Source organism: Aegilops tauschii, chromosome 7 (assembly GCF_002575655.3).
Source record: "Aegilops tauschii subsp. strangulata cultivar AL8/78 chromosome 7, Aet v6.0, whole genome shotgun sequence".
In the NCBI taxonomy this organism is placed as follows: Eukaryota; Viridiplantae; Streptophyta; class Magnoliopsida; order Poales; family Poaceae; genus Aegilops; species Aegilops tauschii.
In genome coordinates, this window is record NC_053041.3 from 463,644,908 (window position 1) to 463,716,996 (window position 72,089).

Below are 72,089 nucleotides of genomic sequence, written 5' to 3' on the forward strand. Positions count from 1 at the left end.
TACTTTATCGCCAACATGTTGGTTTGTTGAACCGTTTGCCCTGACGAGCACACAATTCACAAAAAAAGACTGTATGGGCTGTCTATAATGATCGCACACAATTCTGATTACCGACCTGTTTGCCGGGTATCACAAACACCTTGGTGCGCCGAATCGTTTGTGTTCACCTGAATCATCGCAAACGGTTCATCGGAGTGAACTGTATGCCGTATATTGCACACACCTTGATCTGGCTGCCCGTTTCTATTGTTCTGTCTCATCGCAAATAGTTCATACAGATCAACCGTATGCCCCTCATCGCACACACAACTAAAATCTGAACCATGTTTGATGTATCATTCATTGCAAACATTTTGCATCTTTTTTGATGGTTTTTTTACATCACCGTTTGCAATTAATGCATCGCACACTGTTCGTCAAAGGGTCTCTGATCGTAGTGTCGCGTTAGCAGCATCCTGCAGTAGTGTGAGCACGGTGTGCTTAGTATTTTTGAAGAAATGCTCTCTTGCTTCACTTAGATTTATTTGAGAGTTAGTAAAATTCTGAAGAAAATCTCTGTTGCTTCACTTAAATTAATTTAAGGGAAAGAAAATATATTATGCTCATGATCTTCACGTATATTTTTTTGAGCTTATGGGAAGCAATACATGAAAATTAGTCCCAAAGTGATAGATATCCAAGAAGGATAAAGAAAAGAAAATGTCATGAAGATCATTGGACAAAATAAACGTGATTCTTAGTAATAGTTTTGAGATATGATGATGTGATATGTGAGTTATGTTGATGAGTAATTATGCTCTAGTAGGAATATTGGTGTTAAGGTTTGTGATTCCCGAAGCATGCACATATAGTCTCTCGTTATGCTATGATGTTGGAGCATGATTTATTTTTGATTGTCTTCCTTATGAGTGGCGGTCGGGGACGAGCGATGGTCTTTTCCTACCAATCTATCCCCCTAGGGGCATGCATAGTAGTACTTTGCTTTGAGGGCTAATAAACTTTTGCAATAAGTATATGAGTTCTTTATGACTAATGTGAGTCCATGCATTATACGCACTCTTACCTTTTCGCAATTTGCTAGCTTCTACGGTACTGTGCATTGCCCTTCCTCACAATGAGACGTGGTGCAAACTTCTCAGGTGCATCCAAACCCCATGATATGATACGCTCTATCACACATAAGCCTCACTATATCTTCCTCAAAACAGCCACCATACCTACCTATTATGGCTTTTGCATGGCCATTCCGAGATATATTTCCATGCAACTTCCACCGCTTCCGTTTGATGACTTGAGCATTTATTGTCATATTGCTTTGCATGATCATATAGCTGACATAGTGTTTGTGGCTCAGCCACCGTTCATCATTTTTCATACATGTTACGCTAGATAATTGCGCATCCTAGTACATGCAGAGGCATTTATATAGAGTCATATTTTGTCATTGTATCGAGTTGTAATTTTTATTTCTTTTGAGTTATAAGTAAATAGAAGTGTGATGATCATCATTATTCATTTTTTGAGCAGTGCCCCAGTGAGGAATGGATGATGGAGACTATGATTCCCCCACAAGTCGGGATGAGACTCCGGACAATGAGAGAAAGAAAAAAAGAAAGAAAAAAGAAAAAGAAAAAAAAACAAAGAGAGAAGGGGCATTGCTAGTATCCTTTACCACACTTGTGCTTCAAAGTAGCACCATGTTTTTCACATGGAGAGTCTCCTATGTTGTCACTTTCATATACAAGTGGGAATTTTTCATTATAGGATTAGATGCACACCCACTTAGTTTTCATATTGAGCTTTCATACACTTATAGCTCTTAGTGCATTCGTTGCATGGCAATCCCTACTCCTCACGTTGATATCGATTGATGGGCATCTCCATAGCCCGTTGGTTAGCCGCATCGATGTGAGACTTTCTTACTTTTTGTCTTCTCTATATTTACCCTATCATCATACTCTATTCCACCCTTAGTGCTATATCCATGGCTTGCGCTCATGTATTGCGTAAGAGTTGAAAAAGCTAAAGCGCGTTAAGAAGTATGAACCAATTGCTCGGCTTGTCATCGGGGTTGTGCATGATAAATACTTTGTGTTAAGAAGACAGAGCATGACAAGACTATATGATTTTGTAGGGATAACTTATTTTAGCATTGATATTTTGAAAGACATGGTTGCTTGTTGATATGCTTGAGTATCTAAATCATCATGTCAAAACTAGACTATTGCTTTGAATCACATAAAAAGTCCAATTGTCCATGCTATAAAGAAAGGAATATGATATGACATGTTAAACAACACTCCACATCAAAAATTCTATTTTTATCACTTACCTACTCGAGGACGAGTAGGAGTTAAGCTTGGGGATGCTGATACGTCTCCAACGTATCTATAATTTTTTATTCTTCCATGCTGTTATATTATCAATCTTGGATGTTTTATAGTCATTTTATATCATTTTTTGGTAATAACCTATTGACATAGTGCCAAGTGCCAGTTCCTGTTTTTCCATGTTTTTTACATCGCAGAAAATCAATATCAGATGGAGTCCAAATGCCATGAAACTTTACGGAGATTTTTTATGGACTAGAAGGAACATGTTGGGCCCTGGTTGCACCTGGGGGGAGTCCCGAGGAGGGGACAACCCACCAGGGCGCGCCAGGAGGCCCAGGCGTGCCCTGGTGGGTTGTGCCCACCTCGGGTGCCCCTGGACCGCCTCTTTGCTCTATAAATATCCAAATATTCCCAAAACCCTAGGGGAGTCGACGAAATATTCATCCAGCCGACGCAGAGTCCAGAACCACCAGATCCAATCTAGACACCATCTCGGCTGGGGTTCACCACCTCCATTGGTGCCTCTCCGATGATGCGTGAGTAGTTCTTTGTAGGCCTTCGGGTCCGTAGTTAGTAGGTAGATGGCTTCATCTCTCTCTCTCTCTTGATTCTCAATACAATGGTCTCTTGGAGATCCATACGATGTAACTCTTTTTGCGGTGTGTGTTTTGGGATCTGATGAACTTTGAGTTTATGATCAGTCATATATTTTTATATCCATGAAAGTTATTTGAGTTTCTTTGATCTCTTATATGCATGATCTCTTATAGCCTCGTATTTATTCTCCGATATTTGGGTTTTGTTTGGCCAACTTGATCTATTTATCTTGCAATGGGAAGAGGTGCCCGGTAGTGGGTTCGATCTTACGGTGCTTGATCCTAGTGACAGAAAAGGGAACCGACACGTATGTATCATTGCTACTAAGGATAAAAAGATGGGATCTATATCTACGCAATAGATAATCTTGTCTACATCATGTCATCGTTTTTATTGCATTACTCCGTTTTTCCATGAACTTAATACAATAGATGCATGGTGGATAGCGGTCGATGTGTGGAGTAATAGTAGTAGATGCAGGCAGGAGTCGGTCTACTAATCTTAGACGTGATGCCTATGTAATGATCATTGCCTGGATATCTTCATAATTATTTGAGGTTCTATCAATTGCCCAACAGTAATTTGTTTACCCGCCGTTTGCTATCTTTCTCGAGAGAAGCCACTAGTGAAACCTATGGCCCCTGGGTCTTCTTCCTCATATATTTGCTTGCAATCTACTTTTCCTTTGCATTTTTATTCAGATCTATTAAACCAAAAAACAAAATACTTTGTTGCACTTTATTTTATTTGTGATCTATTATTTCAATCTACTTCAATTTTCTGGCATCGTTACCCGAAAGGGATTGATAACCCCTTTAACACGTCGGGTTGCGAGGTGTTGTTATTTGTGTCCAGTTGCTATTTGCGTTGTGTTGCTTGGTTCTCCTACTGGTTTGATAACCTTGGTTTCTTCTCTAAGGGAAATACCTACCGTCGTTGTGCTGCATCATCCCTTCCTCTTTGGGGAAATACCGACGTAGTCCTAGCAGACAGGAGCTTTTCTGGCGCTATAGTCAGAGAGCAATCAGTAATACATGAACCTTAGTGGAAGTAGTACATGAACTTATTTGTACATACTTTTTCTCATGTTCACATGCACATCATTTTTCCAAAAGAAAAGCTTAGGAGAATACAATTGGGGAAAAACTCTACAGAAATGTGTACTGAAACATCATAATAGAAAGTTGATTCTGAAATTTTTGCAACAAGTTAGAACTTTGTGTGCAGGTCTAAAGATCATCACCACCAATGGTTCCTTTTCCAGCCCAGCCATGCATCGGCCTAGTCAGCATCCCCACCAATGGGGATTTCGCTGCAGAGTTCCAAATTGCATAATGATAAAATCAATCAACCTAGAATTTCCTTTGTATTGTTGTTGCATCTCCTATAGAACAAATAAAAAAGATACAGTTAGAATGTAAGATTTGGCAAAGTGTTGACTGTTCTACTCTCAACCTAATGGGGCCCATCATCATCTGTTTCCCATGCTACAGATAAAAAACAAAGCCAGTTAGCATCGTAGTAGCAAGCAATACGGCAGAGTTGAACGACCTGATGTGGCGAAGCTGAACGACTTGGACACAGCGACTTTGGAGCTGCAGTGCAGTTGGAGAAGGCAGATGGGGAGGTACGCGAGCTCCTTCCAGGAGGCTCTACGAAAGCGGTGGCAACATTACACCAGGGCAGCTGCTTGGGGGTCAAGCACGACCCCTACGGCTGACCAAGAACAGCCCTTCTTATCGGATGCGATGGACGGTGGAGACATGGCGGCGGGATGCCGACGGGAGGTGGCAGTGTAGTGCAGTTTTGGTGGCAGCAGAAGGTGTGAGCACAGGTCGCTAGGGAGGATTTGACGAGCCTCGTGGTGGTTCTATTATCCCTTGCACTGCATTTCAATCACCCCAACGATGGCAGCAACCAGCGATTGCTGCAGAGGAGAGCTGCACGACTCAGGTGTTTCGCTGAAGAAATCGAGACAGTAGCCTCTGCTGATGGCAAGGGCGGGGCGACTGGGCGGCCGAGGGGAGGGAGCAGTGCACGCCATGACTCTAGCGCAGATTTGGAGAAGCGCTCGTGAGCACTACAGAAGGGGGCGACGCCGAGCAGTGGCCACTGGACACGGGGCGCAAGTGGCAGCGCAGGGAGCCTGGGAGGTATGTGGTCGCGGCACCGCATTGTGGCAACCGGACCCTGGCCTCTGGCGTCCGAGACGTGGGAGCCTGGTAGCAGGCGCACCTGGTGGCGGGGAGGTTGTTGGGGCGGAGGGCGGTGGCAGTTGGGGAGGAGGAACGCTGGCCGTTGAGGAAGAGGCACGCCGACCGTGTTGAAGGAGGCACGCCGGCCTTGGGGGAGGAGGTGGTGGCGAGATCCAAGGAGGATAGCGGCGGCGGCGTGATCCAGAGAGGGTGGTGGTGGCATTCATGGGAGGGGATCGGGGGAGGTCATGGGTGGGGATCGGGGAGGTGGTGGACGAGCGGGCCTGCGCGTAGCCCCCTCACTTCGAGCCGGTGGGAGGGACTCATGTGTACGCACGTGCTCGAACTTTGATATGGAATCTCACCATGATCCACACCGTATAACAAACATGCCAAGATGAATCCACCTTTGGTCAAATGCCTCTCGTTGTCGGTGGAAACTAAAAACCTTTGCGGGCTAACGAATGGGCACATTGCTGATAACCGCGTGAGGGAGTGTCCAAGAGGACCACCAATATATGCATGTGGCCCGAACATGTATGTATGAAAGGGTTGTGTAATGTTTTAAACAACCAATTCACGACTTTGACGTGGCATATATGACTCACACAGTGATCAATATCCCACACACAGGCTCATGACTCGTAGTGTACTGCCGGACCCCCCTCCCCTCCCCCCCACACAAACACATCCCCGCACCGCCGCCGCCACTCTGAGGCATGTCGAACTTTTTTCTGAAGTGAACATGTGACCAAAGGAGTGTCGTGTTAAAATTTTAAAAAACACAGAGATCATTCAACCATTTTTATACATTGATTGATTTCCTAGGGATTTAATGCGCAAAAATCAATTTTGAGCTACATGTGCACCAAAATGTATTGCAAAATCATATGTCTGTCCCTGGGTGCATGTTTCCTCGTGCAATAAATTTCAAAACATTGAGAATATTGATTTTTAAATTCAGTAAATCCAAACTTAGTTGAAATTCATGAAACTTATCATGGTGTCATATGGTCATATGGACACCAGTAGACTGTGATATTGTATTTGTTCGTCAAATTTGAGACAAGTTTTGATATAATGTTCTTACAAACGGGAGATTGTTAATAATTGGCAACCAATATCGCATACAAATTATTTATTCAGACCATGTGCGTTAGAACAACAATGTACACTTGCCATGTTTCTGTTAAGCACTAAAGCGGCAAAATTAATCATCAAAAAAGAAAAACAATATACGTGCCGCCACGAGCCCCGTGTGCCGTGTGAGCAGGCGTGAGTTGACGGGACGCATGCGTGCAGTCTACCGTGCAGGCAGACTGGGAGGCGTGCGTGCAGGTATGTGAATTGACGGGACGTGTTTTCACTGTGCAGTGTCACTGATAGGCATGCGAGTAGGTGTGTGAAATGATGCTCACTACAAGAAATACGTCAATTGTGACCTTCTCTTAGTGACCCCAGCTGAATTGGTTGTAAATCCACGACCATTTCACTTGGAAGGGCTCAAACCCTGAAATTGCCTTACACCAAATGGTCATAAAGCAGACAAGAGTGGTCGACGACCTTCTTTCTACCTGATTACGACTAATATAAATGGTCATGAGGTTGTGAACGTGGATGCATTGGTACTTAAGGTGTAGCTCGAGGTGGGCTTGGGCCTCGGCGGAACGAGGCCACCTTCTTTTTTCTGTTAAAATTTCCATGTGCCATGTAGGCCTCGGCCCATCCAGGAAGATATGTGGGATGCCCTCATATTTCTAAAAAAAGAAACATATATTCGGCCCAACGAAAAAATGGGAAAATAACAAGTTTTTCATTATTACCATTTGGTGAGGATGGTCAGTTATCTGAAAAAAAATAAGTTTTCATTATTGTCTAAAAAACGGGGTTTTCCTTATAGAAAAATCTCAAAACCAATTAAACAATATAAAATTATAAGAATAGGAAAATAATGAACAACTTTGTGAATCTTGCTATATGGTTTAGCAATTAGAAAACTAAATGTGTAATTCAAAAAATGTTAATGTTAATACGTATTTCAAAAAATGTAACCATGTGTTTAAAAAACTAAATGTGTGTATTTGAAAAGTTTCATGCATATAAAAATGATAATCATAAATAATATTAGATATATATATAAAAGTTTCATGTGTATGAAAAAACAGTCATCAGTATGTATATATGAAACTTTACAATATATATATATATATATATATATATATATATATATATATATATTGATGCTATTTATCACCCAGGGTGCAAAATAAGTTATTTTTCACCCGAGGTAATCTTACGATCACTTCATAATTAAATTACATTTTGAATTCAAATAGTTCAATTCATATTGATTCACTACGTAAATTTTGGTATAAGAAAATAAAAATATAGGTCATAAGACAAGAAAATTTGAAGTTTATGTATATTTTACACTATGTTTTTACGTTTGTAATTTTACATAACATAAAATATTTTTTACGGCGATTATATATTTTCTTACGGTATCTTTTTACATCAGAAATAAGACAAAACTTACGGAACGTAAAATTACAGTGCATTGGTGCCAAAATAGAGGGGTGAAGAATAACTATTCCTCACCCAGGGTGACGAATAGTCAATCCTATATATATATATATGTCACGACCGGTTTTTCAATAAAATAATTATTGAGAAACCAATCCCTGTTACGGACCAGCGAGGAAGAATTCCTTCTCACTGATAGACAATACATTGGTCACAGAAGAAAAAATACCAGGAGTACTAAATATAATACAAAGTTGAGCAGAGACTGCCCAACAATTTATTACATGCACGCCGATAAAACAATATGGCGGATAGGGTGGCAAACTACTAACTCACGATAATGACAATGGTGGAGATATCACCGCGAGGCGAGTGATATGACTCCAGAAGACTACAGCTCTTCGAGCGTCGGAGTGAGGCTCGAGAAGACTTATTGCGGGTGGCGGAAGCGTATACAATACAAGTGACCAATATCCGGGATCGCGCAGGACTGACTGGGACTCCTCTAGGCGTCGGACGCGCTATCAAACTCTTCATCCAAGAGATCGCCTTCGTCAACATCTGGCCAAATCAACAAGCCAGGTGAGTACTATGAAAGTACTCGCAAGACAGTTCGGACATAAGGTATAACAAATGTAAACATGAAACATATGAACAAGTTAACCAGTGCGATCAGACATAGAGATAAAAAATACTGGGTGCCAAGCGAGGGTCTGAATGACGCCTCGAGCGGAAACTACAGAATAGTAATACTGGTGCCAAACGAGTGTCTGAAAGACTCCTCGAGCGGAAAATGCGACATAATAATACAGGTGCCAAACGAGTGTCTGAAAGACTCCTCGAGCGGAAAATGCGGAGTAAAATACAGGTGCCAAACGAGTGTCTGAAAGACTCCTCGAGCGGAAAATGCGGAATAAAATACAGGTGCCAAACGAGTGTCTGAAAGACTCCTCGAGAGGAAAATGCGGAATAATAATGCCACAGTCGGGCGTCGGGGCGACACCACATAAAGGGCTTATAACAGAAAGTAAAGACAGTACATGCCACAGTCGGACGTCTGCGCGACGTCTCATAAAGGGCTTATATTGTAACACAACAATACAATAGTTCGGGAATATAACTTATCACAAGTACGAGACAGATATAAAGTTAGTTCATCCACAGGAATAACAATGAAATTGAATTTACCACTTGAGCTTGTTCATCGGGGAAGTTTTTCACACGGATAGATTTGGATATAAAGTCTACATCACTGATCATGGATATGATGATTTGGAAAGAATTGACTCTGCAGAGTTTGTACTTATCCACAGCCAACGGATTTCAGTAGTCACGGGGACTAGTTCCGTCTACCGTGTTTTGGAAGAAACACGTCTAACCAGTACACACCCAATTTAACCATCCGAAGCCAGGGATCACCCTCGGCGACGTTCAAGAAAAACCTTGAGTCGGGGAGGCTACAACCTCGCGTAGCATGGGATCAAATTTATATACGCGCGCTCTAAGGGGGTGCCCCCCCTCTCGGTCCCAACCGGAAACACCCATGCCCCCTGACCGGATGACTGGCTTTAATCCTGGGCCAAGGTACCATTATCCCGACCTCTCTGTTTGGTGTGTACACGGAAAGAGGTTACCAACTTACTAAACCGCATCCTGGCAATGAGACATGTGGTAGCACGGAAAGGGGAAGGGACGGTAACACGGCTCCAACCATGTTAACGTCGGAGAAGTCGGATGACGCAAGGCTGGCATGCTACAACAGTACCACCTTGCTGCCCTTCATGTCACCACATGATTAGGCCACCTCTCATCAGAGGTCATCGCAACTTTGGAACATGCGGGAAAAGATTGATAACGTGGCTCCAACCACGTTAACGTCGAAGAAAGTCGGATGACGCAAGGCTGGCATGCTACAACAGTACCACCTTGCTGCCCTTCATGTCACCACATGATTAGGCCACCTCTCATCAGAGGTCATCGCAACTTTGGAACAACAGGGTCGTTGCCTTACAAGCAACGAGACATCTTACCGACACTCATATGCCACGCACAAACTTTCACATGAACATGCAAAACATCTGCCATATCAAATGTTCAAACATGCTTGCCTGGTTCGGAGAAGTCGGAGTCTAGCTCGGCGAAGTTCGCGGCTCCGTCACCTCTCCCGGAACCTACGGCAATCACGAAACGGGTATTAACGTGAAAACCAACACATGCACAGAAAATTTGCCAAATATTTCCCAAATAAATCCCATAAAAAACTAGACAAAATTTTAAGAATGTCAGAAAAAGAATCACTCAAAAATACCTTTTTATTAAAAAGTTATAAAGGTTTCTGTCCAGGGACCTTTCTGTAATGAAACAGAAAAGTTCCAGGGTTTTAACTGAGAAAACAGAAAACGGTTTGTTTGGAAATGCGCAAGCGCAAGAGAGAAGACGTATTTTGCCCGAAGGCGTCAACAGAAAACGGTTCGGGGAAATAAAACAGAGGCTGACACACGGGGTCCGCATGTCAGGTTTGAAAAGGCTCGCCGGCGCCCGAAGACGGCGGTGGACGCCGGCGTCGAACCACGGCGAGTTAGGAGAAACGGAGGGTACCAAGAGCTTCAGTGTCTTCTTCCGCGTCGGTGGGTGGTGGACTCGTCCAACGGGGAGCACCACGTCGACGGCGACACTATCTCCGGTGGACGGCGGTTCGGGTGAGGATGGGGAACTCCGGTGGAGGGCTGCAAACTACAAATTGAGGCGCGGGTCAGAACAAGTGATGCAAGGTGAAGCTACTGGCAAGAGAATGGAGGCGGAGGAGCACACACGGGGGCGAATCGGGCTGGATCCCGTGGCGGGTCGCGGCGGCCGGAGTCGAGGAAGGAGACCTCCTCGGGGCTCTTCCAGTGGCTAGGCGTGCTCTAGGGGAAGTGCAGGGCTGGTGGGTGCTCGAGTTGAAGCTCGGGACCTCTATTTATAGGCAGATCGACGGGGTGGTCGTGAACGGAGAATCTCCGGCGAGCGATTACGGCGGAGCAGTGGGTTGGCAGAGGGTTTGAGCGGTCGGGCAGCATCAGTGGATGTTACGGGACTCGTTTTGCAGCTAAACGGAGCTGGCCCTGGCGTAATGGCGTCTGCCCACGGTGCGGTGACCGCACGGGCTCAACGGCGGCAGAGAGCGCGCTCCGCGCCCTGCGGTTCACGACGAGAGCGGCAGCGCATTCGGGGGAGTGGACGGCCACGCGGCGGGCTCCGGTGGTTTGGGCGGCGCTGGGTGGAGTCGTCGGTGCCGTGTCTCCCGCTGGCGTCCGCAAAGCCGTCGCCGGCGTCGGTCACGGGGCGGCGCACCTTCTGCTGCTCGTCGCCGACGCCCGCAAGGTGCCAGGCGCTCGTGCGGTGCAGGAACAAGAGGGCGAGGACGAGGAGCAAGGCGACGCGAGGGTACTGGCGAGATCGATGCCCGTTTCTGAAGAAAACGACAGCAAGCACTGAACTGAAACTCTGAATTTACTGAAACTTGACAGTGACCATGCATTGCAGGTGTTCGACAGTAGGTTTTGGTAAAGAGATGAATTTTTCTGGAGCTGTAACTTGGTGAGGTGACCACTCAAAGCACCCAGGGGCTGCATGAATTTACTTGGAATTTTTGGAGAAGGTTTTGAATGAATTTCACCAAATTTGGCAAATCTGGTCCAAACTTGCAGCTGATGTAGTTTGAAAATTTTGAACTGGAGACCAGTGGATCTTCATGGTTCTAGGTTGAGGGTTCAAAGAACTAGGAGGGGAAAGAAGTTTGGTGGTAAAAGTCCAAACAGAAAATGGAGTTCCTTTGTAAATCTCCAAGAGGTAGAATAGAAGGCAGAAAATATTTGAATAGAATTTGAATGGAAAATAAATACATGGGGAGGTTCAACTTGCTGGATTTGATGCAAATCATGATCCAGAGGTGAGGGAAGGGTTAGGAGAGATCATTTGCACTAGGGCCATGGCAAGGAGGAATTGTTGAAAGTGGCAAAGGACTTTCCAAAAGCCATAGTGCAAAATTCAAAAAGATTTACAAAAGTTATTTTTCCAAATGAAAAACATTTTGTCTTGAGCCCAAATGAAGAGCAAGAACTCCCAAGGTCAAAGGCAGATCTTGGGTGAATCCAAATAAAGTTTTTGCCATAAAGAAAATATATGAGAGGGAGAGTTCTCTTGAAGAAATTTTTTAAATCCCTCCCTTCAAGTCAAATAAAATCTTTTGAAAAATCCAAATAAAAACTTGGGCGTCACAATATATATATACGGTCACGCTAAAGTGAGCGTGAGCGTATTTCGCTAATCGTGCGCTCCGCCAGGCTAAACAGACCGCTCGGTCGAACGGCCCGCTATTATACTTCCACCTCCTAGTAAAATCCCTGGCAAAAAAGTAATGGAACTAAATCCGTTACCAGATGCACCCCTCCCGCAGCCCTCACTAGCCATTAATCTAATGACTCCTAGTAAATTCCTAGGCAAGACATAGTAATGAAATTAAATTCGTTACGTGCTGCATGCACCAGACCCCGACCCGGCTTTGTAGTAGCAATTCAAGTAATACCTTCTCGTAAAATTTGTCAGAAACATAGTAATGGAATTAATTTCATCACTCGCTACCTGCACTAGTCCTTCGCTCCACCCAGTATTAGTTATTCACCTAATTCCTCATAGTAAGATCTTATGGGTAAGAAAGTAACATAACTAAATTCATTACTTTCTCCTCTAGACGTGGGCATGTCCAATACGTACTACATTCCTCATAGTAAAATCCTACGCTAACTAGTAGACTGCCCGTGCGTTGCCACGGGCTTTTGAAATAGTTTGCAGAGTTACATGTTAACTTTATAAGGTCTCGCCCCGTCGTAGATCCAGATCCCCACCACTGATTCCACCCCGCCTAGGCCGCCGCCTGCCGCCGCGCTGCCCCATCGCGTTCGCGTTCGCTCCGGCCGCCCCGACCCCGCCCGCCTCCGCCTCCGGTCCATCCTCCGCCCGGCCCCGCTCCGTCCGCCTCCTTTCCAGCCCTGCTCCGTTCGCCTCCTCTCCGGTCCGTCCGCCGCGCCGCTCCGTCCGCTTCCGCCCCGCGCCGCCGCCTCGCTCCGTCCGCCTCCGCCCCGCGCCGCACGTCGCCGCCCCGCTCCCCGCTCGGCCGCCGCCCGCTCCTCGATGGCGCCGAAGAAGACGCCGAAGGGAAAGTCCGGTTTCTTCGGCATGAGGGCGAAGCCCTCCGGGAACTTCGGACTGGAGTTCTCCGATGCCGGGCAGCGTTGGTGGCTCGGCATGTATCCCACCGCCGATGAGGCTGCTCGTGCCTACGACGTGGCGGTGTGGCGTGCCGGACGGCCGAAGACGGATCTAAACTTCCTGGAGGTCGAGTCCCAGGCGGTGGCAGAGTGGCTCGTACCGCAGGGCATCCGGATGGAGGAGATGCCGGCTAAGAAGGCGAAGAAGAGACCGGCGATTGTTGTCGCTCCCGGCGAGAGCGACGAGGCGATGATGGCTTGGTTTGCGTGATTTGCAATTTGCTGCAAAGCCATCTCTAATGAAATGCTATTTGCTACATTTTTAAATAGGAAAATTATTCCGATCAGCCAGCCATAACTCAACAGACCAATCTCTAATGAAATGCTATTTGCTACATTTTTTAAATAGAAAAATTATTCTGATCAGCCAGCCATAACTCAACAGACCAATCCGAACCCATATTTTCTAAAGTAAAAAAAATATTCCCTTGATAGATCAAGATGCCAAAGTGTCGTTTGCCCGACTGCAATGTTCCTATACACGCAGAGCAAATTAATTTTCAAATCAAGGAATTAAGAAAAGGAAGAATATCATGATGTTCATGGCACTTGCGAGGTCTGCCATGCTACCATGGCATCGTCTTTTTAGTCTCTACCCACATGCCGAGTTGAGAAATAATCTTCCGATATACCCACTGTTAACACACTCACGTACATAATGGCCCTTGGCTGATTGATTTGGCTGGCTGTTAACACAAGCACACAACACACAAAATCAGTCAATAGCCACACGTATGCATTGTTTATTTTATTCCAATTGTGATGCAATCGTGACACCTACACGCCCCGTCCGCTCGCCCATCACGGTAATTGCCTACTCGCCGCTGGTGCCAACCGCTCGACCTCGCCACCGCCGCTCACCACTCAGTCTCCACCGGCTGCCCATTGCCTCTTGCGCCACCCGCGCGCTCGCTCGGCCCAATGTTGTTGATTGGAATGCGGGACCGAAGGTAATCCATGGACAGGTTTTAGTTCTGCTTGGCATCAATCTTTGGTACTTGTCAATCCATCTAACGCACAAAAAAATCGACTCTCAGACAGAAAAGTGATCTAACTCTATTGATGAGCACAACAGTACATACCATCCCATCATGATGTTGCCATCTCTCACACTTGATGATTACATCTTGTTATTTACAACATGTACACCATCGGGCGATTGCTTTATTAGAAATATATTTACACAATATGATCAGAGCAACATCAAGGAGTCGGATGCTGGTGCACAGATTCTCCTCAAATTCCACATGCAACCCTTGTAGAGAAGAACGACATATTTTCCTTAGGTGATTTTTGACCGAGCTCCTACAGAAAAATTCAAAGAAATCATGAGGAGCATGGAGCCAGGCAAACTAATCAGAGTAAATCATGAGAGGAGAAGCCTCTCAACCTACTACAGAGAATCGAGTCAACATTAATTCGTGTAAGAATTAAACCGTAATGTAGATCAACAACCCAGTAGTTGATAAAATAACCCTGACACAACCCATTAATACAATATATGGTCACAGGAAGTAGATTGAGATTGTGCAGATATCATGATCTACGAACCGTATCTACGAATATTGATTGCAAAGTCACAAACAGAACCTCCTCACATCACAAAACAAATGTTTCATCAACAGAAACTCTAGCGAATGCCAATTGGATTATAGAAGTAAGATAGAGACATCGAAAAAAAAAGATAATTCAAAGAGTATATATTCTATTTTCTTACTTGACATCACAGAGAATGCAAGTCATATTGAGATACATCTTACCCTTCTATAAATTGACTGCAAGGCACAATCCCCAGCAAAATATACAGAATGAATTGCTCTTATGGTCCAAGTATTGCATAAATAGTTATATACATACTATTCAACAGTGAGCATAAACATGGCATGTACTACCAAAATCCCTTGGATATGGAGCTTAGTCTGCATGTCTATTCGTCTTGTTTCCCTAGTACAATGCCCATGCGTTGCCACGGGCCTTTTAAATTTTTTTTCTGATTGCATACATAAGCATAATGCACTTCCAATTTCACATGTATAGAAAAAATTTACAGTAACAATCGAAAAATGCACTTGATGCAATGTATTTTCATTATTCCACTTCACTTGCATCTCCTAGTAGAACGCCCGTGCGTTGCAACGGGCTATATTGACGACTTCTTTTTTTTTACGTCAAAGCACTCTTCTTTTCTTCCATTCTTCCTTCCCCCAATTAAAAATGTTTCTCAGAGTGATATGTGAATGGATAAATTTACAACGATACTAAAATATGAAGGACTAAAACCATATTTATGGAAGAACATATTTCTACAACACATTCGACATGAAACTTATGGTGTTTGATAGATTGGATAAAACACGATGCTGACTTAGCACCAAAACTCATTGATATTTCAAAACATGGTTGTCGTACCATTGTACCTGAAAGATCTGTCTCCCCCTTCCTCGCTCCCTCTCTAGTAGCCGTCTCATGAGCCGGTCGTCATTGTTGCTGTTGATGGCGATGACAACAATGAGGAGGAACACCACAAGAGCTAGATGTTCTTGACCTCTTCCCTATGGTAACTGCCGCCTCTGCATTGGGTGTCGTTCATCAACACCACCGCTGCGCCAGCTACTACTTGTATAGAAAATAAGAAGATAGAAACTTTGTGTGTTGGGTGGGCTTGAATTTGAAATTATAGCCTTATAGGAGGAAAACTTATATGAAATATGCTACAAAAATATCATCTTGTGTTTAAAGCCATGGAAACAAGATCTTTAATAAGGCCATGAGAAGACATGTGCAAAGCAACATAGTACTAAGGTGACTATGCTTTGCCATGGATTCAAGAAAGACATGAAAGTCCAGCTATAGTAATTTTCTCCTACACATTATGTGTAATTTAGACATAGATCTATTCAAGTCCAAAAAGAATAGTGATGAACACTGATTTATCACAATTTTAATCACAACACCTGTTTAAAAGATCCAGGGAGAGAAAGAGATCCATCCGGGGAGCAAGCATGTGTCGTTTATGACGGCCAAAGTGCAAAAGTAAAAAGGAAAACGACCAGCAACACCACCACAACCCAGTTCTCCTTCTAGCACCTCGTTGGGTCTTTTTTGTTGCAGCCGAGATGTAGGGGATTGCAAGCACCCTGCCTAGAGGATTCCAGAATGAAACCTGCAATATATAAAGGCAAACAGAAAATCATTAAAGGCAATCTTAGAGGTGCAAAATCATCAAGGTATGGATGCCCTCATAGAGAGACTTCTTGTCATCAAAACCGACAAGGTACAACTTGCGTACTCACACAGCTCCCACCGTCTAATTTTACTTTTTACCAATCCAAATTATTTTTAAGGCTTCATTGGTATGCTGCAAAATCACACACATGTATAGAAATTACCATTACAATTTGTGTGGCATTCATAGAAGTTACTCCCTCCGTCCCATAATATAAGAGTGTTTTTGACTCTAGTATAGTGTCAAAAACGCTCTTATATTTTACGACGGAGGGAGTAGAAAAAAATGCTAATCCAGTTTAGCTTGATTGGTTACCTTGGTAAACCCACATGTCATTGAAATTAATTATACCTTTTCTAATTTGGGAAGGAATGGGGAAAACATTTGTAGTCTGCACAGTTGTTATATGTAGATGTATTGTCTACCCAACAAAGGCCTTTTTTAGGAGAAAGGCGGGAGCTTTGCCCAATTCATTAAGAGAGGAAAATAAAATTACAGAATGGCCCTGTTTATGAGGAAAACAAGGCCGAAAACCACGCGATTTAAAAGGGAAAATTGTGCAAAGCCCCGAAAAAAGAAGAGAAACAAAAAAGAAACAACAATTCGACATCAGCCAACTCGAAACTATACCACCAACTTGCCCACACCCCAGAGATGAGTGGATGAACTCTTCCGAGATGCCTTCAAGAAGGATAACGACGCCCAAGGGCGCTGCCGTTTCCCTCCTTTTCCCGCTAGGATCGGAAATCCTGTATTTTCCATATCCATACAATCGAGTCATTAGGTTTTTGAAATAGTGTAATGGAAAAAGAAGTGCTTCGAATCATTGCTATTTGACTCAGACCTGTTCTGAAAAAGTCGAGGTATTTCGAATTGTTTGTTGACACGGACAAAGTAAGTCGCGGTCATCGACCCCCTTCGAAGACTTAAGATTTCGCCCAGAGTGACCCACAACAGCTGGCAGACCTCAGGAGATGGCCGCCCACACCAACAACCCCCACGGCAACCCTTAAAACCAGCAAGCCATGGTCTAGTGAAGAGGAGGAACTCATCGATGACAACTCCGGAGAGGAGGGAGCTACAACGCCATGGTCGCTGGTATCCTTCAACGCCCATCAAACCAAGACTTTCACCCTAAGCCCCTCGACCTAACCCAGCCCCGAGGAAGGAACTCAGCCACCGCCGATCGAGAGCAAGCCAAGACCACGCTATACGGGCAGCAGCAAACCATGACCACCAGTTCCGAGAGCCCTTCGATCGATCCGCACGACCAACATGGAGGCGAGTCAACACCAACGCACAACACAACACAACCGAGCCTCAGATACACCACGAAAGCCAAAGCTCACGCAGTAAGCACGGCCCGTACGCAGCCAACCATGCACATGTCACAGTATCCAACGGCCAGCCCCATGGCCGGAGCGGACAGATCGGGACCGCCATGATCTGAGCCTTCGAGCCCGCTCCCAGGCAGCTGCCCCAGCAACCGAGTCGCCCACGCCTCCTAGGCCACCGACCTCACCACATCCGCCGACGCAAGAGGCACGACACCGCGCTGGCCGTCGCCCTCCGCTTGCCGCCCGCCCCATGAGCTCCCCAACTCATGGAGGACACAACCGCGGAGAAAAGGAACCGTCCCCGCCGCCGCCCGCTCGGCGACGGTGAGGGGAGGAGGGTGGGGGTCGCCGGGCTTAGGGTCGCCCATGGGGATGGAGTGACATGGGGCTGGTCGGCATTTCACTGTCAAGTTGTTTTATCATTTCCAACAAAGGCCTTTCATGCAATATAATTGGGCTATTAAGTTCTAGTATCGATCATACTGTGAGAACAACAAAAAAGAGCATATTGTATACAACGCCACAATAATGATATCATAGACATACATAAAAGTACATGTTAGTACCTTGAGCATTTTAATCCCTTCCTCGTACGTTAGCTTCAACGTTTTCTCTAGGTACTGTATATAAATTAGAAGAAGTTGAGACAGTAAATTAAGCAAAAGCACACATATAACAACACAAAACAGTAAGGAGTAATGTCTTACCTTCAGAGGTTCAAATGGATACTGCCTATTTATTGTCTCGAGTTCCTTCTGACAATTTTCATTTGGGTGTTTGAATATTGCTACAATTAGCAATCTATGATATCACAAACCTGAAAACAAAAATCAGTACTTGGTCAGCATCGCTTCAATAGACAAACTAAAGAAATATTTCCTCCAAATCTTCCTTGCCTCAAAGTAGTGCTTCTTAATCTCCATTTCTGCATCCAACCCAATAAACTCACACAGATGCCTGTGAGTGTTTGATTTTTCTGATCTAAATACCGGACCAGCCTCAAACACGCGCCCAAAGCCACCACAGATGCTCATTTGCTTATATGATTGTGGAGACTGCGCTAAACAAGCAGGCTGGTAATTGTACGCCAGCTTGAATGGAGATGCACCAAGTTCACTTGATCCACCAATCAACTTTGGACTGTGGATCCCAAGTCCGAGAACAAAAACTCGCTGAAAGTCTGCATGTGTATCCAACAATCATGACATGTACTCCCTATGTAAAGAAATATATTTAGTGATCTAAACACTCTTATATTTCTTTGAGGAGGGATTATGGACCAAAAGAAGAAAATAAACATTGCATGCTACAGAAATGGATAATAAAATCTATCTGCATGAGATGCCACATGAATGTCACAAACATAAGCATAGTTTCGATGCACACTATCTCATGCTGCATGTTAAATACAGGTTTGTGCACGTTGCCTTTTGCTGGTAGATGGAGATACTAAGATGAAAAAATGGTCACACAAAAATTGCTTTTCAAATGTTAATATTACCAAGACTAATCCATGAATAAAATGTATGCAACTATGCACAGTAAAGATACTTAAAATAGTTACTGTACTAAACTCACTGATATAGAGCTATCAAAACCGGAGCCAAGGCTCAAATCTTGAACAATGATCAAAGCAGACTTCAGCCTTGTGGTTGCCGCATAGGCTCACCACACTGACAACACCAACTCTCTTCCGTCTTCTCAGTTTCTTGACAAAAAATGATACTGCTATTTGCACATTAGGGAGTAAATTATGCTTCAAGCATTCCTCAAACCAAATCGGCAATATGTAGGCTTAAAATATCAGCAGGCATCCACACAGATTTCTACAGCTGAAATATAGTGTTGTGATTTGTGTACCCATAATGCAGAATAACCTATTGTTCTATTTGGTGGTTAAATAAATAAACATTATTGTTTTTGGCTAGTGCCTGTAGAGCTACTAAATGATAGTCAGTGTCACTGTATATTTCTAAGAAAGAAAATTATAAGACTTCATTGGTTGTAAATAACACTAATTGTATTGGTTGCCACCAATGTCGACTTGAAAAGAAAATTATGGAGCTTCAGTTCATATGCATCTAGTCATATAAAAAAATAAGAACACATGCTTCAGCTCCTGTTAGTTCAGTCACAAAAAAAAATCACCACCAAAAATCAGAAGACAAAGTATCATTGTTATATTTGTTGACTTGATTGATTACTGTAGGTTAACACACCCAACTGGAATTAACCTGCAATAGGATAAAAGAAATTAAGATTTGAGACGTGTGTTATAGGGTTCATAGAAGAGAGAAGAGGGAGGTACCATAGCAAATCATTGGTCGCACAGTTTGACATTCAACTTTCCATTTGCCAATGAGACCTCAGGGATTCATATACATAAACGTTGATTGATATATCAGGTCCAACTCCCTGTAACTCATAAAAGTTACCGGGAAGTCAACTAAAAAACAATTCTCAGTAGAAGCATACGGCTTACCAATAAGGTGGACCAAAGGCCTTTATACAATCCTCTACCACTCTCTTCTCTACAAATTGTAGACAACGTGTGAAAGATGCCCTTGTAATACCTAGTGGTTTTCTGCAGAATTTTATAGACATGAAAGTTTAGCTTACTAAAACCTGTTCCTTTGGCCTGTAAAGCTGCATTGCATGAAAGCGTTAGGTAAAGATGCTCTAAGTTCTAACTGGAAGTTATATTGATTGATTGTTGGCTTAGTGTTATTCACAAATCACAAAAGGAAGAAAAGCATCACCTGTGTTGTCAGGTGATTTCGAACAACATCCAATGGGTAAGTTACAGATGCAGGTGTCACTCACGCTAGACCACCACCAAGTAAACATATAGACACTAACATAATTTGGGCCGTCCATTCCGTGAAGCTGCAACTATATTTTGAAATTTATAAACCTTGCACAAAAAAACATAGTCACGAGAAATCTTGCAAGTTAACATACTAAAATTCAGTGCTGAACTTTTTGTATCGCTCATATCAATAGAAGCTGATGGCGGAATAAGAAAATCGATGTACAATTTTGACAAGATTGCCTTTCGAATATGCCCAAAACACTTCTTGTCGAACAACCCACGAAGCCATGTGCCATATACTACCCTTCCTTAGAGCTGCAACATCTGAATGCATACCTGCCACCTGTCAGATCAGTATGCCACAAGCTCATACAACAAACTTTATCATCAGCATATGGGTTATGTGACAAAAAAATTACTGTATTCAAGAACATTTTCAAGAGATTGCAATTTTGTAGCTATGAACAGCATATGGTACATACAATGAATCCACAGCCAAGGTTTAAGTTTGGACCATGATTGGACAATACAGCGCAGAGTGTTGTAAATTAACAACAATAATAATAGGCCATGACTGTCAACCAGAGATATATTGTTTGGGGCAATCAATTCAAAGCGAGGGAAGAATATATATATCACATTCAGGGAACTAAGTTGATATTATCAGCATCCAATTCCTTTGAAGAATCTATATATGTGCAGTGTGAAGGCAGAAGGAGCACAGCAGCACCATGAAATATAAGAGAAATATTCCTTCACGCTCACAATCCGTGCACACGAGAACGCGGGAGATAAAAGAGGGGGCGGAAAGCCTATTACCTGCAAGAGGATGGAGAGTGGCGAGGATCGAGATGCAGATCTTGCCGACCACGCCGGCGAGGTGTGCGACGGTGATCCAGCCAAGGAGCCGCTGCGCTTGGCAGGGGAAGGCCCTGCCGACGCCATTGAAGAGGACACGGTGGCCGCCGCCAGTCGACGGCAACGGGGACCTGGCCGATATCACCAGGGCCTGGATATCACCTCCATCATCCCAGACACGCCTTCATGGTGGGCATCCTCACGGCCCCTTGAAACCGCAGCAGCTTCTCCTTGCATCCCCGTCGCCAGATCATAGCAAACTGCACACACGCCCGAAGCAGATCAAGATGCGGAAATAACCAAACCAGAAGAAGTGGAGGAGGGATTCGTACCTGGTCGAGGCCATGGACCAGAGGGTGATCTGCGGCGCCCACGCCAGATCGGTCATCATGGCCGCGGGCGAGGGAGGCGGCGGCGACCTCGTTCCCCGGCGGTGGCGGCGGATCCTCTCGGGGCTGGGGCGTCTCCTCTCGGCGGCGGTGGCTCCTCTCGGGGCTGGGGCGTCTCCTCTCGGCGGCGGCGGCGGCTCCTCTCGGGGCTGGAGGCTGAGATGAAACAGATCGAGATTGAGGTTAGTTTTACGTGCGGGGTGAGATACGAAAGAAAAACCAGACGAAAAAAAACCAAACGGAGGTGGGACGAAAATAAATTCGGAACGAAGACTACCAACTGAGACATTAGGAGTAGAGATCCCTTCTTCTACATATTCAACTAATTCCTCATGAATATCTACTACTGAACTATAAAGCAGGCTAGCATAAACAGTGACAAAATTGAAAGGATTACTGGTTGCAGACTAGTCGACCGCCCAGGCGACTACTAGTAAAACTCCCTGGAAAAAAATGTATTACGTACCCTGTTAGCACTGGCCACTCAGCCCACCAGCCTACTAGCAAAACTCCATGAAAAGATAGTAATATAATTAACTTGATTACCATATAGGCTGCTACTCGTAGTAAAACTTACGCCAAAAGTTGTGCCGAGTGGTAATTGCATTACGACTAGAAATTAACCAATTGCTATCAACTGCTAGCTAGGTAGTAGTAATTTTACTATCTCACCATGCAAAGCTATTACGATGCTAGTTAGTAGTTATTTCATTACTACTTACGGTTGCTTCCACACCTTAAAAATCTGGCCGTAAAGTGAATCTTTTCATTACGATATTTACTTTCCTAATTACGCTGGAGGTCCAGCCGTTCGGCGTGGGAGGGTTGGGTCAACCTAATTAGGCGCGTTCGCACATTGGGTCGGCGCGTACGCTAACTATAGTACGCTCGGGCTCACTTTAGCAGTCCTATATATATATATATATATATATATATATATATATATATATATATATATATATATATATATATATATATATATATGTTAATCATTTACTTAATTTTTTCTAACCTATATAAACAATGTTTTATATGTGTACAAAAATGTACAATGTGTACAAACATATGTATGAAAAGATTTTTTTGTTGGGAATATATGAAAAGATGTTAATCATGTATTTGAAAAAAAGTTAACATATATAAACAATATGTACAATGTGTCTTAAAAAATGTAGACATGTGTTCACAATATTAGACATCAAAATATTTATTAAAAATCTTAATGATGCAATTAAAAACCGTTTACTATGTATAAAAAATGTTTCTGGTGTACACAAAATTATTCATAAAATGTGGTCTAATATTCTTTGAAAAATGGAGAAGTTTTTGTAACAAATATTTGCTAGGTCCTTCATAAAAAAAACTCATTTTTTGGCACTCGAAAAATGGAAAATGAATTTCTTCCACAGAAAATGATAACTTCCTTAGGCAACATTGTTTGTCATTCCAAGATGCACCCTTGTGCACAATATAAGATTATTTGAACAAACTATGCCATGAATGTGGCCATAAGATTGATCATTTAGCTTGAAATCCATGGATCTTCACACGTGATAGCTTGTTTCTGAGATTTTTTTATAAAATAACTACCGTATTACAAGTTTATTATTTTTCCTGGTAACTCGGTCACATATAATGACACAATGCAAAAGTTTTCCAATTTTTTGTTTTTTTAATTTTCATGCCCGTTTCAAAATGCGGTCAAAACGACGGGTATGACCGTTTGTAGCTAGGGTTGAATCTTGGAAAAAATTTGGTTTATCTCTGATTAAATAGATACTTATGTATCTAGAAATGAATTTTGGAAAAAATAAAGGGCAAACTATAAGGCAGCTGCAGTTCAAATTCGACCCGCTTTCTACTAAATCTGCGAAAATTTGTCTTTTTCACGAGAGGTGGATCAAAACTTTTGACACGCAACCATTTGGTCAATTGTGCATTAAATATTTCCTAATATTTTAAAAAATTGATTTGGTCCAATTTTGCAACAAATATATGGTAGGTCTTTCACAAAAAAACTCATTTTGGACACTCGAAAAATGGAAAATGAATTTTCCGTCCAAAGAAAAATGAAAACTTCCTTAGGCAACATTGTTTGCCATTCCAAGATGCACCCTTGTGCATAATATGAGATCATTTGAAGAAACTAAGCCATGAATGTGGCCACACAATTGATCATTTGGCTTGAAAGCGATGAATCTTCACACGTGATAGCTTGTTTCTGAGAACACTTTTTTAAAATAATTACCGTGTTACAAGTTTATTATTTTTCCTGGTAACTCGGTAACATATAATGACACAATGCAAAAAATTTCCATTTTTTGTTTCTTTATTTTTCATGCCCGTTTCATAATGCGGTCAAAACGGTGGGCATGACCGTTCCTAGATAGTTGTTAAATCTTGGAATTTTTTTGATGTTTCTATGTTTAAATAGATACTTATGTACCTAAAAATGATTTTTGAAAAAAATAAAGGGCAAAACTATGAGGCAGTTGTATTTCAAATTCGACCCTTCACGAGAGGTGGATCAAAACTTTTGACACCCAACTATTTGGTCAATTGTGCATCAAATATGACCTACTATTTTAGAAAAATTGATTTGGTCCAATTTTGCAACAAATATATGGTAGGTCCTTCATAAAAAAACTCATTTTGGACACTCGAAAAATGGAAAAATAATTTTTCCGTCCAAAGAAAAAGAAAACTTCCTTAGGCAACATTGTTTGCCATTCCAAGATGCACCCTTGTGCCCAATATGAGATCATTTGAAGAAACTATGCCATGAATTTGGCTATAAAATTGATCATTTGGCTTGAAAGCCATGAATCTTCACACATGATAGCTCGTTTCTGATAATACTTTTTAAAAGAATTACCGTATTACAAGTTTATTATTTTTCCTGGTAACTTGGTCACATATAATGACACAATGCGAAGGTTTTCAATTTTATTGATTTTTTTTTGAATTTTTCATGCCCGTTTCAAAATGCAGTTAAAACATCGGGTATGACCGTTCCTAGCTTGTGGTTGAATTTTGAAAAAAATTGGTGCTTCTATGATTAAATAGATACTTATGTACTACAAATGATGTTGAAGAAAGTAAAGGGCAAACTTCCATCTGAATCGACGGAAATTGATCTTTTTCACGATAGGTGAATCAAAACTTTTGACACCCAACCATTTGGTCAATTGTGCATTAAATATGGCCTAATATTTTAAAAAATTGATTTGGTCCAATTTTGCAACAAATATATGATAGGTCCTTATAAAAACTCATTTTGAATACTCGAACAATGGAAAAATGATTTAGAAAAACTCATTTCTCATAACTCTTTAAAAATATTTGTCTTATTTCAGTTGGTCATTATTCCTAAAAACGAAAGTCAAATTTGGTGACAAAATGAGAAGGTTTTTTTTCCAAATTTTCAGGTCATAATAAAATAGCTAACATTATTTAGCACCTTACATTTAGTCAACTATGACCAATTTAAATGATCAAAATATTATACTTGTATACTGCGTTCTGATTGGTTCAGAGGCATCTCACCTGGATCGTGGATAAATCACCGTCCGATGCTCCTGAATCCAACAATCTGCACGTCGCCCGTCTCACCCACGTCGCCCAAGCCTACAATCCGCACTCCTGTTGCACCCTTCTCTCCCACGCACACAACCACCGCACCTCTCTCCTCTTCTCCCTCCCTCTGAACTGATCTGAATCCACCGCCACCCACCCCCACCGCCTCCCAAGCCCACCCTGCAGTACAGATCCGAGTTCCCCTGCCTCCGCCACCACCGCGCCCACTTCGCGTGCTATCCAGATCCACCCTCGGTCTCACCGCTCGCCGCCTCCCATCCCTAGATCCTCCACCCGCAACGGACTCACGAGGTAGTGTCCGACCACTCCGTCCTCTAGGCCGGTTGAATCCACCGCTCCCGATCTCCGGCGCTCCCCCCGCGACCCCTTGCCCGTGCCTAGGGTTTCGACCGTGGCATCACGTACATCGCCGGCGCGTCTCCGGTGGCTCCTCTCTGCCACAAAACGTAGCCCCCTCGCGCCCTCTCCATGTCCTGGATGGCGCTTGATAGCTCGGTGCACTCACACGCATTAGGCTGGACGACAACGACTCTGACCTCTTCTATCGCGTCTCGGCGCAGTCATGCATCCTGTGGCGACCTCCTCTGCCACGTGACGGCAGTGGCCGACCTTCACTGCGAGCGCTCCACCACCTGCAGATCAATTCAGTGAGCACTTGTACCTCTGCCTCTCTCCTCTGCTCCTAGCCTGCGGCTGAGCCATACAGGTTTACATGTAGATTACTAGCTTGCACGGGCCTTAAGAATGGAGTAATTTAGTAGGTAGGAATTCTAGTTTTCCTTGTAGGAGTTGTTGCACCTTTAGTTGGCTCTATTGTGTCCTGGACACTGAGAGAAACTAAAGGAAGTATTTCATAGTTAGTAATTTTGTGGGTTAATATGGACAGCGTAGCATATTTCACTTGTTAAGCTAAGGTAATTTTCTTGGTTAATATGCATAGCGTAGCTTGTTTCACTTAGTAATTTTGTAATTTTTGATTTGATAGGGATAGCAGAGAAGTGAATGTACGACAGTGATGTCGATTGTTGGCTGCCGGTGTCAACATGCAAATATTCCAAGACAAGAGAAGGTTTTGACCATTTGATGGAAGCATCCAAGTCGAGCCAGGTCAACAAGTTTTGATTCTGAACACTCCTAGTTCATTAGCACATTCTGAATGTTGTTGTTGGCTTGAAACTGGAGACCAATTTGGCAGAGGCAGGGGACGAGCCTAACTGGTTGGTGTCTCCACATGTCGGCTTGTGCCCGTGGTGGATGCAAACAAAAGGAAGGACTCGTATGCAACCCAGCATGCTGGGTATCTTCTAGTATGTTTCATGATCATTCAGAGTTTAGGTCTGGTGCACATGTTCAAAATCCTAAACCCTCTAGTTGTAAACCTCACAGAAATTCTCACCTAGGCTGATCGTCTACTAGAGTAATGCTCAACACCTTGCTATATATCATACTGCTATGTGATATTGTATATGTGCATGTGTTATAAATTGGCTTTAATTCAATACTTTGCGATTGGTCAATATATACATGTTTACGTACAATACTGAAATATGCTTATTTTTTCGACTTGACAGCTGTGTACAATATCTATACAATGTTATTAGAGAAATGTCTAAAGTACTATATATACTTAACATGCTAAAAATGCCCGCACTAATAGCTTTGTGATCCATGGCACTTGGCAGCCTGCCTGCCTGCGCTAATAGCTCTTTGATCCATGGCAGCAAATGCGTGGCTATTTTGTATGCCTGATTTTGTGGTTACAGGCCTGCGGAGCCTGTCATTGTTCTTGAGTGGCGTCAATGGTCGTGTACATGTGTCGTTTGTAGTACAAAAAGGGCCACTATCAGCAGTAGGATTTGGATTACTGTTGTGAAGATCATGAATATCTATCTCATTTTGCTGCTCTATGCCTTAGTTTTCCAAATCTAGGATGACTGGATCTAGATATGGAATGTGTTTGGTTGTCGTTTTGCAACTATCTGGTTTGTACTTGCTATGCATCTATGCCCAAGTGACGCCCGTTTGCAAAAACTGGTTGTTATGAATAGGTAGTGGTATCCTTTTGGCTGTCCGGATATACTAGGGGGTCTTGTGTAAATTTGTTAGCATATGCTTCAGTCAGGCCTGTTCATGCAGTCGATTAGTCAAAGATTACTGGAGTACTTATTATACACATGAAACAGAAAGTCTTAACAGATGCTAATTGATTGGGTATTTCAGTTTGACTGTATCTCCAGCACTGACAAATACCATTGCTTGTTCAAATATATACTGGAGTTGCTTGTTCAACACTGATAAATATCATTGCTTGTTTCTAGAGGTTCTTGTTCTTCCTCGACCTCCATGGGGTGCGCGAGCCGGTAGCCGGCCATCTCCGGCGAGCCCGACCACGGCGATTGATGCCGAAGGCCGTGGGCGATGCCAAGCTCCTGACCAAGCCCTACGCCACCACATCGATGAATCTCAAGGCAATTTTCGTTTTCTTTTCCTAGTAGTATTTTTTCGTCTGCCACTCGCGACTGCCAGGTTAATGATGTACTTCTCGTGCTGTTGGTGTACAAAAGTAGGGGCACTCCTTTGTACCCCTTTACTTGTGCACGGGCAGTCGGAGCCACGCGCCACGGCCACACTTAGCAGGGCAGGGGAGGGAAGCCGGAGAGAAGCCGAAGCAAAAGACAACTGAGACAACGCCAAGACCAGAAACACAAATAGCGAAGGGGGCAAGGTGGACTCCCCCGGCAAGAGCCTTGCCGGGGCAGCATCAGCAGCCCCGGCAAGAGCCTTGCCGGGGCAGCATCAGCAGCCCCGGCAAGAGCCTTGCCGGGGCAACTTGCCCAACACCAACAAAGCAAGCCACCCTTGAGCCCACGGTTTCCGACCCCACCAACTACGTTGGGACCAGAGCTCGGGGGCACCTCTGTGGTGGCATGCAGATCTTTGTCAAGATCATAAACATGTGAGATCAGATGAGGACCAGAAGAAGGCACCCCTCGGCGGGATCCCAGCCGAGGGAATCCACAAGACCCTTTCCTCTTCAAGGGAAAACCAACGCAGTGCTCAAGAGGTAGCATGTGCCACTGTGGCAGCCCCTTTCGACTATAAAAGGAGGCCCATGGCATACTGGAGGGGGATTCGGCTTTTTGGAACTACGCAGCCACCGTAGCTAGTTCAGAAGCTCAAGAACACTCAATACATCCACCAAAGCAGGACTAGGGTAAACGATCCTTGTGCTGGCTCCTGGACCTGCTCTCCCCACAACCCCACGCCCGCCGACCGTAGAAGGGATTCCAGTGATCCCATAGGTGTCGTTCTCACCGACATCTTTGGCGCGCCAGGTAGGGGGCGCAGTTGTGAGAATCTGGTTTAGCAGCCGGCCTAGCAGTTTCTCGTGGCCACGGCTTCCGGAGAAGAAGACGGCCAAGAGAACGGTGCTGCCCGCAAGCGCGAAGGGCGCCAGTGCGGCGACAGGAAAGCTAAGTCATACGAAACTTTAAGCAATTTCCTTTTTACATATAAGGTTATTCCCCTTGGAGATCTTGTCTTTGTATGGAAAACCTGCACGCAAAGCCCCCCCCCCCCCCCCCCCCCCGCAATTGGCAACGCCCTTATTCTGTGTCGAGTCCGCTCAACAGATCAAGCGGCCGCGTCGAGAGTGGCAGGGTAGCCTTCTGCAATTGGCAACGCTCTCGACTCTGACTCGAGTCAAGCTCGACAGTTCGGGCGGCCGCGTTAAGGGCGGTAAGGTGGTTCGCCCGGCGGCAAGCACACTCGCAGGTCATTGGGGATCCGTCCTCAAGACGCCGCCCTGGGTTTACGCGCCGGCAAGACTACCCGATAAACGTAGGGTGGACATACAAAGAGAGGTTGAACAGGAAAATAACATGCATCATATCGAAAGTACTGCAGAGTTATATTACATCAATTGCCACCGCGGTTCTAACTAAAGATAGAAATTGTCTTGGTCATGAACCTGCAGTGGCGATAAGAAACGGGGTGCCTAATCCTGGCGCTGGCCCTCCACCCTCTGAATTCTGCCGATACCACTGATGACGGGCTTGATGCGCTCCCTGAGCAGCGCGAGGTCACTATCCTCGGGCAAGCTCTTCATCGCGGCGTCGAAGTCGAGGTCGGGGTACCAGTACGCCACCTTGGTGAGGACCTTGGTCATGGCACCCCAGCAAAGCTTCCCGGACTCATCGGCCAGGGAAGCCCAGTTGGAGTGAAGCTGCTCCAGGGCCCCGAGGACGCCCTCGAAGAACAGGGTCAGCTTGGCGTTGGTAGTCCCACTGCGCTCCGGGGCGTACATCACATTTGGCATCCCCATGTCAGCCAGCTGCGCGGTGATCCTGCCGGCGACGTCCTCGAGGCGGCTGATCCAGCGATTCTCGCCCTCCACAAAATCCTTGTGGCTGGCGGCTTCGTTCTTCCGCTGCAGCTTCTGGGCCTCCAGGTCCTTAGCCAGGGTCTCCTCCCGAACCTTGGCCTCTGAGAGCATCTCCTCGAGGCCCTCCAGCTTCAGCTTCAGGTCTTTGATGGAGTTGTTGGCTTCGGAGAGCTCCCCGGTCCTGCTGACGGCCGCGCCCTGCGCCTCCGTCAGGGTGCCGTTGAGCGTGTCCTTCTCCGTGGACAGCTTCAGGGCCTGCTCCTTCAGCTCATCCCGCTCCACCTCCAGCTCCTTCACCCTGACGGCGTGAACCAGAGCCTAGGCATCGAGCGCCTCCGTGTGCCTCTGCTCCAGCTCTTGGGTCCGCAGCACGACGAGCTTCTCCACCTCCTCATCCTTGCCGTGGAGCGTTGCGGCAAGCTTCTCCTCACGCGCGGCAAGGTCCTCCTCCTGGGAGTCCAGCGCGGCCTGGTGTTGGGTTCGAGCGGCCTCGGCCGCGGCGACCAAGTTCTTCGCCGTCTCCTGGGCCTTCTCGATGTCGGCCTGCTTCATAGTGAGATCCACATCATGCTTGGCCAGCTCGCCCTAGGCGGCCTTCAGCTCTTCACAAGCCTGGCGGAACCAAGTCTGCGTCTCGGCAACGCGCACCTTGAGGTCCGCCTCCGCCTTGTCCACCGTCGCCATCCTGGACTTGGCTTTGTCCAGGCGGGCGCGATGGACCACCTGGAGCTTCCGGAAGTTGGCGCCCATGGCCTGGAGAAGCCGCTCCTCCTGGGAACCGTCGCCACCGGTGCTCGGCTCGTCAATAACCTCGAGTCCGGCGGCGGCAAGCACCTCCTCGTCGAACACCTCTCCCTCGACGGGCGCCCTGGAGCTCGACGCCCCTGGAAGGTGGACGAAAAGGTTGTCGCCCACCCTCAGATACCTGCCGGAGCCAGAGGCGGTGGAGTAGGAAGGCTGGTCATCGACCACCTCCTCCTCGGCAGCAGCCTTGCCGGCCTCCCCGGCAGCTCCCTTACCGGCCTCCTCGGCAGTGGCCTTGCCAGGCTCCCCGGCAGGCCCCTTGGCGGCGTCCTCAGCAGCGCCCTTGGCGGTCTCCTCGGCAGTAATCTTCTCGGCCTCCGCCGTGGCGTCCTTGGCGACATCCGCGATGACGGTGTCGACGTCTTCTGGGTCCACTGAGGGGAAATCTAGATACCGAGAAGGGGATGAGGCGAGGCCAAGATCAAGATTCAGCAAGAACAAAAAAAGAGGAACAGGGACGGAAGGCAAGTAGCTTACCCGTGCCGGGCTGTGAAGCAGAGGTCCCCTCCCCGCCAATGTTTGGCGCTGAGGCAAAGCCACCAGCGCCCGAGTTCGCCTCCTCCTCCATGTGCGTGGGCTCAGTGCTTGGCGCCCTTGCCGGGGACGCCCCTCGGGGCGACGTGGTCGATGGGGGCGGCGTGTTGGGGGTAGCCCTCTGTGGCTCCTCCTGCTGTTGTCCTCCTCCTGTGATCACGTTAAGCACTACAAAAAAATACACTTCCGTGATGATACGTGTTTGTCACAGTAGGTCACGTTTTCTGTCATGCATGTACATCCATGACAAATTTATGACAGAATCAAGATAGTCATACCTGTGCTGTCGTAGAAGTGTTCCATGACATTACCAAAATTATCATCACGGAAGTGTCCACTTCCATGACAATAAATCGCGCGTCACAGAAGTGCTTTCATCAAGGGTGACCGACACGTGGCATCCACCGTAATGGAATGCCGTTAAGCTATCGGGTCCGGTTTTGGATCCGATAACCCGTTAACAGCCCCGACCAATGGGGATTTTCCTTGTGTAAAATCATCATTGGCTGGAGGAAACACGTGTCGGCTCAACGTTGGGACAGATGTCATCCACTCATTGGACCCAAAGCGCCTATGATACGTCGACACGTGGCACGGCCCAACAGAGGCCCATTCCTGTGAAAAGGCCGGCCCGTTTGACTTGGTCAAAAGGTGGCAGGCCGGCCCACGGCAAGCCTGTGAATGGCCTGTTCGCATATAGCCCATTTACAACCCGCTAACCCAGGGCCCGTTTACAGCCTATCCGAATTGGCCCAGTAGCGTCATCTGGGCCGTCCAATATAATTCCAGCCTGTTTTAACTTCCGGCCCATGTATGGCCCATGACGTCTTTCGGCCCATATGAGGCCCTTATTACTCTTGGCCCATTAACGGCCCGTGGTAAAACTGGCCCGTAATGAATAGTGTACCACTTTATACCCATTAACGTCACGTGGTGAAACTGGGCCATAATAAATAGTGTATCACTTTATACGCATTAACAGCCCATTATTCCGTTGGGCCGTTTCCAGCCCATGTTATCTTTCGGCCTTCTCGGAGCCCATTTATTCTTGGGCTCATTTCCACATTCGTTTACTTACGGCCCGTTACTATCATTTTCTGCTTGTGGGCCAAATTCAGCCCGTGGTTACAATCGGCCCGTTTGTGGCCCGATAATACGTTGAGCCGTTTTCATGTAAAAAAACCCATTGGGTTGTTTTCATAGAGTTACCAAATACGGCCTATTAACGGCCCGTTATTGTCCACGAATAGTACGGCCCATGATTGGCGAAATGATGATACGCCCTGTAGAAGGCCCATGGATCCTACCGCCCGTAAAAGGCCCATGAATCGTACGGCCCGTAGAAGGCCCATGGATCCTACGGCCCGTATAGAAGGCCAATGGATCCTACGGCCCGTAGAAGGCCCATGGATCATACGGCCCGCAGGAGGCTCATGGTTACAACAGTCCGTGTGTTGCCATGATTATTCTGGCCTAGTTTTCAAAGATAGGTTATTGTGGCCACTAGAAAAACATAGAAAAAGAACTGCAGTGACTACAAGCAAACAACTAAACAAGACAATAAGGAAATAAATAAGCAAGCAATTAACGCTAGCCTATTACCGCTATTACACATATTACATCCACTGGGCATCAAAGTTCGCCACCAGTGCAAATATAGGGAATAAAGCAGCATATTACATACACTGGCCGTTAAAATTGGCCACCAGTGCAAATAAACGCGGCAGCAAAACAAGATCATAACTGAAACAACTTCAGAAGAGCTCAAGAAATGTGGTATCCACCATGCTGGCAATAAGCTTAGCAAGCTTATTAGCTTTGTCCTGTTTGGTGCTAAAATCCTTCAACGCTTGCTGTTGCACATGAAAGTATGCATCTGAATGCTCCAGGGACTTCCGCAGTCCTACCGCTTCTTGTCGCAGCATGGCTGATCGATGTCTTTCAGCTTGTAGTTGAGACTCAAGAAACCGAACTGATTCATACAGTGAGTTTGAATAGCTTGTGCAAGCGGTAGTGGCCAGTAACTCCAACACTAAATGAAAACAGAACTTTGGGGTTGTCTCACTATCTTCGAGATAGCCTTCCTTAGCTGTTTTATCAGCTTTGTTGGAGACCAACAAGGATGTGTCACTATCCTGGACCTTATCTGCATTACTTCCTTCACCATTGCTTAATAAGGCACTCTTCCCCAATATTCTGTCAGCATTCTAAAAGAAGAAACAAGCAAACACATAACAGTTTAGCATGTACTAGTACATGAAACTCATTTCGGTGAACCAGTTCATTAGTAAGGTGGACAGGATTAAACTACCAAGTCTTCTATTGACAAGTACTAGTACATAATAAAAGCATCAAACAAACATATATCTATGTCATATGGTCACTGCATTGTCTTGCCAAATCAAAATAGAGACACGGTTCAAATCATATCAGTTCAAGACAAAGCAGCAGTCAAAGAATACAAAGCGTGGGAAACTACACAGCACAACAAGATTTCAGATGGGTACCACGGGTCTACATGTACAACAACACTATTGGCTCTGTTGTGATGCTAGTAATGTGCATGATATGAGAAGTCAACTGTATACACAATTGAAATTGAAATCAACAGAGCTATTGATAAGAGCAAGCCTATTAAAGAAACATGTGTGAACATACCTGCTGTGCCATTGCAGTTTTTTGGATCCTTCAATTTAAAAATAAGTTTGTATGAGTAAATACAGTGATACAAGAGCAAAGCAGTATGCACGATAGCAATCATAGTTAAAAAAGGCGCGCCTAAGCGAGCGCTTAAGTGCGCATAGGCTCTAGGCTTTGGCGAAACGCATTGCACATAACTATGCTTAATCTGTGCATAACTGCGCATAAGCATGAGCTTTGGTCAGTAAAGCGCAAGGCGGTGGCAAAACGCACAATTAACGCCTGGCGCTTTTTGAACTATGATAGCAATGGAATCTTAAATTAGAACATGTTCTTCAGGTTTAGGCACTTGTTCTACATGAACAGAGTACAGTAAGACGCAAGAATATAGTACTTAAAATAGAAAATGAGCTCATAGACCTTACCACATTCTTGGTTCGGGACCAGTACAGAACAAGGCGTTCCCAGTCACCGTCCAGTAAATGTGTCTCAGGAGAACGTAAGGGAATTTGATGAGTTTCTTTGCCGGTGAAGTACGTTTTCTTCAGGTAATTCCGATACTGCCACCAAGCATTCTTGAAGATAGCAGAGGTATTAGCACAGGTTACCTCATCCTGAGTTTCCAAATCGGTCCTTCTCTATAGAGAAAAATGGGAAAATTTGTTGTATTATAACCACCATGGAGGTAGGATGCATGGGACAAAGCAAAGTAATTGCCATGAATAACATTACTTACACATAACTCCTGGACAAACACCTACAACTGGCATTTTCCTTCATCTTCAGTATAATATTTTCAAGATGGGAAGATACACACATACGATTTAACAACATCAAATGCGATAGATGCTAAACTACGACTAGCTGGTTGTGCTTCCTCCACAGGAATATGCGTACTAACTGGTGGAGTTGGGGTTCGCCGTGGTAGTACTGGCCCTTTGGGCACTGGAGCTGCCTTACTAACTGCTCTTGTTTGGGAGCTCTGTGGTGGAGATGGTGCTGTGTCAACAGGAACTGGGTTACTATCTGCTGGGGTGGGGGTTAGATTGGGTGAAGCTGGTTCTCTGTCCATCGCAGTATGGGTACAATCCTCGAGAGTTTGGGTTATGTGTGGTAGGGCTGGTTCTCGTGCATGTACAACCGGGGTGCTATCTCCACCAAGAGGTAGCACTGTTTTATTTGAAGACCGTGTTTTTGTCCACTAGATGCTGGCATCACCCGCTCCAATTCAAATGGCTGATAAACAGGAAACATAGTTGAATGTACAGACATTGTATGAGACAGATGCAATAGATAGTGTGGAAAAAAGAGGTCATGAAATAGTTGACATGTATATTGTTTAACTAAAACGGATAACATGACATAATTTCACATATATGATGTCTATCTAAACTGGATAGCATAGCATAACATAATTCAAAGATATGATGAATAACTAAACAGGATCGCATGACATAATTCACCTACATGTTATCTAAGTAATCAGGATCACATCATTTAATTCACATATGTGATTTATATGCTAAACAGAGGACATTAGATATGATGTCTGAACTAAGAACATGGTGTTGAATATTGTGTATATGATGTCTAATTTATGCAATGCAAGACACCATATGCATGATATGAGCAGTATAACCGTGCCAAGTTAGAGCATACACCTCGGTTGGGGAATAGGACTGGTCATCTGTCTCTGAATCCATCTTTGAGGAGCTATCGGGACCCAACAAGAAATCTGCTTCGATAGGTAGCACTGTCTGCTCTGAAGGCCTTGTTTTCACTCCAGATTTTTCAATCTCCCATCCAACTGGCTGATTCACAGAAAGAGTAGTTTAATGTACAAACATTGTCGACAAATGAAAATGTAATGAAGAAAAGGATGGGCAAGATATCATTCAAATATATGATGCCTGGTTAAACAGGATGGCATTGCACATTTCACGTATATTATGGCTGGCTAAAAGACATGAGACTGCACAATTCCCATATATGATATAGAAACTAAACAGGTGGCATTACAGAACATGTCTAAACTAAGCAGATGACATATATGATGTCAAAAGTAGGCACTGCAAGGCAACATATGCATGATATGACTAACATCATCATGCCAAGGTAGAGTAAACACCTTGGGGGGTAAATAGGAGTGGTCAGCGGTGTCTGAATCCGCCTCAGAACAGATATCTTCCTTCGGATTATAATCTGGAGAGGGGTGGGGAGGGTTTGCCATTGAACCCACCATGGAGCGATGTCTGCATGACATTGTATTGTCGTGCAAAACTCTTCTCTTTTTCTCTACATGTTCAACATGACTATGTACAATATCTGACATGCATACGAAAAAAATATGGTGAGATTATGTAAGGAGAGCATGCAGAAATTTAGAGTGATGGTAACAACCAGTGGATGGATCCAAAAATAATGATAGCAGGCTGATGATTGCTTTAATTTAATAAAAAGACAGATGATGATTGCTTTACTATTTGTTTCCCACCCAAGATGAACAACATAGGCATACCCTAGGTGAACCAAATATTAGAAAGAGATACTATTCATCGCTTCCTCGATATGTGCCCCACAACTAATTTAGAACTCAAGTTTGAACATTAATTTGGACCTGACTTGGAGTCCAAGAGGTGAACAGGACGATAAAGTAGCAGGTAATTTTAAGCAATGCATAACATAAGCAAAATCAAAAGAGTGCGACCTCTCTTGTGGACCCGTGTACTCCTCAGGTTCATCTGCTGAGTCGATGATGGTGATGCCGTTGCGGTGGGTGCCGGCGGCAGGGAAGGAGATTTGAGGCGGCGAAAGACGGTCAGGAGTCGTGATGTCTGGTTTGATGGATGTTTCTGTTGATGGAGCACCTCAGGTGAGGTGGACGACGTCGCGGAAGGAGCAGGACAAACCACACAAAGTTCCCTTCAACACCTACCTGTAACTGAAGTAATTCTGTAAGGGCTCATTTGGCTTGCATGATTCTAAAAACGGAGGGATAAGAAAAACACCGGAATATGATAGGAATGCACATGGTAAACAGAGCATTTGTAAACACATGATTTCTGTCAACTTGGGTGTTTGGTTTACAAGAATTGGAAGAGCAGAGGAATGCAAAGAAACATGGCCAAAATAAAGTGAAACCATATGAAAGTGTGTACAGTTAGAATGTTATTCTGCCACTAATGCACTTGGTCTTGTTTTCATGCATAGGATTTTGAAAAGTAGGTCTAGGTGGATGTTTTGCTTCATTCCTTTCAACAAAATGCATGAAGAATTGAATGGTAGAGTGCCATTGGAAAATTCCCTATTGCTATGTTTTTCCGTCGAACCAAAATAGCCCTAATGGATCGACATGAATGTATAGTAATAAGTGATGCAACAAGTGTACAACCTCTTTGCCGTGGCCGTGTCGACCTCAGCATCATTGGGTTGGTCACTGAAGCAGTTGAGGCAGAGGTGGCTGTCGGAGGTGTGGAGAAAGATCTGAGGAATCTGTAGACGGCGTCCAGGGCACTGCTCTGTTGTGATGGATCGTTCTGTCGTTGGAGCAGCCCCCGTGAGCCGTAAGACGTCAAGGCTGAAGCACCACAAGACAGACATCGTCAATCTCAAGTGGGATTCTAATAGCATCTCCAATAGATGATGTAAAATAGATGTAAAATTTACATCACCAAAAACCACCTGATTACAATAGATGAGGTAAAAACTGTTGACTCTGAACTTAACTGTCGAAACTGAAATTTACTGTGGAATCTGAATGTTACTGTCGAAACTGAACGCAATGGTAGTAGAGAGGCATTTGACATGTAGTTTAGGGAGGCCCTGCAGTTCATCTTCAACCTACACCCCCCTGAGACGCCAACCACCACCGGCCGAACCGCCGGCCCCAGCGCCGCCTTGCCGCCCCGAAACAACTCCCCACCGCCGGTCCGCCGCCGCCCTGGCCTGCCCTAGGCCCCCCACCCCCACCCTGAACCCTAAGATAGATAGTGGGGTACCTCTCCGGCGAGCCCCCGTCCCCGGTGCGGGTGGTTCTTCCTTAACTCCGGTGAGCCCCCCCACCCCCTGAAAATCGACTGACCCAAAAGTCGATTCAGTCGACTGAAGTGTAGCTAAATCGGAGCAGAGCAGCAGCACGAGCGAGGGGGAGAGCAGCAGCAGCAGCGCGAGCGAGCGAGAGCCGGAGCAGCAGCAGCTGGGCGATCGAGCAAGAGCCGGAGCAGCAGCAGCAGCGTGAGTGAGCGAGCGAGAGCCGGAGCAGCAGCAGCTGGGCGAGCGAGCGATCAAGCGAAAGCCGGAGCAGCAGCAGCAGCGCGAGCGAGAGCCGGAGCAGCAGCAGCAGATCCGGCTGGTATGGACACCGCCGCCGAAGGGGCCTCGCACTGGGGGGAGAGCCATCGTGGAGATGTCGCCCGCGGCGCCGGCTTCAAGGTAGTCGCTCCATGGGGGTGCGGGATGGAGCACCGCCGGCGCCGGGAGGTCGAGCTAAGGAGAAGGTGCGATGCGATGAGTGTACAACCTCTTTGGTGGCGCCAAGTAGGCCTCGGCTTCGTCCGAGGAGTCGGTGAGGATGCTGTGGTTCCGATGGAGCAGATTAAGACGGCGCTGTGGGGATGGAGCAGCCGCGATAGAAGAGGCGATCGTCGGAGCAGCTCCTTGGAGGTGGAGGACGGGGCGGCTGAACCGGCGGGACGACGAGATGGACGACGGATCCTCATCCGGGGAGGTGGACGAGGGACGTCGAGCTGTTGCGGTGGACGACGTCGTCGGGGAAGAGGCTCCGGCTAGGCAGCAGTGAGGTGGCGGACGGAGGAGGGTGGGGTTTCGCGGCTAGAGTGGAGAGGTTATGGCGGCCTAGGATTTCGAATGGCGAAAAGGAGGCGATGGGAGGGGGTGAACCATGACTTAGGGACGCGCTTGTCCAAAATGTAGGGTGTGTTACAAAAGTACCCCCACCGATTTGAACTAGCGGCCCTTTCGGCTTAGGGTTAGAAGGGGGATTTCGCGTGTCGGGATTTGGCAGCTGGAGGGAGTTTTCGCGCGCGTTGTAATTTTGGGATAGCAAGGCGCGGGTTGTGAAGGCGCCAATTTTGGAAGCACGATATCTGAATTTTCGGGATATAACAAGGCGCGGGTTGAATTTTAGGAACAAGCCTAACGTGTAATATTGTACTTGTACGTACCAAATCAATTCGCACTTCCCTCAGCCAAAAAGAAAACGATAAAAATAAAACTATTCACACCACACAAAGAGAAAGTCTTGCCCCGTTTTACTATAAAAATGCTATTTAAAGTTACTCATGCCAACAATTTAGTGCAATTAAATGCTATTCGGTAGCATGAATCCATGTTATGTCTAATTAAATTTTTTCGCTTGCTGTATAATGCATGCAACCTACTCATACCAATATTTTAGTGCATTCCAAATGTCTATACTACCGCTGCAATTCGAACTGAATTTGAATTCGTTTCTCTATTTCAATAAGAATCTACAATCATGATTGTTGCCAACTTCAACCATCATTCGTGTATTACCCTAATAACACACCACATGGTTACTGTAGAGATATATATGAACTTTTTGTCCTACATGAACTCGAATTCTGTTTTTTGAATACACTTGATGTTGATTCCAAATAATAGTACATTTGATGTACTAACTATATATTCACAATCTAAACCATGTTCCATACGTGTACACCGTGTTTATCACACATAGTATAGTGCCCCGCCCCTACATTATGACAAGTATTTAGATCTGAGCTGCAAAAGCCACACATTAGCCCAAATTATGATCAATTGTCTATATGTTATACGTAGTACTAGCAAGATGCCCATGCGTTCCACAGAACATCAACATGATCAAGGGGAGGCCTAATTTGCAAATATGGAGAGGGGTCTGGGTATCTTTTTTTTCAAAATTGCCATAGTTTCCTTCCTATCCGTCAGATATAAATTGGACGGCCTATATTGCAGGATGGCACCATCATCAACAACTCTGTTTTTTATAAGAGTAGAGATAAAATATATTACATGTAGTATAACATGTTCATAACCACACCATGTGTATCACCGTTATATATATTCACACATGCGTCAGTTTAAAACACTATGATAAATTCCTCAAATATCCGAATTTGCTTTTTATAATGAAGTATGATCTCTATTCATCTTTTACACCCATACAATCCTCTTATCTTTGTAGCTAGCTAGCGCTAACTTTCTCTCGCGCATGCAGACGCGCGCATCCCTCTCACCCTCCCTCAGCATTCTCTAGCTCCATCGCGCAAATTCGTCTTTTCACTTTAGGTCGTTCACCCACGGTGTGTGTAGGCCCCCAGCTCCTTCTTTATGGCACACATCGATCGATATGCCTCTCTAGCCAGGTGTGCCTTGCACAAACACAAGCTTCCCCTCTTCTCTTATCACCGTCCATGCCTCACTCCCACCACTCTTTTCATCGATCTCGTACTCGCACACTCGTTCCCCCTCGATATAGTATGACTCTCGCACCACCTCCTAGATGCATCCCCCTCTCTCTATCCTTCTCCCCGTGCCTCATTTGCTTCTAACACACACATGCACGTATACCGATCGGTCTCCCAACATATACCTAGGTCGACTTTAACTATTCCCCCCATCAATTGACGTACCTCACAAGTTATGTCTCTCCTTTCTCTGACAAAGGACGATTGATCTTCCTATGTAGTTATGTCTGCTTACCACAGCCATATCTTCCCCCCCCTCATCATTCGTGCATGCCTCCTGACCCGTCTCTCACATGCACGTGCACAGACAGGCAGCCATCCCCTCTCTTATTGATATTGCAGGCGTGCCCTCCGGTTGTCTAGCAAGCCTATCCCACCATTTGTTAGAAGCAACTCCGCTACCACCCCCTCCAACACTCTAGCTCCGTCTCTCTCCGAACCTTATTCCTCTCCTACACATATGCATGGATGCCGATCGATCTCCCTTAATACATGAGGTAGATCGATCTCCCTTAATACATGAGGTAGGCCTCTCTCCTCCTCCACACATATACCAGCCATTGTACCTCTATAGTTAATTAGGCCTCCCTCCCCCCCACCACACACCGATAGTCGAGCGCTGTAGGTAGGTATCCATGCCACAGAGACAAACCACACCAGTCCCCTCTCTCGTTCTAGTAGGCCAGCCACTATATCTTTGACGTGGGCACACACAAATTCGATGGCACTCTTTATCGACCGCGCGCGCACACACACACACATCATCCCTCTCTTCGATTCTATGGACACCTCAAGTCGATGATACCTCCACTCTCTTCTCGTGGATCGCCCCCTCTATATATATGATATATCCAGGACTCTATTTCACGCACATTGCATATGTTACATTTTTTGATTGACCCCCCCTCCCCTAAAAAAACCCTCTCACGAACCCACACATTATATCTCTCTACGTTTGTATCTCTCTCACACAACCCCACGTAGGTGGTTGATACGTCTCCAACGTATCTATAATTTTTGATTGTTCCATGCTATATTATATTCTGTTTTGGATGTTAATGGGCTTTATTATACACTTTTATATTATTTTTGGGACTAACCTATTAACCGGAGGTCCAGCCCAAATTGTTGTTTTTTTGCCTATTTCAGTGTTTCGCAGAAAAAGAATATCAAACGGAGTCCAAACGGAATGAAACCTTCGGGAACGTGATTTTTGGAACAAACGTGATCCAGAGGACTTGGAGTCTACGTCAAGAAATCAACAAGGAGAGCACGAGGCAGGGGGCGCGCCTACCCCCATGGGCGCGCCCTCCACCTTCGTGGGGCCCACGTTGCTCCACCGACGTACTTCTTCCTCCTATATATACCTACGTACCCCCAAACTATCAGATACGGAGCCAAAAACCTAATTCCACCGCCGAAACCTTCTGTACCCGTGAGATCCCATCTTGGGGCCTTTTCCGGCGCTCCGCCGGAGGGGTCATTGATCACAGAGGGCTTCTACATCAACACCATAGCCTCTCCGATAATGTGTGAGTAGTTTACCTCAGACCTTCGGGTCCATAGTTATTAGCTAGATGGCTTCTTCTCTCTCTTTGGATCTCAATACAAAGTTCTCCACGGTTCTCGTGGAGATCTATTTGATGTAATCTTCTTTTGCGGTGTGTTTGTTGAGACCAATGAATTGCGGGTTTATGATCAAGTTTATCTATGAACATGCTGTCACACAAAATATTCAAATCATGCACAACCCCGATGACAAGCCAAGCAATTGTTTCATACTTTTGATTTTCTCAAACTTTTTCAACTTTCACACAATACATGAGCGTGAGCCATGGACATAACACTATGGGTGGAATAGAATATGATGATGGAGGTTGTGTGGAGAAGACAAAAAAGGAGAAAGTCTCACATTGACGCGGCTAATCAACGGGCTATGGAGATGCCCATCAATTGATGTCAATGCGAGGAGTAGGGATTGCCATGCAACGGATGCACTAGAGCTATAAATGTATGTGAGCTCAACAAAAGAAACTAAGTGGGTGTGCATCCAACTTGCTTGCTCACGAAGACCTAGTGCATTTGAGGAAGCCCATTGTTGGAATATACAAGCCAAGTTCTATAATTAAAAATTCCCACTAGTATATGAAAGTGACAAAATAAAAGACTCTCTATCATGAAGATCATGGTGCTACTTTGAAGCACAAGTGTGGAAAAAGGATAGTAGCATTGCCCCTTCTTTTTCTCTTCTTCTTTTCTTCTTTTTTCTTCTTTTTTTATTTGGCCTATTTTTTGGGACAATGCTCTAATAATGATGATCATCACACTTCTATTCATTTACAACTCAATGATTACAACTCGATACTAGAACAAAATATGACTCTATATGAGTGCCTCCAGAGGTGTACCGGGATGCACAATGAATCGAGAGTGACATGTATGAAAAATTATGCATCGTGGCCTTGCCACAAATACGATGTCAACTACATGATCATGCAAGGCAATATGACAATGATGAAACGTGTCATAATAAACGGAACGGTGGAAAGTTGCATGGCAATATATCTCGGAATGGCTATGGAAATGCCATAATAGGTAGGTATGGTGGCTGTTTTGAGGAAGATATAAGGAGGCTTATGTGTGATAGAGCTTATCATAGCACGGGGTTTGGATGCACCGGCGAAGTTTGCACCAACTCTCAAGGTGAGAAAGGGCAATGCACGGTACCGAAGAGGCTTGCAATGATGGAAAGGTGAGAGTGCGTATAATCCATGGACTCAACATTAGTCATAAAGAACTCACATACTTATTGCAAAAATCTACAAGTCATCAAAACCAAGCACTACACGCATGCTCCTAGGGGAAGGGTTGGTAGGAGTTAACCATCGCGCGATCCCGACCTCCACACAAAGGATGACAATCAAAGAAATACCTCATGCTTCAAATTTGTTACACAAGGTTACCATATGTTCATGCTACGGGACTTGCAAACTCCAACACAAGTATTTCTCAAATTCACAAGTACTCAACTAGCACAACTCTAATATCACCATCTTCATATCTCAAAACAATTATAAGGAATCAAACTTCTCTTAGTATTCAATGCACTTTATATGAAAGTTTTTATTATATCCCTCTTGGATGCCTATCATATTAGGACTAAATTCATAACCAAAGCAAATAACCATGCTGTTTAAGACTCTCAAAATAATATAAGTGAATCATGAGACTTCATCTATTTCTTCAAAATAAAACCACCGTCGTGCTCTAAAAGATATAAGTGAAGCACTAGAGCAAACGACAAACTACTCCGAAAGATATAAGTGAAGATCAATGAGTAGTTGAATAATTATGTAACTATGTGAAGACTCTCTAACATTTAAGTATTTCAGATCTTGGTATTTTATTCAAAAAGCAAGCAAAACAAAACAAAATAAAATGACGCTCCAAGCACAACACATATCAGGTGGTGAATAAAAATATAGCTCCAAGTAAAGTTACCGATGAACGAAGACGAAAGAGGGGATGCCATCCGGGGCATCCCCAAGCTTAGGCTCTTGGTTGTCCTTGAATATTACCTTGTGGTGCCCTGGGCATCCCCATGCTTAGGCTCTTGCCACTCCTTATTCCATAGTCCATCGAATCTTTACCCAAAACTTGAAAACTTCACAACACAAAACTCAACAGAAAACTCGTAAGCTCCGTTAGTATAAGAAAATAAATCACCACTTAGGTACTGTTGTGAACTCATTCTAAATTCATATTGATGTAATATCTATTGTATTCCAACTTCTCTATGCTTCATACCCTCCGATACTACTCATAGATTCATCAAAACAAGCAAACAACACAATGAAAACAGAATCTGTCAAAAACAGAACAGTCTGTAGTAATCTGTATCATTTGAATACTCCTGTAACTCCAAAAATTCTGAAATAAATTGGTGGACCTGAGGAATTTGTCTATTAATCATCCGCAAAAATAATCAACCTAAAATCACTCTCCAGTAAAAATGGCAGCTAATCTCGTGAGGGCAAAAGTTTCTGTTTTTTACAGCAAAATCGCAAAGACTTCACCCAAGTCTTCCCAAAGGTTCTACTTGGCACAAACACTAAACTAAACATAAAACCACATCTACACAGAGGCTAGATGAATTATTTATTACTAAACAGGGGCAAAAGGCAAAGAACAAATATAAAATTGGGTTGCCTCCCAACAAGCGCTTACGTTTAACGCCCCTAGCTAGGCATGATGATTTCAATGATGCTCACATAAAAGATAAGAATTGAAACATAAAGAGAGCATCATGAAGAATATGACTAGCACATTTAATTCTAACCCACTTCCTATGCATAGGGATTTTGTGAGAAAACAACTTATGGGAACAATGATCAACTAGCATAGGAAGGCAAAACAATCATAACTTCAAAACTTTAAGCACATAGAGAGGAAACTTGATATTATTGCAATTCCTACAAGCATATATTCCTCCCTCATAATAATTTTCAGTAGCATCATGAATAATTTCAACTATATAACCATCACCTAAAGCATTATTTTCATGATCTACAAGCATAGAAATTTTATTACGCTCCACATAAGCAAAATTCTTCTCATTCGGAGTAGTGGGAGTATCATAAGAGACTCAAATACTATAAATTGTTTCCACATTAAAAGAGTAATGTTCAGAAAAAGGGTAATCATAATCATGACAAGTTTTATAAATATAATCATCACTAGTTTTTATAGCATAAGTGTCATCACAATAATCATCATAAATAGGAGGCATGCTATCATCATAATTAATTTGCTCATCAAAACTTGGGAGGCTAAAAATATCATCTTCATTAAACATAGCATCCCCAAGCTTGGTACAAACATTAATTGCAGCAAATATATTCTCAAACATGTCATTCTCATCAAACATAGCATCCCCAAGCTTGGGCCTTTTCATATCATAAGCATAATCACTCTCATCATTAATAGTATGGATAACACCAATAGTATAGCAATTATCATCACAATGAGTAATAGGAGCAACATCATTTGGGAGGGATACCTTTTTACCTTTGCTTCTCCATCTTTTCTTTTTCTTCTTCACATTATGTGTGGGTTTAATCCTCTTTTTGGAGCTCCTTATTAATGAGATTGGTTGAATAGAAGGCTCCTCCTCGTTACCTGATTCATCATAAGAAATAATAGGAGGATATTGGGAAGTCTCTTCCCTTTCATTAGTATTCTCTTCATCTTATATTTGTTTTCTTGTCTTTATGTAATTGGAAATATAAGGATTTTCAATGCAATTCACCGCACAATACATAAAAATTTCTTCTAGATCAAAATCAAGAAGTCTCTCAAGGCAAATTCTGGTATATTCTTAGTTATACGTTTCATTTCTTCATAACCCAAAATCAAACTAAGTTCATTATGATGTGCAAGGGAAATCAAGTCATCATAATTTTTGGACACGATTCGATCATGAAACAATTTGCATTGGATATTTAAATGACCACATTCATTGCAAAGTTCACAAGGATGGCTAAGAAAATTTAATTTTTTAGCACAAACATCTAGCCTTTCTTGCTACCATTTAGTTTCTAAATACTTATGCCTCTTGCAAAATCTATCTTCCCTATTTGGTGTGTACTTGCAGACTCTATGTACTCCACAAAAGTTGACATGCTTATAAGAGACATTTTCATCATGACTAGTGCAATCATCATTAGTACTATGGATATTCAAAGAGTTCATACTAACAACATTGCAATCATGCTCATCATTCAAAGATTTAGTGCCAAACATTTTAATGCATTCTTCTTCTAACATTTTGGCACAATTATCAGAATCCTTATTTTCATGAAAGATATTAAAAAGATGAAGCATATGAGGCACCCTCAATTCCATTTTTTGTAGTTTTTCTTTTATAAACTAGTGATAAAACAAGAAACTAAAATATTCAATTGCAAGATCTAAAGATATACCTTCAAGCACTTACCTCCCCGGCAAGGGCGCCAGAAATTGCTTGACGTCTACTACGCAACCTTATTCTTGTAGACATTGTTGGGCCTCCTAGTGCAGAGGTTTGAAGGACAATAGCAAATTTCCCTCAAGTGGATGACCTAAGGTTTATCGATCCGTGGGAGGCGTAGGATGAAGATGGTCTCTCTCAAGCAACCCTGCAACCAAATAACAAAGAGTTTCTTGTGTCGCCAACACACCCAATACAATGGTAAATTGTATAGGTGCACTAGTTCGGCGAAGAGATGGTGATACAAGTGCAATATGGATGGTAGATATAGGTTTTTGTAATCTGAAAATATAAAAACAGCAAGGTAACTAATGATAAAAGTGAGCACAAACGGTATTGCAATGCGTTGAAACAAGGCCTAGGGTTCATACTTTCACTAGTGCAAGTTCTCTCAACAATAATAACATAACTGGATCATATAACTATCCCTCAACATGCAACAAAGAGTCACTCCAAAGTCACTAATAGAGGAGAACAAACGAAGAGATTATTGTAGGGTACGAAACGACCTCAAAGTTATTCTTTCTGATTGATCTATTCAAGAGTTCATACTAGAATAACACCTTAAGATACAAATCAACCAAAACCCTAAAGTCACCTAGATACTCCAATGTCACCTCAAGTATCCGTGGGTATGATTATACGATATGCATCAAACAATCTCAGATTCATCTATTCAACCAACACAAAGAACTTCAATGAGTGACCCAAAGTTTCTATCAGAGAGTCAAGACGAAAACGTGTGCCAACCCCTATGCATAAGTTCACAAGGTCACCGAACCCGCAAGTTGATCACCAAAACATACATCAAGTAGATCACGCGAATATCCCATTGTCACCACAGAGAAACACATGCAAGACATACACCAAGTGTTCTCAAATCCTTAAAGACTCAATTCGATAAGATAACTTCAAAGGGAAAACTCAATCCATTACAAGAGAGTAGAGGGGAGAAACATCATAAGATCCAACTATAATAGCAAAGCTCGCGATACATTAAGATCGTGCCAAATCAAGAACACGAGAGAGAGAGATCAAACACATAGCTACTTGTACATACCCTCAGCCCCGAGGGTGAACTACTCCCTCCTCGTCATGGAGAGCGTCGGGATGATGAAGATGGCCACCGGTGATAGATCCCCCCTCCGGCAGGGTGCCGGAACAGGGTCCCGATTGGTTTTTGGTGGCTACAGAGGCTTGCCGCGGCGGAACTCCCGATCTAGGTTATGTTCTGGGGGTTTCCATATATATAAGAGGTTTGGCGTTGGGAACAAGTTAGGGGGGTCTCCGAGGCGGCCACGAGGTAGGGGGCACGCCCCCCACCCTCGTGGGTGCCTCGGGACTCTTCTGGCCCATTTCCGATGCTCCGTGGGCTTCTTCTAGTCCAAAAATAATCTCCGTCAATTTTAGGTCAATTGGACTCCGTTTGGTTTTCCTTTTCTGCGATACTCAAAAACAAGGAAAAAACAGAAACTGGCACTGGGCTCTAGGTTAATGGGTTAGTCCCAAAAATCATATAAAATAGCATATAAATGCATATAAAACATCCTAGATGGATAATATAATAGCATGGAACAATAAAAAATTATAGATACGTTGGAGACGTATCATGTATATGTTCTATATGTCGTGCAATGTGGTGTTCAGTTAACTGCTTGGTTCAATTCTGCAAATGTGACGTTCAATTCTTCAGGGTGCAATATTTCCAAGTTGTTAAGCATGCTTGGTTTGGTTAACTGTCTCATCTTCTATTACGAGTATGTTATATTGTGCAATGTGGTGCTCAGTTAACGTTTGGTTCATTTGTTGTGGTGTTTAGTTAACTGCTTGGTTCAATTCTGCAATGCGATGTTCAATTGTTGTGGCTGCATTCTGTTATTGTATACCATGTGAGGAATAAACCGAATTTGGCTGTACTAAATACATGAGAAACAAATACAATTGCTATATTTCCAAGTTGTTAAGCATGCTTGGTTTGGTTAACTGTCTGATCTTCTATTAGGAGTATGTTATATTGTGCAATGTGGTGCTCAGTTAACGTTCGGTTCATTTGTTGTGGTGTTTAGTTAACTGCTTGGTTCAATTCTGCAATGCGATGTTCAATTGTTGTGGCTGCATTCTGTTATTGTATACCATGTGAGGAATAAATCGAATTTGGCTGCACTTAATACATGAGAAACATATACAAGTGCTATATTTCCTAGTTCTTAATCATGCTTGGTTTGGATAAATGGGTTTTCCATGTTGCTTGAATTAATCTGATGAATCTACAACGTGCTTATTTTTCATCAACATATTTTACTGATAGCATGCGAACCCTTACTTAACTTGATGACTAACTACCTTATATGTGTTGCAGGGAAACAATGGGAAGCACTGAGGTTTACAAATTGAGGTTAGCACGTGCATGGTCTGTTGTCTAATAGCACATTATTGTGCAATTGCAGGAATCATTCTAATATTTTGGTTTTTAACAATTTGGTCTTGCACATGTAGGTCCTGCTGTCAGAGGTTTTGACCCACTGTCCAACCCTTTTTGCATATGGGGAAATGAGTTGTCCATGAATATCAATCGAATCAAGAAACTCAGAAAGATTGTTAGGATAAAGAAATTAGCGACAAAAAACAACAAGATCTTTGTCTGCACAATGAAGAGGACATCTGTTCACTACAAGATGGTACTAACTATTATACCTTGCCTTTTTTTATTCCTTTGCCCCATTTCCAATATAGAGAATATATTTATGCACATCCTTCTTTTCAGGCCTTTCCAAAGCTGTTCACTGATGATTACCTCTCAAACCACCTCTATGGTCAGGAGGCGAGGAAGGTTTTCATACAACACCCACGGTTCAATATTGAAGTGTTCCTGAAGAGGACGAAGGACGGACGGTCAATCATCCACAGGCATTGTCCTAAAGTTGCAAAGACCTTCAACATGAATGAAGGTTCAATATTCGCCTTCCGCTTCAGCAGTTTTCCAGATGCAATGAATCTATCTATATACCGTCTATGATGCTAATTTCGAAAGGTTCAACATGTTGCATGTGAAACTTGGTGCTGGTGCAGTTGTGTAATGGGGTAGCTGAGTGCTGAAGCTATATCATGTTGTACTCTGATGTATTTCAATTATGAAATTCTGCTTCCTTAATATGGAAATGAAATATATCATGTGCTTAATATGAATGTCAATTAGATTAATAAATGGATTATTAATAATAGGGCAATTAGCCTGCTAATTGGGTTTTGCTATTGCAAACGGTTGTTGAAAAAATACCATCGGCGATGACCTCAGGCAACGCACACAGTTTCTAGGAATAAACCGTGTTGGATCAATGAACAATCACACACGATTTTTTCTTGAAAACTGTTTGCGTTAGGCCACCTTGTGCAAATGTTTACCACATAAAAACTGTGTGTGATGGACAGCCTTTGCCACACAGTTTCTTCTACAAACCGTGTGTGATACATTCAATAACGCAAAAGATTTAATGGGAAAAATTGTGTGTGATGTGCCTATGAACGGAAATGTTTTCCTTGGAGCGCCTGTGTGGGATGTACATACGAACGGAAACGTTTAGCGGGGACTGACTATGTGGATTGTACTTGCGACTGGAAACAATTTCGCCGTATAATTGTATTTTTTTAGCTCTACTGTACGTATTTCCGTATTTGAGAGCTCGCCGGTCGCACATGACCTCATTTTACCGACCGTGTGTGCCAGGAGGGCATATCCCCGACGGCTTCTAGGCCGTGTGGGAAGGACCCCCCTATCGCCCACACTCTCTGGCGACGGTTCCAAATGCCGTCGCGGAAAGGGGTTAAAAACCATTTGTATAGGACCGACGCGTACCAGTGCTCCTCCCCCTATCTAGCTAGTAGCTTGGCCTCTCACACCACCTCCTAGCTCCTTTCTTGCCGGCGTTCTGGGAACGGGGGTCCCCAGACTTGCCTGCCTGCGGCCCATGGCGTGGCTATGCTAGCAGGCCTGTACGACCCATCTTCATCAATGAGACATTCAAGACCCTCGCGAAGGGCCAAGCCTCGCGAGGCGGACGACGCAAGACCTCCTCAGGAGCGACCTCACCAGGTTGGCTCGCGAGGAGCAGAGAGATCAAGGCATGGCAAATCTCGCGAGGCTCTCGTGACGTGAGTCATGACGATCAAGATCAGGCGGGCGCCAGCGCGCGCAGCGTCCTTGTTTCCTCTTTGGTGCTAAGGAGGCTAGCGCAGGCGCGGAGTACCGAGGCATCAAGCAAAGGTTTCCATATCAGTGCAACGAGACCAAGACCAGCAGGACAACAGGACGGAGGTCACCGTGGAGCCCAAGGCGGCGTCACCACCAGAGCCTTTGGCAGGCGAAGACTACTTTTGTCAGGATAGCTTGTACTAGCTGTCCCCTTTCAAATTGGCCGTTGTTGGCTCCCTTCCCGCTCAATATTTGGGAAGAGGACCATGGCCTGTATAAGTAGAACTAGCCACCACAGTAGGGGGAATTCCTTCTGGCGTCCTCTCACCCACAAGCTCGCAGAGCACAAGAACACCTCACCCTCAGGAGGTTGTTCTTTCCTTTGTACTGTTCATCATCAGCCCAAGAGGCAATCCACCACCACCACACTGGAGTAGGGTATTACACCACAACGGTGGCCCGAACCAGTATATATCTTGTGTCCTTTGTGCTGTGAGTTCGTCGAGTTCGTCCGCGAGATCTTAGCGAGCTAGGGCGTAGATCGGTAGGGAGGAAATCTTCGTGCGCACCCCAGTGTTCGAACCTTGAGGGTTTTGCCGGAACCCGTGATCCGACATTTGGCGCGCCAGGTAGGGGTGCGCCGGAGCTTCCTTTCCGTCGTCCCGCGTCCAGCTGCTCTGTCGTCACCATGGCGGACGCTCACCGTGCTCGTGCTGAGCGCCGGGCAGCCCTGGCCACCAGCGTCGCACGGACGGCTCCCGTCGGTGGGCCACCTCGTCGTTCACCGTCTCCTGCCGCCAACGCCGCCACCGGCCCAGCGGGGCACGAGCAGCAAGCGTCCTTGTTGCACCCTTCGGTACGACGGGACGGCCGCACCGCTACTCCATCGTTGACCCCGGTCGGTTCCTCGTCCCACGCTCGTCGCGCTCCCATGGACGCATGGGTCGCGCTCCTCATGGCGCACGAGCTCCTGCGCTACCATCCGGTCGACGACCTCTACGAGGACTGGCTCGACCGCATCGCCGAGCTCGTCCGCGCCACAGGGGCTCCCTTGCACCATCCCTCTCTCCGCCTCACCCTCCGCCAGCTACAGGCGACGTAGCTCACGGAGCGCCTCCACCACCTCTGCCCCAAGATGGCGCCCTGGCGCCAAGGCGCGTGGCTCCACGAAGCGACCCGGCGCGTCCGGCGCCCGTAGAAAGAAGCTGCCAAGAAGTCCCTCAACCGCAAGAGAACGCTCCGCCACTCCTCGCACCACCGCACCAGGATCGTCTGCCGCGGAAGGGCCCCGCGCCGCTTGTTGTGGCGGCACGTGGGTGTCAGGACCAAGCTCCACCTCCAAGACGGGCCACGGCGACCACGGCCGGTTGTCGCCCCTTCACCCCCGAGCTGCGTAGTGTCGCCTGGCCGGGCAAGTTCAAGCCAGATCTGCCTCCTCGCTACGACGGCACCCCTGACCCCGTGGAGTTCTTGCAGCTCTATGAGCTAAGCATCGAGGCGGCCAACAGCGACGAGAAGGTCATGGCGAACTGGTTCCCTATGGCACTCAAAGACGGCGCCCGTTCGTGGCTCCTGAACCTGCCTCCAGGCTCGATCTCCTCCTGGGACGAGATGCGCGACCGCTTTGTCGCCAACTTCCAGGGCACTCGCAACCGCCCGCCGGCCATGGGTGACCTGCGCCGCGTCAAGCAACAACCAGGAGAGACCCTCCAGAAGTACATCCAGCACTTCAACAACATTCGTCTCAAGATCCCCAATGCGATAGACGAGGCCATCATCTCCGCGTTCTCTGATGGCGTCCGCGACGTCAAGATGAAGGAAGGGCTCGCTATCCATGAGGAACTGTGCACATCTCAGGAGCTGTTCAACCTGGCGACCAAGTGCGCAAGAGCTGAGGAAGGGCGCCTCTCCCTCCTCGAGCTGCCGGCTGCGGACCTGGAGGAGAAGAAAGCCAAGGCCAAGGACGTGAAGCGCAAGGGAGCAGCCGTGCTCGCAGCGGAGCCGGACACCAAGCGAGGCAGAGACCAGCCCGAGTCATCCAAGAGCAGTCGACTGTTCTGCGCCTTCCACAACCTGAATACCCACAACACCAGCGATTGTCAAGAGCTCAGAGCCATCCGAGAAGGACGCTTCGGTCGACGCCCTGAGCGCAATGACCGGGGCTACGGCCGAGAAGGAGGACGTGGTGGAGGGCGTTGGGACGACCGTGGCCCGCGCCAGGAGTGGCACGACCGGCCTCGTGAGGACCGCTGGCAGGATCATCCTCGCGAGAGCGCCTGGACGGACCAGCCTCGTGAGGATCGTCCCCAGGGCAACGCCGGTCTTCCCCCGTTGCCGCCACCGCCAAGGAGGAATGACGACCACCATCAAGACGAGGGGGCTAGGGGCTTCCAGGAGCCGCGCGCTATCGCCTGCATCTTGGGCGGAGCCCAGGCCCCAGCCTCGCAGCGTATCTTCAAACAGTTTGCTCATGAAGTGAATGCAGTCCTCCCCAAGCTTGAGGCCACGCGCCCGCTCAGGTGGTCCCAGTGCGCCATCACCTTCAACTCGGCAGATCAGCTCAAGTGCGCAGCCACTGCTAGCACCCTCCCGATGCTTTGTTCACCAGTCATCAGTAACGTGCAAGTTACCAAGACCCTCGTCGACGGCGGCGCAGGGCTCAACGTCCTGTCTGTCGACACGTTCGACAACCTCCAAGTGCCGTATGACCAGCTTCAGCCTACCAAGCCTTTCTCAGGAGTGACCGACGGCTCGACCATGCCGATAGGGCAGGTCCGCCTCCCTGTCACCTTTGGAGAATGCAAGAACTACCGCATCGAGCTCATCGACTTCGACGTCGCACACATCCGTCTACCGTACAACGCCATCCTCGGGTATCCAGCCCTGGCCAAGTTCATGGCGGTGACCCATCACGGCTACAATGTCCTCAAGATGCCAGGAAGCGGCGGAATCACCACGGTCCCATGTGAAGAAAGAGACGCGGTGTGCTCCCTCGAGCGTGCCTTTCAAGCTGCAGCAATCGACGACCCCGACGGCAAGGGCGAGGGCCCTCCTGAGGCCATCTCCAAGAAGAAGAAGCAGTTGCGTCGTGCCGGACCTCAGGAGGGTGGCATCACAGCTGGGACCTCGTCAGGATCAGCGCCGGCTCCAGGGGCACCTCCCTCCATCGCATAGGTAGGAGCGCCCAGCGCCCTCCTCGGGCAGGGCTCGGGGCTCTCTTCTGGAGGGCCTCAGACCTTGCCAACATCACGAGGGAGGTGCTCGGGCACCACTTGGAGGCGTGCTTCACGGCACGTTTCCCTCAGGAGGACACAGGGCGAGGAGCGCCCACCGCTCAGAAGTTCATCACCAAGACCACCCAGGAACTGCAAGACGCAAGGGCCATGCGCGGCAACCGCCGCTCACGAGGCGCAGCTCCCCATCCAGGCAAGGATGTCGGGCTGCGCGTCTGCATCGACGTCCCAGGGCTCAACAGGGCCGCTTCTCAGGAGCTTTTCTGGCCTTCACGCGTGGGCCGTTGCGAGGGTCCGCCACACAGCTACGTTCGCATGCCTTTCGGCTTGCCGAGCGTGTCGTCAGCCTATCAGCGCAACCTGCGGCGTATCCTGGCGGCTCAGGAGGCCAGGCACCACGCAGTGCTGACAGAGATGGAGACGGTCCTTAGGGAACCACCTGATCCCCCAGAGCCTCCCCAGGCTCAGGGCCCCGGTGGCTCGTGAGGAGCAATCCCTTCGTCGCGTACCTTCAGCTGCCCCGACATCTCTTCATCAAGAGAACCAGGTGAGATTTTCCAAGTTCATTCAGCTGGGAGCGCCCCTCGGGCTGCATCATTCCCAGGCTGCGTGGGTCCGTCCCTGTGGCATGTATCCCTTTTTCTTCATGTCTTTAGCTTACCTTGTTGGGGGTGCCCCTCGGGCTGCATCATCCCCAAGCCGCTCGGGCCTGACCCAGTGGCGTGTATCTTCCCTGCTTTCATTTAAGCTTGTTCGCTTCCCATGCCTAACCTATCTAGCACCGTCACCTGCTTGACTCTCACCTCCCACGGGGGCCGCTCACGCTGGCATGGCGCTTGTGCATGGGTCCGTCCCTGCAACATCGACAAATCTGAGCGGCCGAGCTCTGGCTCGCGGCACGCCCCGCGCATGTCACCTCACCAGGCCCTCAGTGCCGCCGCCTCCTCGCGAAGCAACCAGGCGGACTAACAACCAAAATGGCAAACCATGTTTCTCCTTGTGCTGGTTCGTAGGGATCTCAGGAGAAGGATAGCAGGCGGCACCGCGAGCTTCCTCATCTCCCGTGCAATCCGCTTGCGCGTTAAAAGGGGGGCTCCTGAGCATCGCGACTCAGGAGCTCTTACTGGCTCTCCAGCCCTCACCCCCTGGCCTTGACCACGGCGCGTGACCTGGCATACCAGCGGCGGCTGAGCTCGCTCGAGGGCCGGGACCTGAGGACATAGAGCACGAAGGAGAACATGGGGGAAAGGGAGACTCGTATGGGCCCGACCTAGCTACGCCGCGGAAGCTTGCGCACTAGCCTGGCGCATCACAAGAACTCGGCCCCAAACCATCAAGATTAGTCCCGCACTCGGACCAACTAATTGTTGGAGCCTAGGGTTTATGCTTGCCGCGGCCCCGCTGCGGCCACGTCGCCTCCCTTTCTTGCCTTACCATGGCTGCTTGAGCGCTAAAGGGGACCTCCTGAGCATCGCGCCTCAGGGGCTCTTACTGGACCTCGGGCCGCTCACCTCCTGGCCTTGACCACGGCACGCGACCTGGCATACCAGCGACGGCTGCAGCCTGCCTGGGGACCGGGACCTGTCAGCGTAGAGCAACAAGCCGTCGCGAGGTTGGAAAGGGGAGACCGAGCCTTAACAGGACATGCGTTCGTAGATTTTCATAAGAAGGAAGATATACACAAAAGACATCACAGACCCTTACGCGCCCCCACAGGGTACTTGTTGGTTCCTCGCAGGGAACAAGAGATGAGAACCTAGGGGAATCCTATCTACACCCTCCTACGACTGACACCATTATCAACAGTGGGCCGCGGGAGGCCAGCGCCAACCCCATCCAGATCTGTGGCGGCGGCGGCCGAACGCCGCAGCCCTGCTCCGAGCCCGGCGAGAGCTCGGGGGCACGTAGTTGTCGTCGCTGGTCTTCGGAGTCTCGTAGAGCTCAGGAGAACCGCTGGACTCCCGTGAGCCGCTGGTGGAGTAGCCACAAGCGGAGCGCGCGTCATCCTGGCGCTCCCCTCCAGGGCAACACTCCAAGTGGCGGCCCTCCGCGTCGAAGACCTTGAAGAAAAGCGTGGAGGCGCCGTCATATTCGAAGTGGATCGCGAGGGCGCCATTCGCACGGCAAACCCGCGCGACCTTGCCCCAGCCGCGGGTCATGAAGATCTTGTCGGTGGAGACCGTTTCAACCTCTGCTCCGGTCGTCGGAGCATCAGAGTCAGCATACTGCAGCCAGAGCTCGAGGGGCCCCCTCGGTGGCATCACGTCAGAAAAGAACCGCGAGAAGCGGATCCAAGAGCTTGGAGGCATCGGCGCCCATAGCACAAGCTCGCGCGAGGAATCCGTGGCGTGGATTCCCGGGGCAACAGCGCATGTCGCCATCGCACGGCGACCACGGACGCGATGCGGGCGGTGCCGCTCGTCGCTCCGCCCTCCTGAGCCCTCGGATTCGGCGTGCAAGGGTAGCGGATACCCTGGAGGAGGCCGCTCGCACCAAGGCCTTGTCACCACCTACATCACCGCTTCGTCACGACGATGAACCGACCTCTTCTTTGGCGGGAGCGGCCCTGGATCATCACGGGGGGCCTTTCCTTTCTCCTCGGCGGAGAACCTTCGGATCGGCGCCATCAGAGTTGCTTCTAGTAGAGGAGCAGGGAGGAGGAAGAAGGCGAACCGTGAAGAGATGGGCGACGGGGGCTCTGCCCCCTCCCCATTTATAGCGGAAGAAGGCCAACCGGCGCCTCCCACGATCGTAGTAATGATGGTTTTCCTTGCATGTCGCAGGGACTTGTCAAGTCGAGCAGTTGCCGAGGCAGCGTGGGGAAGCGGAGACGCCCACGTCCAATCAACCGCCACGCATCGACCAAGGCCGCAGGCTTTTGGGGCCCGCGGCGCTCCGCGCTTGAACTTTGGCTTCGCCTTGAAGCCAAGCCCAAGCGCACCTTGGGCCTGGGGGCTACTGTCGGCGTTCTGGGAACGGGGGTCCCCAGACTTGCCTGCCTGCGGCCCATGGCGTGGCTATGCTAGCAGGCATGTATGACCCATCTTTATCAACGAGACATTCAAGACCCTCGCAAGGGGCCAAGCCTCGCGAGGTGGACGACGCAAGACCTCCTCAGGAGCGACCTCACTAGGTTGGCTCGCGAGGAGCGGAGAGATCAAGGCAGGGCAAACCTCGCGAGGCTCTCGTGACGTGAGCCATGACGATCAAGATTAGGCGGGCGCCAGCACGCGCAGCGTTCTTGTTTCCTCTTTGGTGCTAAGGAGGCAAGCGCAGGCGTGGAGTATCGAGGCATCAAGCAAAGATTTCCATATTAGTGCAACGAGACCAAGACCAGCAGGACAGTAGGACGAAGGTCACCGTGGAGCCCAAGGTGACGTCACCACCAGAGCCTGTGGCAGGCGAAGACTACTTTTGTCAGGATAGCTTGTACTAGCTGTCCCCTTTCAAATTGGCCGTTGTTGGATCCCTTCCCGCTCAATATTTGGGAAGAGGAACAGGGCCTGTATAAGTAGAACTAGCCACCGTAGTAGGGGGAATTCCTTCTGGCATCCTCTCACCCACAAGCTCGCAGAGCACAAGAACACCTCACCCTCAGGAGGTTGTTCTTCCCTTTGTACTGTTCATCATCAGCCCAAGAGGCAATCCACCACCACCACACTGGAGTAGGGTATTACACCACAACGGTGGCCCGAACTAGTATAAATCTTGTGTACTTTATGTTGTGAGTTCGTCGAGTTTGTCCGCGAGATCTTAGCGAGCTAGGGCGTAGATAGGTAGGGAGGAAATCTTCGCGCGCACCCCAGTGTTCGAACCTTGAGGGTTTTGCCGGAACCCGTGATCCGACAATTCTCTCTGTCTATCCGTCTTGCTGGGCCTTATTTGCCTCTAACAAATGGGTGTACACCGACCAATCTCCCGCTATACATTTAGCTAGCCAGGTCCTTATAACTCGTTTTCCCCCACGCGTCGATCGATCTACCTCATTAGTTATGTCTCTCCCTTCCTCCGACAAACAACAATTGATCTATCGATCTAGTTAGGTTTGCTTACCAAACACATGCACTACAAAAAAAGACACATCCGTGACATTTTGGGCCGAACGATTTTTTTTTCTGTCATACATATGACACTTCTATGACGATAATTGTGAGAAAACCCGGTATCATCATAGATGTGGTGGGCTCCTACTTCTATGACAAAAAATCATGACAGAAAATGGGCTTTTTGTCCTGGGCAGGCCGGAGACGCAGCTGCATGACATTCTTTGGCCCGTCCATGACGGAAAAAACTATGGTAGAAGCGAGGGCGAGGAAAATTTCGAGGAGTTCCCGGTTACGGTGGGAGGTCGAGGGCCGAGCGATGCGCGTTTCTCTCGTACACGTACGCGCGTGTGTGCGAGGCGTTGGCTCTAACTGAACCCGAGCGAGGCGTTGGGCTCTAACTGAACCCGAGTGATTGCACTGCAGGCTACGCGTTACTGAACCCGAGCGATCGATCGATGGCTGTTAACTGAACCCGATCAAGCGATTCCTTTGCTACTGCTACTAACTGAAGCCAATCGATGCTGCCTCTGGATGAACAGTCAGCGTTGCTGGGGGGGTTTGGATGAAGAGTTCCCGGTGGGGGTGGATGAACAGGACCCCGTGGTGTTGCCTCTGGATGAACAGGACCCCGATCGATCGAGTCGGTTGGGGCTGGATGAACAGGACCCCGTGGAGGGCAGGATGAACAGGACCACCCCGTGGAGGGCAGAATGAACAGTAGACGGTGGAGGGCTGGATGAACAGTAGCCCGTGGAGGGTGGTTGAACAGGAGCCCGTGGATAGGGCTGGTTGAACAGTAGCCGGTGGAGTAGCGCGTGGTGGAGGCTAGATGAACAGGAGCCCGTGGATGAACAGTCGCAGGTGGAGGCTGGAGGAGGTCGACGGTGGATGAACAGTAGCCCGTGGAGGCTGGAGGGGGTCGACGGTGGAGATGAACAGTGTCCCGTGGAGTCCCTTTTGCGGTACGCCACACCCCTCCCGATGAACAGGACCCCCGTTTCGACCGTAGCGCTCCAACACAAGTCCGTTTCCTCCGTTTTGCGGTACGCCACACCCCTCCCGATCAACAGGACCCCCGTTTCGATCGTAGGAGGTCTATTTCCTTCGTTTTGCGGTACGCCAGACCCCTCCCGATGAACAGGATCCCGTTTCAAACGTGGCCGGTCGAACACAAGGCCGTTTCCTTCGTTCTGAGGTACGCCAGGCCTTGTTTCCATCGGCTGTTCCGTCCAAGCCCTCCCGATGAACACGACGACGCATTCCGTTCCGACCCAGCCGGTTGGCTCCCCATGAACACGACGACGACGCTGTTTCTTCGTTCCGACCCAGCCATGTACACGAGCCCTGGCCGTACGTATGCGCGAGTAGGCGTTCGAGACCCTGCCCGTATGTACGTACGTGGCCGTATTTTCTTTCTTGCACAGTGGCTGCTGTACGTACGTGTACATGCTACATGCGCGCCTCTACTACGACACGTGCACGCCTCTACATCGACCAGTATGTATGTACACGTTCGCGACCAGAATGACAATGCTACGTACGCTTCGACCAGGTGGGTCCTGACTGTCAGGCACTTCCTTGCCTGCGAAGATGTAGCTGGTGGGTCCCAGCAGTGAGGGGGGTGAATCGTTTTTTTTGCCCGGACGCACTTCCTTGCGTGCGAAGATGTAGCTGGTGGGTCCCCGCAGTCAGGGGGAAATGTTTTTTTTGGGAAATACGGTGGCCCGTCCGGTGGGTCCCCGCTGTCAGGTGGAGGAATAATTATTTTGCGCGTAATAAGGAGGCACTTGCTGCGGCTGTGGACCTAGCTGTCAGCCTCTCCATGTACAGTCCACGTCCGATGGAAGCCGTTCCTTGACCATGTTGACCACGCCGCGCCGAGAGCACCAGGGCGGTGGACGACGGCGAGGCCTAGGAAGGGGATGACGCGGAGCCGGGGAAGACGCGGAAGTGGAAACCCGCGCGGAGAGGAGTACGAGGGTTCACTGGTTCGGCTGCGGTGTGAGGCTGCCGTCGCCGCAGGTCCTGGCCAGCGGTGGGAATAGTAGGGGGCGGTGAGTTCTCCGCGGCAGCACAGCCGGCCAAGGGAGGCAGGAGCATGCGGCACGACCGGCGCTGCTTTGGGCGGCTGGAGCAACAAGACAAGAGGTTGAAGAAGCACTACGGCCGTTGGATGGACATCATACGGTCACTAGAGCTAGAATCGTGCATATTGACTAAGTTGACAAAGCCCTCCGTCCCCGTCAACTTAGTAGGCCCACAAGTCAGCCTGCCACTATACTAGGTCCCAGCTAGCAGGGGGAGTATTCATTTTTTTGTGCGTAATAAGGACGCACTTCCTTGCGTGCGAAGATATAGCTGGTGGGTACGAGCTGTCAGCGGCGGTAACATTTTTTCGTGAAATACAGAGGCCCTTTCGGTGGCTCCCAGATGTCAGGTGGAGGAATCATTATTTTGCGCGTAATAATTAGGCATTTCCTTGCGTGCGGCCGTGGACCCAGCTGTCAGCCTCTCCACGTACAGTCCACTTCAGATGCATGTCGGTCGTTGACCACGTTGACCAGGCCGCGCCGGGAGCACCAGGGCGGTGGACGACGGCGAGGCCTAGGAAGGGAATGACACGGAGGCAGGGAAGACTCGGAAGTTGTTTCCCACGCGGAGGGGAGTACGACTATACGAGGGTTTACTGGTTCGTCTGCCGTCGCCGGAGAATAACAACAAGTGTGGGTGAGTAGAGGGATGGCTAGGCCAGCGATGGGAGTACGGTGGGGCGGTGAAGCCTGCGCGGCAGCACAGCCGACCGCGGGGAGGAGGGAGTAGGCAGTCGCGCCGGCGCTTGTTTGAGCGGCTGGAGCAGGAAGAGCAGAGATTGAAGAAGCACGACGGCCGTTGGATGGACATCCAACAATCACTGCTTGTGCGTCAACCTTTTTTTTAGGAAAGCCTCAAATCTGTGGAAAACAACATACAACCCATCTGCCATTATTTCTAATAAGTTACAATCCATTTGCTAATTCTGAAGGTGTTTTTGGAGCCCATATTCTTTTTGTTAGCATTACAGCCCATATTGTGGCCACGGTTAAAAAATTATACGAAATGTTGCATATTTCGGTGCGGTCCGAACTGTTTTTAATCCCGAAATTTCGAGTCACATTCAAACTGTTTTTAAAAATAAATGTATATCAATATAAAATCCAACAAATTGTCCACGCATAAAAATTAATGCAATTTAAAATCTTGAAATGAAAAAAAGAAATTTGAAATTAATTGCCGGTTTGATGTGTTTTAAAAATGTATAGCCCATTTCTCATTACTGATAGGCTATTTTCTCGTCCAGCCGAATGAAGCTCTCCTCGTCTTGAAAGATTTGCAGCCCAATAGGCCTGACAAAGCGACTTACTTGACAAATCAAAAAAAAACTGGGCTAGCCATTTTCAGAAAGAAAAAAACTACTGGGCTGGTCTGTGGTAAAGATAAAAGAGAAGGCTGTCTAGACATGCCAGAGTGCCCCGCACAGCCCAGTTGACACCCTGCTTCCGTCTAAAAAATTTTAGATAAATGCCCCAACAAATATGGCGATTCATAAAAATGCCACTGCAATTTCCAAACTTTGAAAAATGCCACTGCAATTTTTGCAAACTTTGGAAAACGCCACTGCAATTTGCAAACTTTGAAAAACGCCACTCCAGACTTCGAAAAATGCCACTAGGGATGGCATGAAATGGCATTTTTCAAAGTTTGGAAATTGCAATGGCATTTCTTAGAAACACCAGATTTGGAGTGGCATTTATCAAATTAACCCAAAACAAAAATAACTGGGCGAGCTGCTGGGTCCCTGATGTTAGCCACTCGTTGTGCAACTCTCTCGTTTATTGGCTACGTTGACAATGGCATGGGACCCAGATGTCAGAAATCCATTACGAGGAGCCATTTTTTTATTGGATTGAAATAAGGAGACACTTTGCTTGCGTACTGCCATGACCTTGGCGGGTCCCTGCTGGCATCCTCTCCATGTACAATCATCTCCTGGTTGTGTACGCGTCAACTTGGTAGGCCCACAAGTCAGCCTGTAAACCCGTGGAGGACAAATACAACCCATTTAAAAAAAATAACAGCCCATTCCATATGTTCAAACGGAAAGTTCAACATTCAGAGCAAAGTAACAGGTCTGATCCACATATAGAGTACTGAACTTCCACGTTGACAACCATCATAGCCAAGTTAACTATCTACTTCCACTAATACTCTAGTAGCGTACAAGTACTAACTTACTCTTAGCTAACTAGACGATGCCGGCCGCCATCGGTACACGCTAAATGCCGGCACCGGCGTCCTCCGCCTCGCCTTAGACTTGCAAGAGGTGCGATAGGGCGCGTTGCTCTCACGCGTTGGCCCTTTCCATCCCGGCGTGGTCCACCGAAGCTTCGGCTTCTGAGCGGGAAACCCACTTGACGAGCTGGTAGTAAAAATCGGCGTCGCGAACGCGTGCGTGCCCGACAGCCTCCAGGGCTATTTGCCGGGCGCCGGCCTCCACGTAGTCGGCCCACGTGCGGGTGCTCTGCTCGCGACTCAGAGCGTCGGTGCGCTGCTGCTCCATGTCCCGCTGGCGGCGCAAATCGGCGATACGCTGCTCATCCGCCAAGAGGTCGTGCTCCAACAACTCCTGCTCCTCCGCCAGGCGGTCGCGCTCCAACAAGTCCTCGATCTCCGCATTGCTATCTAAAGACCGATAGAATGCCTCCTCCCTCTGTCTGCCTTCCGGTGAAAAACCGAACACTAGTTCCGGCGGTGACCGCCTCTGGCCACGCCTATCGCGGATGGGCGGGGGCATGGCGGACGTGGCGAGAGCGAGGATAAGTGGCGAGCAACGTCGGGCCGGTGGGGGCTTATGAGGATAGGGCGAGTTGGGTCACTGTGCCACCATAGAAGGCCGAGAAACAGTACTTATAAGCGAAAGGTAGCGCGACGGTCATCGGAATTCAATGCATAATGAAGCAGGCATGGCTTAGCGCGCCAGCTTGCCATGGAAAACTAGAGAAACTGAAATTCTGACTATGCCGTCCCATTCCGTCCGTGCTGGGTCGCACGCCGGCCTTAGGTTCAAACGAGTGCACTCGAATCATCTCCCTCCTTGTCAATAATGATTCCACGGATTTAAAAGGCCCGCAACAATTAAAGCGCATCTTTTTTCGCATCAGTTAGCTGCCTTAATTACAGCCGGCTGCATGCAGGCACTCAAAATCGCTCGCAGCCAGTACGCGGAGCAGCATGCAAGGAGTCACAGCCGAGGGCATTAATTGATGAACTTTAGCTGGGAGATAAGGCATTTGCGAACGTTTTTGCTAGCAGTTTCTTCAGATTCGCATGGCATTTTCTTCAGAGCAGCTTGTCAGTTTCTTCAGAGGTAGGCATTTCTATTCAAAAAACTGCCACTTCGGATCTTGCGTCGCAACTAAAACAGCCAGGAGCGCATTAGTAGGCTAGCTAGTGATCGATCAGTAACTTGTAAACACTGAGCGAACAGATATAAGGAACTGTTAATGCATCTCAATGATTCATAGATCATATACAAATATGTAGCTCCAAAAGCAAAGATCAGCCACAACTAAAACCAACTAGTACGATTCCCATACATAAGATCAACATGTTAATGCATCTCAATGATTCACAGATCATATACAAATATGTAGCTCCAAAAGCAAAGATCTAGAAAAAACATATGTTCTTCCTACTAACATGGATGCTTCTCTTGGCCAACATTCAGTACAGGCTGAATGACAAATTTGTTTGTGAAGTCTACAATTCCTCTTGCAAACGTAAGTGGTTTCACCAACAGCTGGAACCATGGGAATGAACCACACATGATGGAGGAACATCCACTGCAATATGATTTGGTCTTCTCTTGATTCCACGGCGAGACTATTTTCGGAATACAAACTTTAACTTAGGCAAAATGATGCCCATTGTATAATCAGACCAAAGCAATGAAGCACCTAGTGTTGGCCAATAAATAGTACAGTACTACTTTTCTGCAGTCCATGAAGTGACTATCCAATCTTTTTGTGTCTATTTTCAAATGGCACTGCATCCAATGACTATACTATTCTCTTGTGCAGTTCAACCAAAATTGCGGTCACTTTGTGTGTTTGCTAAATAGCAATGGGCAGACATCTCTGTCTGCACAAATATCAAGCAGCTAGTAAACATATACCCCACCTTGTATTTTCGGTTTAAACATGTCTCTTCCGCTTAGATCTGTCATGTTTTGCACTGGACAATTTGATACAGTCATGTTTTGCCCTGGACAATTTCATACTGAATTGATTTGCTTGTTCAGAGCAGAAATATAGCGCCTATTCTTCATCAGACCAAGGATATCCATGTTCGCAGTGATGGAAGAGGTGAAATCGATACAACCAAAATTGAGCATCCAGTCATTGAATCATGTCCTGCACCTCCAATGTAGGTCCACCCTGCCAATAAATTCACATGCAAACCACTAGTATTACTATCTAATGATAGTACAAAAAGAGTAGCAAGATAGTAGCAAACCATGTACCTTCTTAATGAACAGCTCATAGTGCCACCAATTGGATATAAAGATTTGGGAGAAAACATGCTCCTAATGTTGAACCAGTTGGACTTTTTGTGCAGTTCCACTAAACTCGAGCATCCCTGTTTGCATAGATATTGAAAGTGTGATTACTATAAAAGTGGCACTAGTTGAAGCATAGACTCACAAATATAAGCATTCCAATTTCTTAATGGGAAAAGGTAGCAAGACTGTTTCTAACCACCTTTTTGAAGGAATAAATAAGGCAACAGAGGCTGATGTCAGAAAGGCATATATAGTTCTTTCTGAAAGAATGATCGATTCCTGACCTTTCCTCTTCTTTTAAGCATATTTTGTGCAGTTCAACTAAAATAAAATGCCAACACCGCCTTGACAATTCAGTGACACTGTACAAAAGGAAATGACTTAACATTACATCATGATGTCAGGTATGTAGTCGACAGGCATTACAGACAAACTTACAGACCTCCTCCGATAACATAATGAACATTAATTTTAATAAAGGTGTGACTAGCTTTAGCGGGATAATTTAAGTGAACTCTACACCCTCTGTTCCTTAATATAAGAGGTTTTTGCGGTTCAGTTTAAAGTACCCAAGCGTCTACTAGTTTTTAGAAAAACAGGTACTAGTTTTCTTGAGCACATATCTGGGAAAGCTTGCCACCCTTTATTTATGTCCATACGCTAATGCAACACCATTCGAAATTTCAAATACTACAAATATACACTAATCCAGTGGCTAGTGCAACAGTAGAGTAGTTATTTTATTACAGGGTACAGTACAATGGTTTTACTGAACAGATTTCAATAAACTCTGGCACTGGAAGATTTCTATAAGAATTAACAATACAAAATGTAAAGGTAACACGTTTCAGCATTGGTATACTAGCTGTGCATGAGCATTAAACCAAATACAAAAGTCTGAAGGTAACTAGCATTATTAACTAATGATAGTATAAAAAATTTGCAAACCATGTACCTCCAAGGTAAATATCATTTCGAACTCGGGGGGACCTTAAAAATTGCTATCCCAATCTTGATATTCGATCAAACATAAAAACTTGATCGAACGAATCAAGAGAACAGCCGGAGGAGGAGGTGCCCACTCTTAACCTTTCCTCTTGTCTTCATAATTTTTTGTGCAGTTTAACCAAAATAAAATGATATCAGCACCTTGGCATTTTGGTGAGACTGTACAAAAAAAATTAACTTATCTCATGAAAGTGACGTATGTAATCTATAAGCATTAACAGTGCAAAAATCTGAAGGTAGTAAGAAGTTTCATCGTTGGTATACTGGCTGTGCAACATCATTAGAATGCCTTAGTTGAAAAATCTTTAATACATCCACAATCAACAGCTAACCCTGAAATAATCCAGTGACATTAAATGGCATTGCTTAAATTTATCGGTGGCATTAGACTGAGTGCGGCATTAGTTAAATGTGGCATCACTTTAGCAGTAGAATTGCTTGACTTGACTGCTGGTGTTATACTAACAGCAAAAAAGTTAGACTAAGAGCATGCGAGGCCCATTCGGACAGTGGGCGCACCAGTACGATGTACCTCCACGGACGCATAGAGTGGTGAGGGAGGTATGGTTGCCCAGAGCAACAAATATCCAGGCAGCATATGTGGATCACGTCCCATTTTTGTTATGTTTAGCCACCTTTTTCCTATGTGAGGACAACAAACCGATCTACTTGGTCATTCTCTATTGCGTTGTCATGCCTTTCTACCCTTCTTCAACCAAGAGACACGAGACTCGTTCCTTAGCTACTGATTTCCCCCTTCTCAACCTAGATGCGGGTTCGATGCCTACTCTCTTGGACAGTACAGTCTCCCTTCCTTTCATTATTCAACCCAGACATGGATTAGTCTGCATGAAGTAGGGTTTCCTTTAATAGTGCAAATTAAGGCTTTCGTCTGCGTGACCAGCAGAGCAGAGGATAGCAAATTGGGAAGATGGTGGAGTGGAAAAAGATCCACATTCAGCAACATGGCAGATGGGGCAACAGAATAAGGGTATGGTTCGAAAAGAGGTAGCATACCAGAGGGTCGGCGGGAAGTGGCTTCACTCGTGGTCATCATCCTCCACATGCACTACGACAGCGAGCTTGGGGACGGAGGCCACCCCGTGCGGGCGCTAGGTCTGAGACGACGGCCTTGTCGTCAGTGCGTGACCTCGCTCGCCGACGACGAGTGCGTCAACACTGCACGTCCTTTTCTTCCCCGGCGGATCTGTGACCACCGGTGAGGAGGGAGAGAGAGGCCGTCTTTTTTAGATCTGGAGAGAGGGTGATAGTGTGAGAAGCAAGTGGGCAGCCGTTAGCAAGAAAGCTCTGAAGCTCCAGCCTATATATCTTTTTTATACTACTAGTACTAGAGGTGGAGTAGTGGTAAAGTAGTTTATATTTTCTCTGCAAACAGTACCAGTTAGTCATGCTTCAAAACTGAACGGCACGCCATTAAAAAAATAAAGTCGAGAAATAATGCGGCACCTCGGGCCAACACGGCCAGATCACATTTTGCACGAGAAATTACACACGATGTTTCGTTGACATGTGGTCCCATTCCAACATGTCAGTGAGACGACGGCGAGTCCTTTTGTAAAATTTCTGAAAGGACGTGTAGGCCGGGGTGCCTCTTCGTGTACCGTGGCAAACTGGCAACCGTCCACCGACTCTTCGCCTTTCCCTCTCGATTTGGAACTGCTGTCGCACGCTCTTCCTCCCTCCTCCATTTGCCTTCACCCTTCCTTCTGCCATTGTTCGATCGTCTTCTCCATGGAGGGAACAAGCCGGAAACGACCCCGTTATTCTTGACCCGATCTGAAAGATGACGTGGTGGGGGAACTCATTGATCGGTGCGACATCATCACCTCGGCTAGCATGGCAGGTTCGTTCAAGCCCATTCTCGACTCAACTAATAACATCATTACAAGGAACCCAAGGGTCCAGGAGCGGTTTGATCTCCCTTATCTTCTTCGCTATAAGCCTTTTCGCATGGGCGCAGACGACGGAGGCCTCGCCTTGTGCAAGTTGATGCCGCTTGATAATGATACGTGTGATGTCAAGATGCCATCGCTTAAGGGTAAGTCCTGGGCTGGCACAAATGAAGATTGGGTTGTTTATATTGGGTACAATTGCGAGTGGGAACTTGTGAATGTGTACACTCGTCAGCGGATTCCACTTCCAAAAATCTCCGAGTGCCCTGAGGTTGAGCACACAGATGATCTACGTACGTTCAAATACGATCATGGTGACCGTCGTCTACTGAAGATAGCAATTTGTCGAGTTCCCAACCGCTCTTGGAATTACAAGAACTATCAAGTTGTTGCTATCTTCGACAAGCTTGTTGCCGTCCTTCGTGGTTCGACTGGATGGATATTGCTCAAAAATCAGTTTCTATACACGGATGTGTACTGTGATGCAATTGAATACGAGGATCTTGTGTTTGCTGCCACCACTCGTGGCACTGTTTTTGCATGGGATCCTTGTAGTTTCGGTACGTTTGTCTTCCACCGTAATTATAATTGTTTGATCCACATGCATGCGGGTTAGCAAGTTTCCCTTTACTAATTAACCTTCTTCTTGTGTTTCCAAGGTCCTGTGAACATTCCACCACCTATACTTGAAAAAATTTATAAGCAAGGGGGAGATGACGATGGTGATGATCACGAGCATGAGGAGGAGCAGATCTTATATACTCAGTGGCGCCTGACAACTAATTCCGATGGATCACCTCTTCTTGTCTGTATACAGTGCACTCAGACTGTTACTACTGCGGAAGCAGGTGTTGTCTCCCATGGTCGCCCTCTCCTGACCTATTCCAACACCCGTTGCATGGTATTCAGGACGGATACTAGTGTGCTAGCGCAAACACCTTCTCCCTGGTTCAGTATTGATAGTCTTGGAACAAACTCGCTCTTCCTTGGACCAAACTATCCAATGATGGTGAAAGGCGATCCAGCTGCTGTTGACACAACGTTACTACCGTTTATGAGAAGCAACTGTATCTATACCTCGGACATTTCGGTGGTTCCCTACCCTGGTCCTGATATATGCCGCTTCAGCCTGGATGATCAGTCCTGTGTTGCTCTTGATATTGACAATAGCTGGCCCTTCCCAGAGCACCTATGGTTCAAAGCAAGCGTTTCCAACGCCGAGGATTGGTTGAGTTGAAGTTCATTTCATTGCTTGTTATTTGTTGTGTGATGAAAACTTTAGTATTTGCTAGAATATTTTGTTGGAAATAATCTATAATCCAACATGTATCCTCGTTGTCGTTGTGTGTTGATGACTTGTTGTATTTAATGAATGGTACATTTTAGTTGCGAATGCATGTCATAGACTCAATTTATGAATGGTTTTCGAGTCACTTCTTGGAGTGTGAGTACCGTAGTAGTATAGCAAGCATCCGGTTAGTATATGAAGTTGCCACATCACATAGAGCCAACCTAATATTGGAGTATGCTAGCCCTCCACCGGCGCGCCGCTTCAAATGGCGGAGGAAGTGAGAGGTCGTGTCACCTTGTGTCCAGATCTGAGATGCCACGTGTACCAGTTGAATGACTCCAAGTTCGACCACCGTGATGTTAGGTGCGAGCCCAAGAACACTGCTGGAGAGACCCCCCTCATAATTTTCCTACATTGGTCGTTTGATTCATAGGATAGAATGCTATAGGATTTTTTCCCTATGTAATCATCTTTTAATTGACCATCAAGCATCCACTCCAACTTTTGTTTCACTTCCTTTGTTCCTACGAAGAGAGTACTTGCTCTAAATGATGTGCCGCTGCAAGAGCCGCCTATATTTATTAACCATGCTCTAAAAAGGTGGACCAGCTTTGGCTATAGTAGTACTGTACTAGTTTAGTAGGTGACCTTGCGCTTGCCTCTTCTCCTCTTCCGGAAGTCGAACAATAATGATGGTACTACAGTAGTACTTCTGGCAATCTGACACCAAATGAACTGTGCACGTCCACCGCTTGTAAGCAAAAGTTTCTCCTCGTGCTGTGAGCCACCGCGCACGCGTTGGCGAGGGAGAAGGCATAGAAAGCAAGCTTCTCGTCGTTCTGCGAGTTGATGGGACACATCAAAGTTATTTATTAGTACTCTCTTCAAAAAGGGCCGACCATGTCCATGGCTACCATCCCGTGCTCTGTCACTGAGTACGTGCACTATTCACGTGCCATCGAGGAGAAAAAGAATTTGCGTAGTACTAGGAGAAAACAATAGTACACTATTTGTACTAGCTTCACATGCTGCACTATCTCTACGTCTACGTACGTAATACAACAATTTTTAAACTTGAGACCAGCCACCCATCCTCACAAAGAACACTTTTTAACCTAGCACAGACTCCAGGAAATTTGGCCACAGTGGGAGGTGGGCCATATGTTAATGTGTTCTCTGTACGTAACCAGCACCTCGAATCCTCGATACTACTACTATAAGTAGTACTAGGAGTAGTAGGGTGGCATGGGCCAGAACAAGCATTCACGTCCAGGAGTACGGCACACACCACCAGCACGACTTCCATCTGACAGCATATTTCTTGGAGTCTGTGCTACATCAATCTCTTCAACCTAGTCGTTTCTCTAACTCAGCCATCGCGCGGCGGGCGAGGTGGGGGTTTGCCGATAGTCGGTTTCCTCAACTGCGGTCCCACTTGTAAGGCCAACTCCAATGCACGACCCCAAACGGACCTCTATTTTGCCTGGATTCTGTCCGTTTGGGTAGGGCAATGGGGTCGTGTCCGGGCCATTTCTCGGATGCGGTGGTCGTGCACCAAACGCGCGACCGCATCCCGGCCGCGTACATTTTTCTTTGCAAATACATATCTTTTTTTCATCATTGATTTTTTGGTACATGGAAATACATCACCAAAATTTTGACTAGAAAAGCAAGACCAAAGAAAACAGGAACCACAAGAATACATTTTAGAAGATATCCAACTTCCATAACTGCTCCTGTAAGTTGGATTAGTGCCTTCTCGATGCATTCATTGTTGATCTGCGGAGGCTCGATCTTGCGTGCTTCTTTCTTCTTCGAGTGTAAAGAAGTAGACGTGTCTAGCCTCTATTCTATCAACAAGTGCGCTAGTCTCATCTCTAGCCTCTATGCTAGCTAAAAGTGCTAGAACATCTACTAAATTGTGCTCTATCAATATATCATTGTACTCTTCTTCCCAATACCAAAACTTGCATCCATTCTACATAATAAAATTTTAAGTTAGCACAACTAGTCTAATCCGAGAGCACAACCGAAGATTTGGTCGAGTTCTTCCTCCGTTTGCCGACACGTGGGACATCCAGCATCCAGGTCGTGTCATGCAAGAAAATAGAGTGGTAGGTGAAGCCACGTGATGTGCATCTTGGGTTAAACTGTAAATAGAATCTTACTACTCTTGAGTAACTCCAAAAGCGGCCACCGAAGATCTTTATTGGATTTGTTTTTCATCACCAACACATCGAGGTGAAAGATGTGCAGGTTCAGTGGGTCCTCTTGCGTTTTCACTGACATGTGGGACCGCATATGAGCAAACAAACGATGGGCTCCGCGCGTCTGCTGGCTGGCTGAGAAGAGAGATAGAGGAGGGCTGAGCACGGACTCCAGGAAATTTGTTCTACGTACTCGATGTAGTGGAGTAACCAGCACCTCGATATAGTGGGGTGGCATGGGCCATAACTAGCATTCATGTCTAGCAGTACGGCACACGCCACCCACACGAGTCCCATCCGACACCAATTTTCTTGGAGTCCGTGCTAGCTACAGCCATCTCTTCTCCCTCCTGTTTTCTCAGCCATCGCGCGGTGGGCGGGGTGGGGGTTTGCCGATAGTTGGTTTGCTCAACTGCGGTCCCACTTGTAAGTGAAAATGCAACACAGCACGCATTCCCCCTTGAGCGGCGTGCCGAACAAACCGTGTGGGGGTGCGATGCGAACACGGAAGGCTTTTCCTTTTGAACTTGTAACTTGTAAAATTTGGTTCTGCTCCATGGGGCGACCGATAGATAGAAATAACGATTTTCCCTAGAGTAATGAGAAGTTTGGTTCTGGCACGGTTCATGCATGGAGTACGTAGGAAAATTATGAAGTTGATGCGAAAGGTAAGATAATTACTAGTAGTACCATATACTACTACATGGATTTGACGGAAAGATAAAGATACATACAGATCCATCAACGACATCCTCACACCCTAGTGCACCTGGTCACCAACCGACGTGTGAGGAGCAGCGGCGTTGGCGGCAAGCTCAACATGCTTCTAAACAATGCCGTCCAAGGTTGCCCTGCGGTCCAAGAAGGCCAGCGTCCTATCGTCCTCCTCTTGCATGTAGTAGTCCTTGTGGACGATTTGCGTGTAGACGTGGGTGATTATATCGATGGTGTCTTGCTGCGCCAGGCGCTGCGCGGCGAGCGCGACCTCGAGGTGGACATTCTCCGGCGCGACGGCGGGCAGTCGCAGGGCCACCAGTGCGTCGAAGAGGTTGTCACCATAGAGGCTGTTGAGGGTGCCAGGCATCGCAGAGCCTGGGCGCATGGGCTGGAGGTGTACGTCAAGGTCGTCCGCGAGCTTCTTGACGATGGTGAACTTGTCGAGGAAGCCGACGAGGACCTCGTCGAACAAGGAGACAAAGCTGTCGTCCAAGCGGCCCCTCGCCCTGGCGGCCTCAAGCACTACCTGGAGACATTCCTCGGTGCGGGGATGCAGGCCGGCGTCATGGACCATCTGTCACAGCCGGCTGATGCTCGCGCTCATCGCCTCCATGGGTCTAGCTTCTAGTCAACTGATCTTGCGATTGAGTGATCACTCTTGCCCTTAGGTGCGTAGGTGCGTAGGATTTCGTAGATTGGACTGGCGGGAGCCTTTATATGAGAAGTGCAGATTGCGTTGAATTCACGTGCGTGTTGGCCATCTACTCCTCGCCCCTCTACTGCACCTGCCTTTGGCTGTATGATAGGTTGGCCAGCCACCCGTTGGACCCACG

At 46.7% G+C, this 72,089-nt stretch overlaps 2 long non-coding RNA genes across 2 annotated transcripts; one reads left to right on the forward strand and one right to left on the reverse strand.

Moving 5' to 3' along the window:
• Window positions 1-15,886: 15,886 nt before the first annotated feature.
• On the reverse strand, window positions 15,887-21,761 carry LOC109738085 (uncharacterized). Its single transcript, XR_012189270.1, has 12 exons — window positions 21,523-21,761; window positions 21,152-21,450; window positions 20,556-20,675; window positions 20,280-20,434; window positions 20,003-20,104; window positions 19,829-19,935; window positions 19,099-19,754; window positions 18,417-18,700; window positions 18,228-18,337; window positions 18,087-18,140; window positions 16,814-16,932; window positions 15,887-16,120 (listed from the first exon to the last, which is right to left on the reverse strand). It is a non-coding gene; the product is annotated as an uncharacterized lncRNA (long non-coding RNA).
• Window positions 21,762-25,029: 3,268 nt separating this feature from the next.
• On the forward strand, window positions 25,030-26,675 carry LOC120967854 (uncharacterized). Its single transcript, XR_005761675.3, has 2 exons — window positions 25,030-25,823; window positions 26,162-26,675. It is a non-coding gene; the product is annotated as an uncharacterized lncRNA (long non-coding RNA).
• The last annotated feature ends 45,414 nt before the right edge of the window (window positions 26,676-72,089 follow it).